Below are 72,089 nucleotides of genomic sequence, written 5' to 3'. Positions count from 1 at the left end.
AGTTCATCATGCTAAAAGTTCCAACTTATTAACAACAGAAATTTCTGTATTTATGTCCTCCAAAAACAATGCACAAAAAGTTTGTTCTACAGCAACTAATGACCATCCACAATATGAAATCAAATGCATAACATATAAGATACAGAATACAAGTATATAATTATTTATACATGTCAACACAGACACACCTTTAGAATCACAGAAATAATAGAAAGATCAAATTACAGAGTAAAATGTGGATATCACTTGTGCACTGGTTCATAAAGGATGAGGAAAACTTTAATGGCAATAAAGGAGGGCAATAAAACCAGAAAACCTTTTGATGGAGAGTAACCCTGCCTAAGCTTCATTTCATTTCCAGTAAAACTAACAATACCACGACCCAATGAATAAATAAACAGGAAAGGAGTGAAGGTTGCTTACTTGTTAGAGTAAAGGCAAAGGGATTTTTCATCTGGTGCGCTAATAGGCACTTCTATTTTCCTTTACTGTCCTGTGTTCCAATCTCCCTATCATTTTCTTTTATTGCTTCGACTCCTCCCAAGTGTCGTCTTCTGATATGAAAAAAGGGCAGCAAGCCATCAAACTGATATCAAATGATTAAATACCCATTAAGCAAACACATAACTTACCTCGCACTACAGAACACCCAATTCGAGGGAAGCCCCTGTACATCGCCAACTCTGAACACAAGCCTCACGCGCACAGCCACGAACCACCACTCCTATGGCGCCAAAGCGTAATGTGTTAGCAAAATGATGAAGATGAAGTTTTGATGATGTCCAAATCAAGTCAAGAACAATCAAGACTCATGAAGAATGATCTTTGAAGACTTGTAACCTTTTGTAATAATTGTATGAACATAGGAAAATTAGTAGTTTTATGTATGCATTCAAAAGTGATGTAAAAATAAACCAAAAACCCAAAACTGTGCAGTGCTAATCGATTAACAGAGGGTGTTAATCGATTGTTCCAGTGCGCCATGAAGAAGCACAGCAATGCAGTCTAATCGATTAGCAGATCAGACTAATCGATTAGCTAATCGATTAACAGGGGCTGTTAATCGATTAACGTTAATCGATTAGCAGAGCAGACTAATCGATTAACACAGTGACCGTTTGAAAAACTAGCCGTTTTTAGAGCCGTTGAACTATCCGTTGGGTTGTTAATCGATTAACCACTGTAGCTAATCGATTAACACAGTGTGAAAGGCTGAAAACGAAAAATGGAAGAGTCTTTGGATGAGTCTATAAATAGACTCTCATTTCCTCTCAACATTCAACTTGAGAAACTCTTCCCTTGTGCTCAAATACTCAGAAACTCTTGAGAATTGTGTGCTCTTGCTCAGCTAAGGAAACTCTGTCTATAGAGTTGGTGATATACTGCTACGGTGATAGAGGAATAGCTGGTTCATCCTTGGTGTGTCTAAGGAGGTGTCTGGAAGAGGAAGTTCATCCTTCGTGAAGTATTCGGAGGAGGTGTTCATCCTTCGTGAAGTATTCGGAGGAAGTGTTTCATCCTTTGTGAAGATTCAAAGGAGGTGTTGTCTCATCTCTTGTGGCATCAAGAGAGGTGGTTTCTAAACTTTTACAAATTGTATCTTTGTGATTGTAGTTTGTAATTGTTTTGTGTTAGTGAAACTGTTTATCTTGTTTTGAGATAAGCGACTGGACGTAGGATTGGTAAGATCCGAACCAGGATAAAATCATCTGTGCAAATTTCTCTCAACCTTACTCTCTTTGTTTGTCAATATTAATTGCTAAGTAAGTTTAACTGAGTAGAAATTAAAAGGCACAAGTTAGTATTAAAAACCCTCTTGGTTTGTTATTCCACGCTAACCATTCCGCTGCAGCCGTTTCTGACAATTGGTATCAGAGCTTGCTTTGATAGTCATTCAAATGGCGGGATCACATCAAACCTTTGCAGAGGGTGCTTCTATCAATAGACCACCACTATTCACAGGTGAAAATTACGCATTCTGGAAGGTAAGAATGCAAATTTTTATGGAATCTATTGATATAGATATTTGGGATGCTGTTGTATCTGGTCCTTTTGTTCCAATTAACAATATGCAGGAACCAAAGCCCCGTGACCAATGGACTGCTCAAGATAAGAAAAAATTTGGTAATGATGTAAAAGCTCGTAATATTATTTCATCTGCTTTAACTGTTGATGAGTTTTACAGGATTTCTGTTTGTAAAACTGCACAAGAAATGTGGGAAGTACTTAAAGTAACCCATGAAGGAACAGATGATGTTAAGAGAGCTAGAAAGAATACTTTAATCCAGGAATATGAAATGTTTAGGATGAAGCAAGGAGAAACAATAGTAGATGTTCAGAAACGCTTCACCAACATAGTAAATCATCTTATTGGATTAGGTAAGTCTTTCGATACTGATGAGCTTAATATAAAAATTCTGAAATCTTTATACAGGTCTTGGCAACCAAAAGTGACTGCAATTTCTGAGTCACAAAATCTGAACACCATGACTATGGCGGCACTTTTTGGAAAGTTGAGGGAACATGAACTTGACCTCGGAAGACTAGATGAAGAAGAAGCAAAAGCAAAAACTAAGAAAAAGAGTCTAGCCTTGAAATCTGAGGTTGAAAGAAGCAAAGGTAAATCGGAAGATGAAGACTCAGACGAAGAAGAAGAATTGAGACTCATGATAAAAAGGCTCAACAGGTTCATGAAGTCTAAAGGTAAAGGAAAATTTAGATACGAAAAGAAAGATAATCCAGTATCTTCCTCAAATTACCGATGCTATGGTTGCGGAGAAAAGGGGCATCTAAAAGCAGACTGCCCAAATCAAAAGAAGGGTGAAGAAAAGAAATTCTTCAAGAAAAAGAAGGCATACATTGCATGGGAAGACGACAATGAGACCATTTCAGATTCAAGCTACTCAGATGAAGAAGCAAACATCTGTTTAGTGGTGAATGACGATGCTGGAAGCCAAGTAAGTACATCTAGCGATTCTGATAATTCTAGTCAAATTAGTGAAGATGAATTGCATGAAATTTATGCTGCTTTAATAGTAGAATCTGAAAAACTAGATCTTGCTCATAAGAAATTGAAAAAGGATTTCAAAAATTTAAAAATAAATTTTGAAAATATTTCTGAAGAAAATAAAAATTTGAAATCAGATTTTGAAAATATTCTTGAAGAAAATAAGAATTTAAAATTAAATTTTGAAAATACTATTGATGAAAATAAAACTTTGAAAAATAGAGTTTTATTTCTTGAAAAGGGTAAATTTACTAGTAGTGATGAATGTGTTTCTTGTGAAAATTTTAAGAAACTACTAGAACAAACAACCTCAGGAGAATGTAGTAAAAATAATGAAAATAAGGTTATTAAAAATAAGTATGTTCCTAGAATTAAAAATAAACATAATCATAGAACCCGTAGAACATGGGTAGAAAAAGGAACAACTTATAGGAACACAAACTTTGTATCATGCTTTTATTGTATGAAAAAGGGTCATACTTCAAATAAATGTAAAATTAAGCATTATGGTGTTCCAAGTGGTAGATATATTTGGGTTGTAAAATGATTTCAAATTTTCAAACTAACCCAAAGGACCCATACAAAATAGTTGGGTACCTATTGTTTAAAATTTAAAATTTCTTTAAAACAATATTTAAGAAATTTTCTTTTAAAAATTTGTTTTTGTTCTACATATTTGAAAAGAAGAATTAAGAAATTTTTATTCCAAGGTAAATGGAACTATTTTTTCAAACGGAAAACATTTGAAAAAGAAGATTGTGTGCATGTTGTCTTTGATGAAATTATAGACCTTGAGGCAAAACCTCTTGAGTCATTTGAATTACATGCAGGCAATGATGAAGAATTATAGAAGACAACAAATGAAGTGAAGAATGATGACAATCCTCAAGATGAAGATCTAAACAAAATGTGGAAACAACCTAGAGGATTCTCATTCGAAATTGAAGGCATATCTAAAGGGGTGCTTTATGTTTCTATGTTTTTATTAGTATGTACTCTTTATATTTCCTTGCATGCTTACCTCTTTAAAAATTCAATAAAATATATATTGTTTTTTCCTTAATATGCATACATGCTTTTATTAAGGGGGAGTATATTTTCTAATAAATTTAGGGGGAGCTATACTACATCACTTTTTAATAATGATCAAAAAGGGGGAGAAATATTTAAAGCCTTAAACTTATTTCTAAGTTCACTAACAATTGTTTCTTCCTTAAGTTGTTTTTTAAATACAGATTATTACCAAAAGCTTTAAATCAAGAAGGTTTTGATCATCATCAAAAAGGGGGAGATTGTTAGCAAAATGATGAAGATGAAGTTTTGATGATGTCCAAATCAAGTCAAGAACAATCAAGACTCATGAAGAATGATCTTTGAAGACTTGTAACCTTTTGTAATAATTGTATGAACATAGGAAAATTAGTAGTTTTATGTATGCATTCAAAAGTGATGTAAAAATAAACCAAAAACCCAAAACTGTGCAGTGCTAATCGATTAACAGAGGGTGTTAATCGATTGTTCCAGTGCGCCATGAAGAAGCACAGCAATGCAGTCTAATCGATTAGCAGATCAGACTAATCGATTAGCTAATCGATTAACAGGGGCTGTTAATCGATTAACGTTAATCGATTAGCAGAGCAGACTAATCGATTAACACAGTGACCGTTTGAAAAACTAGCCGTTTTTAGAGCCGTTGAACTATCCGTTGGGTTGTTAATCGATTAACCACTGTAGCTAATCGATTAACACAGTGTGAAAGGCTGAAAACGAAAAATGGAAGAGTCTTTGGATGAGTCTATAAATAGACTCTCATTTCCTCTCAACATTCAACTTGAGAAACTCTTCCCTTGTGCTCAAATACTCAGAAACTCTTGAGAATTGTGTGCTCTTGCTCAGCTAAGGAAACTCTGTCTATAGAGTTGGTGATATACTGCTACGGTGATAGAGGAATAGCTGGTTCATCCTTGGTGTGTCTAAGGAGGTGTCTGGAAGAGGAAGTTCATCCTTCGTGAAGTATTCGGAGGAGGTGTTCATCCTTCGTGAAGTATTCGGAGGAAGTGTTTCATCCTTTGTGAAGATTCAAAGGAGGTGTTGTCTCATCTCTTGTGGCATCAAGAGAGGTGGTTTCTAAACTTTTACAAATTGTATCTTTGTGATTGTAGTTTGTAATTGTTTTGTGTTAGTGAAACTGTTTATCTTGTTTTGAGATAAGCGACTGGACGTAGGATTGGTAAGATCCGAACCAGGATAAAATCATCTGTGCAAATTTCTCTCAACCTTACTCTCTTTGTTTGTCAATATTAATTGCTAAGTAAGTTTAACTGAGTAGAAATTAAAAGGCACAAGTTAGTATTAAAAACCCTCTTGGTTTGTTATTCCACGCTAACCATTCCGCTGCAGCCGTTTCTGACATAATGATGACGAAACACCACCCCTATGGCTACCCCACACACAACGGCACCAAGAACCTCGATGAGACCGAACAAAACGGAGAGGCGCACAATGCCACCGGATAGACAGAGGTAAACGACAAAGGTAGACGAGATAATGGAAGCACAAACGAAAACGAAGCCACGAGAGAGGTAGCCGAGAGAATGGAAGCACGAAGTAAAACGATGGCAGATGTAGACGAGAGAGGTAGGGCAGGGGGGTTTTCACAGTTTCAGGAAATTGGGGACGACCTCGACGAATAGAAGGAATCACTTGGTTTAATGGGTCTAGCCTGTTACCGAAGGACACACATCCCTCGCTGTTGTGTTCCTGACCTTCGATAGTTTAATTTCACTAAGCCCGTCGGTACTTCTTTTTATGGCCGTCGACACCTCTCTTTTACAAACGGCCTCAAGGCCTTCGGTATTAAGCCGCCGGTAATTAGTCAATTTCTTGTAGTGATACCTCTACTGGTGTAGAATATACAAGCAAAGCATACACACTTAAAGAGCATACAAGAAATTTGGTTTTCTCAATTCAGCATACAAGAGCAATGATGCAAAGGACTCTTAGCAAGTGCAATTTCAAGAAAAAGAAATTTCTAGAAAACTCTTAAAGAGGAAGCACATATGACTCAAAGCAAAGGCTAAACAAGCAATAAGGACTCTAAACAGACTAGCCAAGACAAGAATTAATAGCTGGAAAGGCACACAAAAAGAAATTAGAAGCCTACTTGTTGAAGACTTCCAAGAGATGCTTGTTGCTTGTGTTGTAAGGTGTTGTATATAGCCTCTGGACAACAGGGTTTGAACCACTTCTAGGCACTTGATTGGAGTCTTTGATCAACCTTAAGAATGGCTTGATGGTGTATAACGTCCAAGAGAGAAAGTCCAGCCACCAAAATACACAAAACAACAAGCACATACACAAACAGATTAGGAATCACTTAAACAACAAGCAACCAGTGGAGTAGTAAATGAAATAGCACCAATTGCACATAGTAACGATGGAATTAAAACAAAATAAGGACTAGATATTTTTCCTAACATGTAAACGAAACTAAAGAAATTTTTTTTACTGAATTTGGAGTTGAAATGTCCAATTTATGATAGAAACAAGAAGAACATGGCATCAGCATGCACGTTGGGCGCTAGAAATGCACTGAACGTTGGCAGAAATGAAAAAAAAGGTTTTTTTCTAACATGCATTCCTAAATTGATCAAACCAATGTGATGGAAGAGTGGCTCCGAGAAGTGACCGAAGGTGCGATGCAACTCCTTCGAAGCTTCCTCCGATAAGTAAAACATAGTGAAACAAAAGAAAGAGTCTAGATCGATCGTGAAACAGAGAAGAACTCAAGAGATTGAACGTGAAACAGAGAACGAACAAACCAAATTTATGAACAGATTCAAGAAAACCTTAAGATCTATGGTTTGTTCGGTGGAAAAACCCTAAAATCAGAGAAGAACACGAAGAACCCTAATTTGGACCAAAGGAACCCTAGAAATGGGGAGAAGCTCAAAACTAACCGATTAACCGGTGAGAAATAGTGTTTGAACGGTGGAAATGGTTTCTAATAAGTGATAAGAAGGTTTAATTGGTCAAAATGTGAAGAAATGGTGAAAGAAGGGAAAACCCTAAGTTTGGATGAATGTGTTCGATGAAAAAGGAAGATAAGTGAAAAGAAATGATGAATCCGTGAAGGAAAGAGGCTTACCCTGACGAACCTGTGAAAAAGAGCTCTATGGAGAGAGACTTGCGTCACGAGAGAGAAAATGTGGTAATGAGGATGAGTACCTCCGACGCGTGAGATGAGAAATGGTAAATGAGGATGTGGCGAGGAGTGATGACGCGTGGCACAAGGAAGAAACATAGCTGTTGAGACGCGCCATGTAGAGGAAATGGATTGGGTGAGAAGCGACGTCGTGGAGGAGAGAGAAGTAAGGTGGAGCACCGTGGAAATCTAAGGAAAAATGAAAATGGAGGCAGTGTGCAAGAAAGGTGGCTAGAGACGGATCCCTAGGACTCTCTAGCCTGTGACTTTCAAGAGAGAATAGTTTCTGTGATTCATAAATTCAATTCTCATTCATCTCAAAAGTTCAATTACAAGAGATGAGCTGGGTATTTATAGTAACCCATGCTCCTTGTAAGCTAAGCTACGTATACAATGAAATGTAAAAATACAAAAAGAGAACACTAAGAAAGGTACATCAGGCAGGATTCCATCACAATGGCTCTAGATACCACATGATATGGATTAACATGCTTAGAAAGAAATAAGCCTAAGATTAAGCAATGAAATTAAAAAGATTAAAAATGGAAGAGAGAAAGGATAGGAAACTTAGGAACTTGAAGACACGCCACTTGAAAGGATTTAAGATAAGTGCCAAGGAGGATCGCCACTTGCTCTTCACAAGATAAGACCCCAAAAGAAGACTAAGAGACAAAACTCTATCTTAAAGAAGAAATGTAAATCAATGCAAATCACTTTTATTTTCATGCAATGCAAGGTATGTCTACAAAGGAGACCTTAGATTGCTTATATAACCTTAAGAGATGAAGTAGGTGGAGAGAACTAAAGGATGTGGGACTTGAAAGGTCTTCAAGTCTGGACAGCAGCGCGTAAGGGTGCTCTAAGTCCCACATCTCTCAATTCTTCAACTTCTTAAGGGTTTACAAGCTACCTAACTAGTCTAGAAATCAAAACTAAAAGTATACATGAACTAACTTGCATTACAAGCAATTATAAGGAGAAAACAATTATTTATTCTTCTTTCTTTTAAGTGTAAGCTATGTGAAGTCCCACATTGCTTGCACCTTAAAGAAAAGAAGAATATATAAGCTTCTTTACAATCAATCTAAGAGAAAAAACTAGAAACTAAAATAGACAAAGTACGAGCTTAAGAAAACCTATGCTATTTCTTTTTGTGCTTCTTGTCACTCTTAAAACTCTTCATTGTTGCCCCATTTATGATCATATCACTTGGTACTTTGAGAATTTGAAAGACTTGTGGTTCCAACTTGTTTTGTGCTCCCAAGTTCATAAAAAAATTATCTTTTTATAAATATGTTTTTAATATTTTTTTGTATATTTATATTAAAGTATATTTTTTTTATGTTAAATGTATTTTTTTGTGTTTGATAAATGTTGAGTTATTTGTTTCTTTATAATTCGTAATTATATATGCTTAAATTTTGTTTATTTGAGATTTTTATTGAGGTAATCTTAGTTTCTTGTTTGAGATTTAATACAAAAATTATTTGGTGCCTCCAAGTTTTATGAAGAAATTATATTTTTTTAAAAGTAATATAAAAGGAGGGAGTACTATGCATAAATCTTGAATTGTCCCGATCGAGAGTTTATGAAGATTAATCTCTTTTTCATAGTTTACTAGTGCATATATATTTTAATGTACATGACTTAAAATTCATGAAATTTGCCAATTGCATTATGTATTGATCTTCGAGCGCATATTTGATTGTTGTTTATAATCATTTTCATTTCGTGTAACCTAAAGACTAATGTGAAATACTAACAAAATTTCGTGAAAGTTAAGATATGTTGTTTAAAATTGGTATGTAGCAGACTAAAAAAAATCAATCTTCTTGAATGGGATAGGATTACACCTTAAATACAAAAGTGAGGTCCTTAGTCATTTACAAATTATTGAAATTGTTCACACAATTTTAGTATATATATAATTCACCATGCATCAATGTTGACTATGAAACAAGAGTATAAGACTTTATACAATTTGTGCAACATAATGAGCGTAAAAGTGGTGATGTACTGAAGTTTAGATGTACTTGTGTCAACTGTTTGAATGTGAGAAAGTTGAATGTAATTGAAATTGGGAAACACCTTATGTGTGATGGTTCCCTTCGAAGTTATACAACATGGACATGGTACGAAAAATTAATAGACTTACTAACTATCACTGAACATAACATGTTGCCTATTCCACCATGGAAGATCGACTAGAAGAAGATAAATTAGAGGACATGATAAGTAATATTGGCTCATAAGTTTTTGCTCAAACGTATGTGTATGAGATAATGATAACTAATGCACAGACTTTGTTGTATATCGATTCAATTAAATTCATGTAGTTTGATGTTTAGAATAGTAAAAATATGGGGTTAAATGATATACATGGATTCATAGATCCCAACTTACTCATGATGTACATATGGATTCATAGTTCACGAATAAAACTTTTACTTGAAATTTTGAATCCCTATAATCCATCCTACTCTATTTCTAGATCTAAAGTAACTAAATAATAAAATTAGTGGTGAAGAAGTGCATTAAACTTTAAAGGTTATTGTTATATACAATATAAAAAAAGATTATGTTAACAAAATGCAGATATAAACGAAATTGATGTTATAATTTTTTCTATAGAAAACTTGTTTTGAATATCAATTTAAAAGAAACTATCCGTATTGTGATAAGAAATATAAACTTTCTTTCTTAAGTTCATTTAGTCACCAGGACATCAAACACTGTAAATTCTTAAATTTACTTTCATCATCGTCAAGACTTACTCTTGAAAACTTATCTTCAACATCTTCATTTGTAAACATACTTTATAATATCCGTCTGAACAATTTTAAAACTTATTTATTTGTAAAAAAACAATTGAAACTGTGAATGTATAAAACTTTTATACGAAATTCTCAATCCCTAATGAATCCTAAGCGATTTCTAAATCTAAAGTAACTAAATAATAAAATTAGTGATGAAGAAACAAGTGCATTAAACTTTAAATATTGTTATTATATAAAATATAAAAATTTCTGTTAACAAAATGCTGATACATGGGAAATTGATATGTTATAATTTCTTCTTCAGAATTCTTGTTCTGAATATCTATTTTAGAAAACTATTTGTATTGTGATAAAAAGTAAAAATTTTCTTCTAACTTAAATACTTCTTAAGTCCATTAGTTACGAAAGACATCAAACACGATAAATTCTTAAACATATTTTTATTATCGTTCATCATCTTCTTCATTTGCTAACATATTTTATTATATCTTTCTTAACGATTTTAAAACTTTTTTATTTATAAAAAATAATTGAAACTATGAAGGTATAAAACTTTTACTTGAAATTTGGAATCCCTAATCCATCCTAATCTATTTATAAATCTAAAGTAACTAAATAATAAAATTAGTGGTGAATAAGCAAGTGCATTAAACTTTAAAATGTCGTTGTTATATACAACATAAAAATGATTACGTTAATAAAATGCTCATATAAGCGAAATTCATTCTACAAAAGACATGTTTTGTATATCTACTGAGAAGAAACTATCCGTATTGTGAATAAAAAATAAAAAATTTCTTTTAACGTAAATACTTAAGTTCATTTACTTACGAAAACACAATATATTCTTAAGCTTACTTTTATCTTTGTCAAAATTTATTTTTGAAGATTTAAGCGAAATTGATTTATTATAATTTTTTAATTAGAAAGCTTGTTCTGAATGACTATTTAAAAGAAACTATCCGTATTGTGATAAAAAATTAAAATTTTCTTCTAATGCTTCTTAAGTCTATGAGAGACATCAAATAAGCTCTAAGCGAAAGAGAAACGTTGACTCCAAAACAAAGTCTATCACATTGTTGCATCCTTTTATTTATATATAATTACTTTAAACTTTAATCAAATTCTCTTGTTATGATTAGATCAGTGGTTCATTCAAATATACTTCACAACCACTCATTGTTTACCTCAATAACCTTTTCCAAACTCTCCTCACCTTCAACTTCCATATAGCTTATCCATATTGAAACTCACTTCTTTTAGAAAACTTACTCCGATGGCATTTATATTACAAATTAATTTATAATAAATTAAATTTAAAATATAAAAGATTTTTAAAAAAATTATCATCGACCAAGTTTGGATAAAATTTGAAAACTGAATTACTTGTAAAAAATAACTGAAATCACACAAATGCATCTTTTTTGTTATACTTTCTACATTAGTTAGAGCATAATGTATATCTGTAATGAAGAAGATGAAAATCATGATAGAGAAAAAGCTCTGAGGTACAAAATAACAGCTTTTGTATCTATTTTAATTACAAGTGCAGTAGAGGTGTGTATTTCTGTCTTGGGCAAAGTTATACCTGCGTTGAATCTTGATAAAAATATATTTTTGCATAATAAAAGCTTTTGAGAATGTGACCTTACCTTGCACAGGGAGTGGGAAAAAGTTCCCAAGATTTCACAGTCCTATCTTGTGACTAGATATTCTCATCCTCTGACTCATGAGTACCCTTTTCTCACAAACTCTCCATTTGATCATAAAATAGTTGAAAATCAACAAAAACCACGAGATCTACCCAAAACACCAAATTCAGACTCTCCAATAAATAATTAAGACACAGATCCAAAATCCCATAAAATTCTCCACATCCCTGCACATTGGAAGCTGTATAGATAAGGCAGTGCACATTGCCACAAGCAAGGTGAGATCAGATTCTCAAAAACATTAATACATAGATGAACCAAAGTTTTTATTAGGAAGAAAATATTTTTTATCGGGAATCAAAGGTATAAGCTTGTCTGGGAGAAAAATACACACCCGATTACACTTACAATTAAAATTGATACAATAACTGTTATTTTGTATTCAGAACTTTTTCCCTACAAGATTTTCATATTAACCTAGCCCATCTTTAACCAAAAAGAATCAAGAGAAAAGCTACCCTGCTGGAGAAAAAGAAGGAAGAGAAGTAGAGGAGAGTGCAGGAAGAGAATGATATATAAAGGAAGAGAAGTAGAGGGAAGTTCCAGTCGGGATTGTTAAAATGTTTGGATATATTTTCGTATTGTTATTATCTTATTGAGTGTTTAACCATCAATAGAAAATAAAGCTGTGACGAATTTAAATGTTTAATTTTATATACCAACAAGTTATCTATACTATATTTTCTAGCGAAGATTAATGTGATATAGATTATCAAACATAGATTAACCGTATATATAAATTAATATATACAATAAATATAAGGGTTGTTGATGTAAGCGTCAGTTTTTGTTTTTTTTCTCTATTTTTGGTTATACTTCTAAGTTGAGTTACATGATAATGTACTTTAAAGTTGTTGTTATACAGAATTGGTAATGCACTGAAAAAAGAAAAAAATTTGTTAAATACTTTGTTCCCACATGCTAGTCTCTCACTCGTCAATCACATAGCTTCAAAATCATCTGCATTTCTACCTGTTAATCCAATATATTATCTAGCACAACAGCACTTAAAACTCTTATCAATTCGTTCCCCAGTTTTTAACCTTTGAAAACCCTCTCCCAAAAGTCCAATGCATTACATACTTAGACATATTTTACCATAACCATTCTGCACTAACACACCAAACCACATGTATTTTAATAAATCCAATCAACCAAATTTATTACCTCATACCAGATTCTTGACATAAACCTAAACAATATAAACTATCATATATCAAATCACTTTATTCTGTTCACCATTTAAGATACTTAAATCCAGCTTTTTCCCAACATCGTACTTTCACCCTTCTTCTGCAGTCAATTATTATGATGTCAGCTTTCCTCTCTAATCATAGTTGTTTGCAATCAGGTTGGAAATTTTACTATCTTTGTTACATCTCCAGCTGTTCATTTCTTTTCTTCTATTCTTTAATACATACGTAATAATAATGCTTAAATTGCTTTTATTATTTCATTCATCGTAGTTATTTATTTTACAGATGCATATCACTGTTATATCATTATTCTTTTAGTATACAATTTTGGCTTTAAAATAATACGAGGCTTGTTAATATTTTAAAGCAAACAAATTATTATATGGTTGTTTTTTAAGCAGGTAACAACTTTGGCTAATTTTCATGCACAAATCTTCTAAATTAATATGTCATTGTGATATGTGAAATTTATATATATTTGTAAGAAAATTATTTCTTATTTTCCTATTATAAATATATAAATGATTCTTTAACACACATAAATTTTTTTACATTCATTTAATACTATCTTTTTTTATTTTATACTCTTTTCCTTTCTTTAAAAAAAATTATAAAAATCATGTTAAATAAATGTAAATGTATCAACCTCCAATACTCATTATTTACATTTAGAGGGAGCCTTGCCCACTTGATACTTATTCATTGGTCTCGTTAGTTTTTCTCATACCATGCATTTTTTCAATTATTTATCCTAATTTTCATATGAATTGTAAATTAAATGGATATGGTATTATTTTATTATTTTATTTTTTTGGAATCCCTTAAATGGGATGGTTAGAATTGCGGTGGGAATTCGGATGTGGGGTGAATTAGATTTGCAGTCGCAAAGTTAAATGTTGGGTAAAAAACAAAAATATATAAAATTAGGTTAATTAATTAGGTGAATATTTAGTATGTATTAAAAATGTTCCAGATTATTACTATTCGTATTCTTATTATCTTGTTGGGTTTAACAATCAATGGAAAATAAAACTGTCACGAAGTTAAATGTGATGAGTTTTTGAGAGAAAAAGAAGAATGTCTAGCTGATATTAGACTGCAATGTGTGAAACGGAAGAATTAAAAAAATAGAGTCAAGTCTGTTTCTGTTTTCATATTTTAAAATCTTCATGACGTATGACCGATATGGCATGAAAATAAAGCCAAAATGAACCAATCAAACACAGATATCAATCACATAACAAGATAGAAAATCTCCTTTTTCGTCTTCTATCTTTAGTGCATGCGTAATAATCAACAAACAAATATATAGATTAAACGGTGTAATACACAGGGATCAAAATAATATATACAATATATATATATATATATATATATATATATATATTATTAATATAATAAAAATGAGTAAATAAATTAAGTAATAATAATTGTAAAATATATTGTATATGTCGATTAGTACATATCAATTGAAATGTTATAGTTTACTGTTTAATGTTACGATGAAAATAAATTAATTATTTAATTAATTTAAATATGTCAAGTAAATGTTTAAATAAATTTGAATTATGATTAAATCAACTCTAATAAAAAATTCATAAAAATACTACCAATATAGGTTCAAGAAAGTGGTATAAAATATATTTTTCTAGTAGATATTCACGTGTATTAATAAGTTTTAAAATACTTATGAATGCTTTTTAAACAGATAAATAAATATTATTGTCATCCTAATAAAAGTGTGTCAAAACATATTTTATTAGTTTGGAAGATTTGCATCTAATATTACTGCTGAAAATTAACTAAAGTTGCCACCTGCATATTAAATTGGAGTAGTTAATATATGTATAAAAAATTATGCAACTATTTATTTACAATTTATAATATATAATAAATTCATTGATCTATAGAATAATTATATTAAAAATATATTTGTTATGGTTTTGTTTGTGAAAAAATTTGGTCAACTGATATTTTTGAACATACCATGCTATATTAAGAGTGAAAATGAAAGAAGGATTCAGAATCAAAATCAGGAGGGAGAGAGATTACTAATTAGGTTATTTTGGTGGCTATCAATGCGGATTATTTTGGAATTCTGTTTTAAGGTTCTTATTGATGTGTACTTTTCTTAAGGTTCTTATCAGTTTATAGTTGAACATAGAGACGCAAGTATCTTTTCAATGCAAAAGGAATATACAATTATTTTTTTCTATTCAGTCCAAAGGGGTACTGTATGCGTCAAATTTATCCTTCAGTGAAATAAATGTTATATTTTTATGTATTTATATTAAAATGTTTTAGAATGATACGTATTGTTAAGCCAAACTAGTATAGCTGTTACATTTGGCAGCTGTCCCATTATTCCATAGCTTTTGGTTTCAGTTTTATACTTTGGATATACTGGTTGACCCTTATATAAAAAAGGGTGTTGCTTTGTTTTAAGTGATACAGAAAACATATATACACGTTACGTGCCAGAATCCTTTATTGTAGATGGAAGCACAAAGCTCTCAGCAAAGTGAAGTTATTGAGATGAGTGGAGATTTTCCTGATGGCGGAAGAAAGATTTGTGGGGAAGCAGCATGTGGGTTTGCAGATGCCGGATCCATCTCCAAGGATTCTAAAGAAAGATGAACTTTTATGCGAAAGTGTTAATGAAACTTAAATTAGGAAATTTATTTCTTCTTGCTTGGTATTCCTAGTATTAATGGTTTTAGGTGACACACCTACTCAATAGGTATTATGATTTATTTCTGTCATTTGAAGAGACAAACTTTTGCTAATAAATATTTCTAAGAATTCACTTAAAAGAATTCATCAAACCGAGTTGTTGGAAAAATTCTAAGGTCATTGGCAGATGATTTCGAGAACATCGTATGTGCAATAGAAGAGTCCAAGGACCTATCAACGCTTACCCTTGAAGAGCTTGTTGGGTCACATGAGCAGAGACGGAAAAACAAGAGGGGGAGTCCCTTAAACAGGCTCTTCAGGCGAAGATGACAATAAAAAAGGATAATGTGTTTTATGCTCAAAGTACCAGAGTCCAAGGAAGAGGGAGAAACCCAGGTGGTAGAGGAAGAGGAGAACGAAGAAATGAGCAAGTCGGCCAACAAAACTGGCGTGGCCGAGGTCAGGCCCGAGGTGGTCGAGGTTAGACTCGGGGTGGTCGGACAAACACAAACAACATTGAATGCTATAAATGTGAAAGGTATGGGCATGTTGTCAAGGATTGCTACTCGGTAAAATGCTACAAGTGTGGAAAAATGGGCCATATTTCCAAGGATTGTAGGTCAGAGAAGGAAAAAGAGGAGCCAACAAACTTCCTTGCCGAGAAAGAAGAAGAAGGATTGCTGCTAGTGACAAACATTTTAGAAACCGAGCTGTTCTAATAACTCGGTTTGGTACTTGGACACCGACGCAAGTAACCATATGTATGGCGACGAGAGTTTATTCAAAGTACTTTCAAAGGAGGAGTCTGGATCCGTTTCTTTGGGCGATGCTTCGAAAGTAACCATCAAAGGTCGAGGAACGATATGGTATCAACAGAAAAATGGGTGAATCGGAGAGATCAGAGATGTATACTACGTACCCGATCTCAAAAGCAACATATTGAGCATGGGACAGATAATGGAGAAGGGGTACTCGGTTCTGATGAAGAACCGAGAATTACGACTGAGGGATAAACTCGGGAGGCTCATCGCCCAAGTAGAAATGAAGAAAAATCGCATGTATAAACTTGAGTTGAAAATAGTTCAAGACAAATGCATGCAACTTGATATGGAGGATGAGGCCATGAAGTAGCATTTGTGGTTCAGTCATCTTCACTTCGGAGGGTTGACCGAGCTGGTGAAAAAGGAGATGGTGCTCGGACTGCCTAAAATGGAATTCGAAAAGAGGTTCTGTGAAGAATGTGTGATCGGAAAGCAAGCGAGGACTTCTTTCCCACAGAGCTCTGAGTACCGAGCAAAAGAGCAGCTCGAACTGATCCATACCGACTTGTGTGGGCCAATAACTCCACAATCATTTAGTGGTAGGAGATACTTCGTCTCTTTCATTGATGATTTCTCAAGGAAGACGTAGGTTAACTTTTTGAAGGAGAAGTCAGAAGTCTTTGAAACTTTCAAGAAATTCAAAGTGATGGTAGAGAAAGAAACAAACAAAGTCATCAAAACAGTTCCATCTGACAGAGGAGGCGAGTTCACTTCTGCCGAGTTCAACAAATACTGTGAGGAACATGGAATCAAGCATTTATTGACAGCTCCATATTCTCCGCAACAAAACGGTGTAGCAGAACGAAAGAACCGAACCATTCTCGACATGGTTCGATCTATGTTGAAAGGGAAGAATATGCCGAAGAAGTTTTGGGCAGAGGCGGTACAATGCGCAGTCTATGTGCAAAAAAGATGTCCACATGCAAAGTTGCGCGAGAAGATGCCTCAGGAGATTTGGAGTGGTGTGAAGTCGAGTGTCTCTCATCTAAAGGTGTTCAGTAGTGTGGCCTATGGGTAAGTACCAAGTCAGCACATGACAAAATTAGAAGATCGGAGCAAGAAGTACATATTTATCGGGTATGATAAAAATTCTAAAGCATATAAACTGTTTGATCCTGTTAACAAGAAAGTAGTGGTGAGCCGAGATGTTCACATGGAGGAAACGAAGGAGTGGTGCTAGAGTAACCCGGTCGAAAAAGAAACTAGCTCGGAGATTGTTGTACCTTCAACAACAACAACCACCGAGTCCTCAGATGAAGAAACCGAGCCACAACAACCTAGGATGAGAAGTCTACAGGAAATATACGACACTACAAATGAAGTTCATGTTGTATGTCTTCTGGCCAACTCTGAAGATTTGAGTTTTGAGAAAGTTGTCCAAGAAGAGAAGTGGAGAACAACCATGGATGAGGAGATCGGAGCGCTTGAACGCAACAAAACTTGGGAACTGACTGACCTTCCTGAAGGAGTTCGACCCATTGGAGAAAAATGGGTATAAAAAAAAAAGATGAATGTTGAGGGAGAGGTTGAGTGTTATAAGGCTCAACTCGTGGTAAAGGGCTATAGACAAAAGGAGAAAATAGACAATGATGAAGTATTTGCTCCTGTCATGAGAATGGAGTCAATCCGACTCCTGATCTCATTAGCTGCTCAGAACCAATGGCCAATTCTACATATGGATGTGAAGTCGGCCTTTCTAAATGGAGTGTTGAAAGAGGAGGTGTACGTCGAGCAACCACTCGGGTACATGAAGAGAGGGATGAGAAGAAAGTGCTAAGATTGAGAAAAGCCCTCTATGGACTAAAGCAGGCTCCCCGTGCCTGGAATGAGAGAATTGACGGGTATTTCAAGAAAACCGGGTATGATCAATGTCCGTATGAACATGCTTTGTACACAAAGAAATCAGAGAAGGATATGATTGTAGTTGCTCTCTATGTCGACGACCTCATATTCACCAAAAGCAACACGAAGCTGATTAAGGAGTTTAAGGAGGTAATGGAAAAAGAGTTCGAGATGACAAACTTAGGCTTGATGAAATATTTTCTTGGCCTGAAAGTGAAGCAATCGGAGGAAGGGATTTTTATATCCCAAGAAAGGTACGCGCTTGAATTTTTAAAGAAGTTTAAAATGGAGGACTACAACCTGGTTTCTACTCCAATGGAATCGGGCACTAAACTCTCGAAGTTTGATGAAGGAGAACAAGCTGATTCTGGGAGATATCGAAGTTTAATCGGAAGTCTGAGGTACCTTACAAGCACGAGACCCGACTTAATGTTGAGTGTTGGGATAACGAGCAGATTCATGGAGGATCCAAGCTATACACATTGGATTCGAGGAACCCTATCACTTGGTCTTTTCTATTCAAAATCAAATGACTATCGACTAGTGGGTTACTCGGATAACGATTGGTGTGGTGATGTTGATGACTGGAAAAGTACTTCGGGTTATGTATTCCTACTTAGAAATATGGCTTTTACTTGGATGTCTAAGAAGTAGCCCATTGTAACCCTGTCTACCTGCAAGGCAGAGTATGTGGCGGCCTCTTGGAGCGTGTGTCATGCAGTCTGGCTTTTAAATCTATTAAGGCATCTGGGAGTGATCCAAGATGAAGGGACTATGATCCGAGTTGATAACAAGTCGGTGATCGAGTTGGCAAAGAACCCAGTTAATCACGGAAGGAGCAAGCATATCGACGTCCTTTTTCATTTCATTCGAGAACAAGTAAGAGAAGGAAAGGTCAAGCTGGAGCATGTTGAAAGCCGAGCTCAAGCCGCAGACATATTCACCAAGCCACTACCGACCACACTGCTGGAGAATTGTAAAAATCTTATTAGAATGAGAAATGGGAAGAGTATTTAAATTTAAGGGGGTGATTTGTTATGAAACTTAAATTAGGAAATTTATTTCTTGTTGCTTGGTATTCCTAGTATTAATGGTTTTAGGTGGCAGACCTACTCAATAGGCATTATGATTTATTTCTGGCATTTGAAGAGGCAAACTTTTGCTCATAAATACTTGTAAGAATTCATTTGAAAGAATGCAGAAGAAAGAAATAGAGTTTTAAAAGTTGCCAACTTTTGCCTTCTTGTTGCCAACAAAAACTCCTTATGATAGTGATTTTTTGTGTTATTTTTATGACCGGTGAAGTGGTTGGTGGCATCAAAGCTGACAATCTTGCTATACTGACTGATGCAGCACGTTTGCTTTTTGATGTTGCAGCCTTTGCCATCTCCTTATTTTCTTTGTGGGCTACTGGATGGGAAGCTACACCGCGCCATTGATATGGATTTTCCGAATAGAAATTCTCTGTGCCTTGGTTTCTATTCAATTAATATAGTTGCTTGTTGGTATTCTGGTATATGAAGCCATTAATAGAATCATTGTTGGTCCTAGAAGCGTGGATGGTTTCTTAATGTTTTTAGTTTCGGCGTCTTGTGGTTAATATCATCATGGCTTTGTTATTGGGTCATGATCATGGTCATAGACGTGGAGATGGACATGGCCACAGTTATGGATTTACAGTTTCTACCCATCATGATGCAAAACATGCAAAAGATGAGCACCATCACAAACATGATCACACATACCATCACGATGATCATCATTCAAAAGATGAATCAAAAACTAAGAAGAAGAAGCAATTGAACATAAATGTACAAGGGCTTATCTCCATGTCCTTGGAGATTCTATTTAGAGTATTGGAGTAATGATTAGGGGAGCGGTAATATGGTATAAACCCGAGTGACAAATAATTGATATAATTTGCACTCTAATAGTTTCAATAATAGTTTTGGTGACAACCATCAATATGCTGCGAAATATTTTGGAAGTCTTGATGGAGAGCATGCCTCGTGGGATAGATTCTACTGAGCTAGAAAGGGGACTGTTGGATATGGAAGACGTGGTGGTTGTTCATGAACTGCACATTGGGCCATTACAGTTGAAAAGGCTTTACTATCTTGTCATGTTAAAATCAAACGTGAAGCAGATGCAAACATGGTGCTGGACAATGTTAAAATCGACGTGGCAGAGAGTGAAGAGGCAAGTTGGCATAAGACGTGGCCTCACTATTTGCCACATCAAACAAAAGTTAACACCGTTCAATTTTAAGGACTAATAGTAATAGTTTCAAAACTATGAGGACTAAAAACAATCAAAGTTTCAAATAGAGACTAAACCCAAAATCGTGTGATACTTTGACAAAAAACATATTTAACCCTAAAAATAAATTCCAAAAACATTAATGTCAAAGATAAGTATATAAGAAAGGAACTTCAATAAATTTAATTTATATCTAACATGACCTTAAAAGTTTAAAGACTATAGAGAAATTAGTTTATGATAAATAATTTTAAATTTTCATATAATGTTCACTAGATAATCGTATATTTTTTTAAATCTGTCATAACTAAAATCATTTACACATGATAACTTCTACTTAAAATTTGTATCCCGGAAATCAGTTTTAATCTACTTCAAAATATAAAGTAATTGAATAATAAAATTAATTGTGAAGAAGCAGGCTCGTTAAAATTTAATGAAAGTTTTCGTATACAATGTAAAAATATGTCATACACAGCGTAAATAAAAGTAGATGAAGTACAGAAAAAGTGTCAAACATAAGCCAAAATGATGTATTGTAATATTTTGTACAGAACATCTAATACGTTTTTTCATGCTTTTATTCGGGTTGGGAGAAAATTACAATCTTTAAGATTTTCCTAATCTTTCCCTAATGAAAAAAACTACAAGAATAAAACACTTGACTTTTAAATAACTCATTTTTTTGGTCTTTAATCTCCTCGGATACTACGAACGCCCCCATGATTGTAACGAGGAATGTCTATTCATCTATCTCTCTTGACTAGAAAATGAGATTACTTGAAAACACTTAGTTCTATCTTAAGTATTTCTTAAGCCCATTTAGCTATGAGAGACATCAAACCAGCTCCAAGCAAAAGAGAAACATTAGCTCCAAAACAGAGTCTGCTACTTTGTTGCATTCTTGGACTCATGAAATCATTGGCAAGAAGATCAACAAGAGCCATGTAAATTAAGATCCCTGCTGAAGCTGCATTAAAAACTCCTTCCACAATAAGAGCAGTTGGACTGTTCTCATCATAAACACTTGAAATTCCTATGCCAATTCCAATTCCTACTGGAGTAGTCAATGCAAAGAACAATCCCATCACTGTAACAGATACTCTCTTGAAGTTTGCCTACAATAATAGAGGTCATTCATATTCTTTTCAATCTTCAAGAATGAAATTCTCATAAATACAGTCGCAGACATAACTCAGAAAATTAACTATAAAAATTACTCAATTTTTTATGCCAAAATTAAACATTTACAAAGTCATATATGGCCACACATTATACATGTAAATAACGAGTGACCCTTATAAGCCATTAATTAATCTAATTAAAAAAAGTGAGTTAGAAAACAACCCTGAGATAATATTAGAAGAAAGAACAGAACACAGATAAAAAAATCCTATATTGTTTGTTCCATACCAACACAACAACACACATGGTCCCACACACAAATCATTTCACACAAAGCTGTTGGATCTCACTTGTATATTCTTTTGTTCAGATTAAATCAATCTGCATAGCAACACAGACACAAATCATTTCACACAAAGCATCAATCAACCAGATTCATTTGGATACAGTACCTGAGATATACAGCTTCCAAGTCCCATGCCTTCAAAGAATTGATGAAAAGTCAACGCAGCTACTAATGGTCTTATGGTGTTAGGATTCTCTGAAGCTCCCAATGAAATTCCAATGATAACAGAGTGAACAATAATTCCCAACTCCAACACCTGTGTAAGAGATCCAAAACCCTTAATCCTAAACCATTATCAAATGAAATGATAACGGTGAATGAAACCTATATGTAACACAGCTTTCAATTAAAAATTGTGACTATTGATAGAAAGAATATAATACCTGGGATATGACTCGATGGCGTAGAAGCTGGGAAGAGTGATCGTGGGAGTGAACAGAGCCATGAGCATGGCCATGCGTTGCATGCGTGTGAAGATGCACATGTCCTTCGTGACCTGTCTCTTTCTCCACATCTCCACTCTCATTCTGTACTTCTTTGGAATGGTATTTCTGAAAATAAGCAGTGGCATAAGTATCCACCATGAGAGTTCCCATGGCAGTACACATTGCCACGAACCCAGTAAAGGGAAAATCTCCCCATGGATGCTCTTTCAAGCAAGGTGAGGTCAGATTCTCAAAAGCATCCGGTAATACGTGGATGAATCCAGTGGCTAGAATCACACCGGCAGCAAAAGCTTTTACTAGGAAGAAAACATTCTTCTCCGGACTCAACGCTGGTATGACTTTGCCCAGAAGAGGAATACACACCCCAACTGCACTCGCAATTAAAATTGATACCAAAGCTGCTATTTTGTACCTCATAGCTTTTCCTCTATCACGATCCTCGTCTTCTTCGTCACATGTACATTCTGCTGTAACTAAAGTTGGAAGTACAACCAAAAAGATTAGAATAGAAGAAGAAAACAAGAAGTGATGGTTTATCTTGAATCTAGCCATTGTAAATAAATCTTTAACCAAGAAAAAAAGGAAGAGAAAAGTAGAGAGGAGTGAATTAAAAAACGTTGGCGAATGTATATATAGGAAACTGTGTTATGAGTAGCCTCACATAGCAAAGAACTGATTATCTTAATTAATTTTAATTAATGTATAATTTCCCTAATAGATGGACAAATCTTTTAATAGAAAAGAGAGAGAATGACGTAAATAGTGAGACATGTCATGAAATGTCGACACATGAGTATGCAAGAACCAATGAAAATAAATCTTTTAGGAATTTAAATGTGAAGAGTCTTTAAGAGAAGAAAAGGAGTGTCTTCATTGTGTGTAAATTAGACTGCAATGTCTGAAAGGGAAGAATAAAAAAGTAGAGTCAAGTCAACTGTTTCTGTTTTGGTATTTTGAGATCTCCGAAATGTATGACCAATATAACAGGAAAATAAAGTCTAATGGACCCATCAAACACAAAAATCAAATAATAATGTTGAAAATATCAAGTCCAATCTCATTTTTTTCTTCTATCCTTTAATGCATGCGTAATAATTAATAAATAAATTCTTAATCTTGTTTTATTTTTTATTATTTGACTTGTACATTTTTAATATTTTATACGCGAATCATGCATATATTTTATCATAATTAATTTTTTCATTAAATTTAAATAGTTGATTTTATATACCAAAAAGTCTTCTAACATAGATTAACAGTTGTTATATATAGATTAAAATGTGTAATCGGCAGTGATAGTTAATATATATATATATATATATATATATATATATATATATATATATATATATATATATATATATATATATATATATATATATATATATATTCTTAATATAATAAAAATGTGTATATAAGTTAATAATTATAAAATGTATTGTATGTTATGATCAATCATTTAATTTTGTAAGAGACTGATGGATTTATTATTAAAATCAACGAATTATTTAATTAATTTAAATATATCAATAATTAAGTTTAAACGAAATTTGATTGTGATTAAACTAATTTTAATTAAAAATCTATGAAAATAATTATAAATATAAATTTAAAAAGTATAGGTATTGATTATTATGTATTTATTACGGTATTAATTATTTAACGGTTTAAACATCAAACTATCTTTTTAAGAGAATAATTGACTAGTAAACGGTAAGAAAAAATGTTTTAAGTGGTGCAGCTCTTTATTCTTTCAAATCTTTATACTGGATATTTAAATTTATGGTACAGTTTTTTAATAAATATATATAATGCTGATTGCTTACAATGCATATGTCATTACCATGCCTTTTGATTTTCGGTGCAAATTGCTTTATTATTATTTCATTCTTCATAGTTATTTGCGGTGCACATTGATATTACTTAAATGTAAGATCCAAAAATACAGTCTAAAACTATATAATAGAATAATCACATTAAATACTAATATAAATCAGTCTTACACTAAAAGAGAATGTACGGTTGTGGTCGAACGGCCTTACAAAGCAGTACGAGAAATTTAAAGCTGAACAGGGATACAATTCTAACCGAACGGTTTACAAAATACAATACCGAACGGTCCTGCAAAAGAAACGGGAAAGGGTGATCGAACGATCACCTTACTATCAGGCTATGCTACTGACCGAACGGTTCTACGGTTCGGTCTTAACTTCTACTTCTACTAAATTATCTTCCTCCAGCGCCTCTTCCAGCAGCTAGTCTCCTTCTACTCACATCTACACGGATGATCATTGCAACAGAAGGACAACCGAACGTACAAAACAGACAAGACAGGAAACACAGGGTAAGCTTATATAATTTAATTCATGTATAAACATATATTTCACACAATCAACCAAACAAGATAATTCATCATTCGTTCATACAAAGCCTAATACTAGACTGACTGTTCGGACTGTATGAAATCTGTGTAGCTACGACATTCGTGCACTCGGGTAATGTAGTAACTAGGATACCCTCAACAGCTGCCACCCGAGGTTAGTCCTATCTGTCCAAATTAACCATAAGGACTAGGACCTTCTGCCGTTTCCACACATGACTTACCCTCCTCTACGTGAGGACGAGTAATCACGGAACATCAGAATGAACCGCCAGCTTAGCATACCCACATTCATACTTTACCAATTCCAATATACAATCATGAGTCATTCCTCCCCGGAACGCTCGTCCATAATCCAAAACATTTCATCCATATCATATTCTCTTCATCTTTCATTAATAATCATCTCAATTAAACCGTTCGTTCAAAGATCACTAAGGGTACCAAATACCGAACGTTAACTTTAACCTTTAACTAGACCGAACACTTGGAGTGTGACCGAGAGGTCTCCCGTTCCAGAACAGACTAAGGCCGGGAGGGTTACTATCAGGTTGAGAAAGAAACCGAGTGCAATAGATATCGCAAGAATCGAATGGAACGAATGTTAATTACAAAGTGGGCAAATTAAATGAACTGACCCTTGTGAGCTCAAACCGAACACCGAAAAGACCATGCCAATTGCTAATACTCTAGGCCGGAATGAATGGATGCGGACACTTTAAGACATTCAAAGAATAATACTTAGAAGAATTCACATGAAGAAACCGAACGCTTATATATACTTAGCTTATTTGAATTTAGCATCAAGAAAACTGAATGTCAGTCAATGACCGAACACGGTAGAGAGAGAACTCTATTGAAGTTGGACGAACGCTATTTTCATCAAGATAGATTATAGGAAAGAGAATGAGCGCTTGGTGTAAGACCGAGAACTTCTCAGTACGAGCGTTTGGTGTAAGACCGAGCACTACTCAGTAAGAGCGCTTGGTGTAAGACCGAGCACTACTCAGTAAGAGCGCTTGGTGTAAGACCGAGCACTACTAAACTTATATTAGAAAGCTTGATAAATATAATAAGATACTATTGGAGTAGTGTTTAAGAATAAACGAAAATATACAAATACATACATATATATATATATATATATATATATATATATATATATATATATATATATATATATATATATATATATATACACTTAAGTTTATAACCGAACACCAAGAACCAATTATGCTTGGCCGAACGCTCATGCACAGTATTTCGAAACGAAGACGCTCGTCCTTAACTAGGATTCTTCCCAAATGAAAGAATCCGATTCCAACCAAGTTCACAAGAAAAACCGAACGGTCAAGGACCGTTCAGTGACGAACATACATTTTCATAGGGAAAATGTAATACTAGAATTATTTATATTCAACTCATTTCTCAGCATATATCTTCATAATTTCATACATTCATATCATAGTCAATTTCCATACTTCATACAATCCAAATATAGCAATCATCATATATCATATTAATTCGGTCAATTCAACGAACGTTCATGCAATACAAGTAACATACAAATTAAATTAATAAGCTTCCCTTACCTCTATTGTGACCGAACGCTCACATCTCGTATAGAATAGCTCACCATCAAAATCTCAGAATCTTACGGTTCACTATTTATGAAACTAAACCAAACAAAAAGCCAGAAATGGGTTCAGAACGAGATTATGAACTCATGCAACCAGAACTTGGTTTGCATGTGCCAGAAAACGAACGTCTAAAGGAGAAGAAGAACTTACCAGTTCAGAACCCAAAACCGATCGGTTCAAACTGAAGCTCTTGACGCCGGAAGTGCTTCTACGGTGCTTGAATGGAGATCGGAGAAGAGAAAGGGTGAGATTTCGTAGAGAGAAGAAAAGGTTTTTAGAGAGAAGGAGGAGGTTTCAGAAGGTTGAAGATGGCCGGTGCATGCAGAGAAGTGGCACGAACTTAGAAAAATTTCAGTTTTACTATACCTTCAAAATGTTCGTCCAATCCGCAACACACACATGTTTTCCACTTTTTGAATCTCAGACCTCCTTTGCTTGACATCTAGCGTCCGTTCAGAGAGTTTGGGTGCGTTTTAAATGGGCTTTGACATTCCCCCTAACTACAAAAATTTTCGTCCTCGAAAATTAAGACTTACCAGAGAATAGATGGGGTTACAAGTCTCTCATTGCATCTTCCACTTCCCAAGTAGAGTCGCCCATCTTCTCGTCCCAGACCACTCTCACCAATCTAATGGCTTTTCTCTTGTAATACTTGGTTCGGCTATCTTCAATACGTACTGGTTGCATCTCTAACGTTCGGTCTTGACGAAAACGAACGTCTTCTAACTCCAGTACATGAGAAGGGTCTATTATGTACTTCCGAAGTTGAGAAACGTGGAAGACTGGATGAAGATTGGATAGTTGAGGAGGCAAGGATAACTCGTAAGCAACTGGTCCAATTATCCTTAGGATTTGGTAAGGGCCAACGATCTTAGGAGACAAGTTCTTAGGACGAACGACTCTGCCTACTCCAGTGGTTGGATTTGTCAGAGCGGCTGCAGCGGAATGGTTAGCGTGGGATAACAAACCAAGAGGGGGGGTGAATTGGTTCTTACTAAATTCGTGTGCCTTAAAAATTTCTACTCAATTAAACTTACTTAGCAAATAATAAAGACAATTAAATAGAGTAAGGTTGAGAGAAATTTGCACAGTTGATTTTATCCTGGTTCGGATCTTACCAATCCTACGTCCAGTCGCTTATCTCAAAAACAAGATAAACAATTCACTAATCACAAAACTATTACAAACTACAATCACACAGATACAATTTGTAAAAGTTTAGAAAACACCTCTCTTGAAGCCACAAGAGATGAAACAACACCTCCTTTGAATCTTCACAAAGGATGAAACACTTCCTCCGAATACTTCACGAAGGATGAATTCCTCTTCCAAACACTTCCTTAGATGCACCAAGGATGAACCAGCTATTCCTCTATCACCGTAGCAGTATTTCACCAACTCTACAGACAGAGTTTCCTTAGCTGAGCAAGAGTACACAATTCTCAAGAGTTTCAGAGTATTTGAGCGCAAGGGAAGAGTTATGTTGAGAGAAAATGAGAGTCTATTTATAGACTCATCCAAAGTCTCTTCCATTCTTCGAAAATGAGCCATCTGACTGTCTTAATCGATTAAATCAAGTATTAATCGATTAAACTAAGTATAACGGCTAGTTTTTCAAATCTGAAACCCCTAACGGCTAGTGTTAATCGATTATTCTCAGGTTTAATCGATTAACTAATCGATTAATTTAGGCTTTAATTGATTATTCCAGTGTAACGGCTAGTCTTCAACTCTGGACCCTCCAACGGACTGTTTTAATCGATTAATCTCAGGATTAATCGATTATGTAATCGATTAAACCAAGCTTTAATCGATTAATCCAGAGGCAATTTTGGTTTTCATTTGTCAGCCTCGTTTTAATAGATTAAGACCCTTTTTAATCGATTAATACAGTGCACTTTGGACTCTGGTTTTTGATTATATGGTATGAAATTACATGGAATCAAAAACACTCAAATGTCTAAGTCCTAGACACTAAATTATAATTATTACAAAAGCTTTTCCATAGCAATACAAGTCTTCCTAACATCTTGATTTCTTCTTGACTTGATTTGGACATCATCAAAACTTCATCTTCATTATTTTGCTAACAGGATTCAGTCTAAGAAAGACATGATCCTTGCAGCGAACTCCAAAGGCCTTCTCCTCTTGTCAGCGTAGGACTTCTGCCTGCTCCGTGACGCTTTCAACCTCTCTTGAATTAACTTCACCTTCTCGGTTGTCTGCTAAATAAGCTCAGGTCCAATCAACACCTTTTCTCCTTCCTGGAACCAAAAGAGTGGCGTTCGACACTTCCTCCCGTAAAGAGCTTCAAAAGGAGCCATTCCGATGCTGAATTGGAAACTATTGTTGTAGATGAATTCAACTAGTGGTAAGACTTCATCCCATACGCCCAAGTGATCTAGGACGCACGTCCTAAGCAAGTCCTCCAGTGTCTGGATGGTCCTCTTAGATTGACTGTCCGTTTGAGGGTGATACGCTGAGCTCATATGCAGCTTGCTACCTAACTCATTTTGCAGGGACTGCCAAAACCGAGACGTAAACCTTGTATCTCGGTCAGAGATGATGCTGGACGACACTCCATGCAAACGAACGATCTCGTTGATGTAGAGTTGTGCAAGCTTCGTCATGGACATCTTCAGGTTGATAGCTAAGAAGTGTGCACTCTTAGTCAGCCGATCCATTATTACCCAGATGGAGTCGTGATTCTTGACCGTACGGGGTAAGTGGGTCACGAAGTCCATCGAGATGTTGTCCCACTTCCACTCAGGAATCTCCAGTTGCTGAAGTAGACCGCCCGGTCTCTAATGCTTTGCCTTAGCTTGTTGACAAGTTAAACATGATGCCACAAACCTTGCGACATCACTCTTCATTCCCGGCCACCAGAAGGACTTCCTGAGATCTTGATACATCTTAGTCATGCCAAGATGCATGCTAAGACGACTTTGATGCCCTTCCTCCAGGATTATCCTCTTCAACTCACCATCATTCCGAACGCACGTCCTATCTCTGTATCGTAGGAGACCGTCCATTCCAGTATTGAAGTACTTGGCTTTGTCTGTACCGAGCGCGCTCAAGATCTTTTGCAGATGTTCATCAGCCGACTGCTTCTCTCTAATTCGGTCAAAGACGTCACTGGATACTCTAAGGGTACAACACCGTATACCGCTCGGCTCCAACTTGAACTGCAACCTCAAGTCTCTAAAACCCTCAACCAAGCTGAGTTCTCTTACCATCATAACCGAGACATGAACTGCTTTTCTGCTTAAAGCGTCCGCTACTATGTTCGCCTTCCCTGGATGGTAGAGTAGTTCAAAATCATAGTCCTTCAGAAACTCAAGCCACCTCCTCTGCCTCATATTCAACTCCTTCTGATCAAAGAGGTACTTTGAGACTCTTGTGATCACTGAAGACTTGGAATGTGGATCCATACAAGTAGCGCCTCCAAATCTTCAACGCGAAAACCACAGCTTCCAACTCCAAGTCATGTGTAGGATAGTTCTTCTCGTGGATCTTCAGCTGCCAAGAAGCGCACGCGACTGCTCTCCTCTCTTGCACAAGCACACAACCCAAACCTTGATGAGAAGCATCATAGTAGACTTCGAATGGTTTGGCCGTCTCAGGAATGACCAAGACCGGAGCGCTCGTTAACTTCTGCTTCAGTTCTTGGAAACTAGATTCACACCGATCGGTCCAAGCGAACGGGTGATCCTTTCTGGTCAACTGCGTCAACGGCGCTACTATCTTAGAGAATCCTTCAATAAAACTCCTATAGTAGCCCGCCAGCCCCACGAAACTTCGGACTTTAGTGACCGAACGTGGACTCTCCCATTCCAACACCGCTCATACCTTGGCCAGATCGACTGAGATACCTCCAGCAGAGACTACGTGCCCCAAGAACTGCACTTCCTTCATCCAAAACTCACACTTGGATAACTTGGCGTACAACTCCTTTTCCCTCAATACGCCCAACACCATCCTCAAGTGTTCTTCATGTTCTTCACAACTTTTGGAGTAGATGAGGATATCATCAATGAAGACGACCATGAACTTGTCCAGGAATGGCCTAAAAATGCGATTCATGTAGTCCATGAATATCGCTGGTGCATTAGTGACACCGAACGACATCACTACATACTCGTAGTGTCCGTAACGAGACCGGAAGGCAGTCTTCTGAACGTCCCCTTCCTTAACCCGAATCTGATGATACCCAGACCTCAAATCAATCTTTGAAAATATAGTATCCCCATGTAGTTGATCCAACAGATCATCAATCCGAGGCAAGGGGTACTTGTTCTTGATGGTCAGCTTGTTTAATTGCCTATAATCAACGCAAAGCCGAGAGCTGTCATCCTTCTTCTTAACGAGCAGCACAGGAGCTCCTCGAGGTGATGCACTTGGCCGAATGAAATTTTTATCCATTAACTCTTCAATCTGCTTCTTCAGTTCGACCAACTCTACTGGTGACATCCAATATGGTGCAATAGAAATGGGCCCTGCTGTCGACACCAAATCAATTGTGAATTCTACCTCGCGAGGAGGAGGTAGTCCGTGTACCTCATCCGGAAAGACGTCCGGGAATTCATTCACAACCGCTCGTTCTCCACTCAGCTTTCTACTGGACGATCGGTCATGACTTAAATCTTCAAACTCCTTATCCGCGTGCGTCATTATTAGAAAACAGCTCGCACCCTCCATGATATCTTCCCTTAATTGACCGAGCGAGACCGAAAACTCTTCTTCTTCTTCATCAGGAATTACTAACTTCTTCTCACCACAATCTATGAGAATGCGATTGGCAGCCAACCAATCCATTCCTAAAATCACCTCTAACTCTTTTAGAGGTAAATAGATAAGGTTCACCTTATATCTACGCCCTTCCACCTCAATAGGACATCTAATGCACATAATAGATGTGCTAACCTCACTAGCCGCTGGGGTTGACACCACCAAGTCAAACTGCATCTCGCTCTCAGTTAACCCCAGTTTTTCAACGCTGATATGAAGGAGTGTGTTGCCCCCAAATCATACAACACACAGCAGGCAGTCCATACAATAAGCAAGTGCTAGTGATAAGTGTACCTGAGCTTGCCGCTTCCGCGCCTGTTATAGCATAAACCCTACCGACCGCCTGTGCCCGGCCACCACCCCTTGATTGATTTCTTCCAGCATTTGGTGGCCTCATCACCGCTCGTCCTCCCACATTACACTCGCTCTCCAGATGTCTGTTCCTCCTACAATGAGTGCAAAACTTTCCTCCCACCAATTGAGGACATGATGATCGGTAGTGTGGTCCTCCACATTGAAAACACGTCACTGTCCCTTACTGTCCAGACCGACCGGCAGCAACCAAAAATTGTGACTGAGACCCACCAGAAGTAGATGGTGGTATAGGACGAGCATAAGGATTTCTTCTTAAATTCATGTTGCTCCTGGACGAGACCGGTCCCCTAACCGTCTGTTGTTGCTTCTTCTGCTGTTCCACTTCTGCCACGTTCTTCTCCAATACTTTGGTTCTCTCCACCATGGCAGGAAAGGAGTTTATGCACAGGCTGGAGATCAGCAACTTCAAATCACTCCTCAGCCCATTTTTGAACTTCCGACACTTCCACTCTTCACTGGTAGCCATAGTATTAAACCTCACTAAGGGCTTGAACTTGTTGGTGTACTCCGATACTGACATCCCACCTTTCACCAACTGAAGAAACTCCACCTCCTTGACAAAACGAACGGTATCTGGGAAGTATTCTTCATAAAACTTGCTTCTGAATACTTCCCATGAGATGGGACTTTGGGTGTCCGCCAGAATCATTTTCATGCTCGTCCACCAATAACTAGTCTCTTCAGTCAACAGATACTCTGTAAAGGCCAGCCTCTTGTCATCCAGACACCCCTTTGCATTGTAGATCCGCTCCATGTCACGCAACCACTGATCTGCCTCATCAGGAAGACACTTCCCATTGAATTTGGCTGGGTGATGCTGTAAGAAACTCTCTAAGCTCCACTCGGTTTAATGGGTAGCGTTGGAAGTGGATGCTCCAGGAGTAATCCTCGTAGTTGATATGATTTCCATTAGCTGCCTCGCTTCTGAGTTCGCTTGTGCGACTTCCAAACTCTGTAAAGCGGTTGTGTTCTGTTGTACTAACGCAGCGTTCTTCTACTGAAGAGCTTCTATTACTGATTCCAATAGTCTTGTGGTATCAGATGCATCACGATCGGTAGGTTGAGGAGGAGGTCTCGGGGCCATTAGTTCTCTGAGAAGCAGAGAAAATAATCATTAGTTTAATTCAAGGAGTTTGAAATACTCATTAACGAACGTTGAGCACACAGCAAAAGCATAGTGTACTCATAACCTACAGTGATCTTTAAGGAACAAAAGTGCTCTGATACCACTAATGTAACATCCCAAAAATACAGTCTAAAACTATATAATAGAATAATCACATTAAATACTAATACATATCAGTCTTACACTAAAAGAGAACGTACGGTTGTGGCCGAACGGTCTTACAAAGCAGTACGAGAAATTTAAAGCTGAACAGGGGTACAATTCTAACCGAACGGTTTACAAAATACAATATCAAACGGTCCTGCAAAAGAAACGGGAAAAGGTGATCGAACGATCACCTTACTATCATGCTATGCTACTGACCGAACGATTCTACAGTTCGGTCTTAACTTCTACTTCTACTAAGTTTTCTTTCTCCAGCGCCTCTTCCAGCAGCTCGTCTCCTTCTACTCACATCCACACGGATGATCATTGCAACAGAAGGACAACCGAACGTACAAAACAGACAAGACAGGAAACACAGGGTAAGCTTATATAATTTAATTCATGTATAAACATATATTTCACACAATCAACCAAACAAGATAATTCATCATTCGTTCATACAAAACCTAATACTAGATTGACTGTCCAGACTGTATGAAATCTGTGTAGCTACGACGTTCGTGCACCCGGGTGATGTAGTAACTGGGATACCCTCAACAGCTGCCACCCGAGGTTAGTCCTATATGTCCAAATTAAACATAAGGACTAGGACCTCCTACCGTACCCACACATGACTTACCCTCCTCTACGTGAGGACGAGTAATCACGGAACATCAGGATGAACTGCCAGCTTAGCATGCCCACATTCATACTTTACCAATTCCAATATACAATCATGAGTCATTCCTCCCCAGAACGCTCGTCTATAATCCAAAACATTTCATCCATATCATATTCTATTCATCTTTCATTAATAATCATCTCAATTAAACCATTCGTTCAAAGATCACTAAGGGTACCAAATACCGAACGTTAAACTTTAACCTTTAACTAGACCGAACCCTTGGAGTGTGACCGAGAGGTTTCCCGTTCCAGAACAGACTAAGGCCGGGAGGGTTACTATCAGGTTGAGAAAGAAACCGAGTGCAATAGATATCACAAGAAATGAATGGAACGAATGTTAATTACAAAGTGGGCCAACTAAATGAACTGACCCTTGTGAGCTCAAATCGAACACCGAAAAGACCATGCCAATTGCTAATACTCTAGGCCGGAATGAATGGATGCGGACACTTTAAGACATTCAAAGAATAATACTTAGAAGAATTCACATGAAGAAACCGAACACTTATATATACTTAGCTTATTTGAATTTAGCATCAAGAAAACCGAATGTCAGTCAATGACCGAACATGGTAGAGAGAGAACTCTATTGAAGTTGGACGAACGCTATTTTCATCAAGATAGATTATAGGAAAGAGAATGAGCGCTTGGTTTAAGATCGAGCACGACTCAGTACGAGCGCTTGGTGTACGACCAAGCACTACTCAGTAAGAGCGCTTGGTATAAGACCGAGCACTACTCAGTAAGAGCGTTTGGTGTAAGACCGAGCACTACTAAACTTATATTAGAAAGCTTGATAAATATAATAAGATACTATTGGAGTAGTGTTTAAGAATAAACGAAAATATACAAATACATATATATATATATATATATATATATATATATATATATACTTAAGTTTATAACCGAACACCAAGAACCAACTATGTTTGGCCGAACGCTCATGCACAGTATTTTGAAACGAAGACGCTCGTCCTCAACTAGGATTCTTGCCAAATGAAAGAATCCGATTCCAACCAAGTTCACAAGAAAAACCAAACGGTCAAGGACCGTTCAGTGACGAACGTACATTTTCATAGGGGAAACTTCATACTAGAATTATTTATAGTCAACTCATTTCTCACCATATATCTTCATAATTTCATACAATCATATCATAGTCAATTTCCATACTTCATACAATCCAAACATAGCAACCATCATATATCATATTAATTCAGTCAATTCAACGAACGTTCACGCAATACAAGTAACATACAAATTAAATTAATAAGCTTCCCTTACCTCTATTGTGACCGAACGCTCACAGCACGTATAGAATAGCTCACCACCGAAATCTCAGAATCTTACGGTTCACTCTTTATGAAACTAAACCAAACAAAAAGCCAGAAGGGTTCAGAACGAGATTATGAACTCATGCAACCAGAACTTGGTTTGCATGTGCCAGAAAACGAACGTCTAAAGGAGAAGAAGAACTTACCAGTTCAGAACCCAAAACCGATTGGTTTAAACTGAAGCTCTTGACCCTGGAAGTGCTTCTATGGTGCCTGAACGGAGATCGGAGAAGAGAAAGGGTGAGATTTCGTAGAGAGAAGGAAAGGTTTTTAAGAAAAGGAGGAGGTTTCAGAAGGTTGAAGATGGCCGGTGCATGCAGAGAAGTGGCACGAACTTAGAAAAATTTCAATTTTACTCTACCTTCAAAATGTTCGTCCAATCCGTAACACACACCTGTTTTCCGCTTTCTGAATCTCAGACCTCCTTTGCTTGACATCTGGCGTCCGTTCAGAGAGTTTGGGTGCGTTTTAAATGAATTCTGACACTTAATATAGAACACAATTTTGGCAATTATAGTTTGAGTTTGATATGTATATATAGATGGTTGTAGGGTTGTGGAAGTTCGGCAGAGGATTATAATTCTTATTAGTCATTTATTAGGTTAGGCAATAATATCAATTATCCTTAATTAGTGTTGATGCCATTTCAAGTTTTATTATGTTTTGGCTTTAAGAGAAATTTTCGACTTGTGTTTATTTTTTTTGGAAGAAATTGTAAGTGATAATTTAAGTAGTAGCTGGAAAATTTGAGAATTGATTAGTCATGATAAATTTTGAATGCTTTATTTGGTTGATTTTAAAACATCAGGACAGTCACATAAGAATATAAGAACTTGTTGTTAATATTTTAAAGAGTAAGAAAAAAAATGTTTTTTTAACGATTTTTTTATAATATTTTGATAACTTTTCGATGATGATTTATGATTAATTCCTTTCAAATATTTTTCTAAAAGTAAATTCAAACATGAGTGTTGTCAAAATGTTATTATTAAAAAATTGTTAATAAAGCCTTAAAGTAATATGCTTTTATGATACGTGAAATTCATATATTATTTGCATTTGGAGGACAGTCATTAATTAACTAGACTAGTTTTGCTCCATTGGTGCTTGTTCATAGGTCATGTTTCTCTCACGTCATATATTATAATTATTGTATGGTGCACTTTTTCAATTATATATCTAATCATGATTTTCATATCACTAGTAAAAAAAAGGAGTTTCTAACGCGGCATATACACTTCGGTTTCGTAAAAACCGAAGCGTATAAAAAGTTGGTGGCAATTTTGTAATAAAAGCCAAGGTATACGCTTCGGTTCTCCACTAACTGTGCCTAAAGCAGTAACTGTCTCGCTATCTAAGTGAACCGAAGTATATAACTCTGCGATATTCCCATATTGCCTCGGTTTTCTGCGCGAAGCAGTATGTGCTGCTGTACTACATCGGTTTCCCCCTAACCGAGGCGTATGCTTTTTTAATAAATTTTTTTAAGGGATTAGGCATCGGGTGGCAGTACAACCGAGGTAGTAGGCTGGATATTGTCTCGGGTATTTTAGGAACCGAGTTACTAGTCCTGGTCTAGGGCAGTAAAAACATATGCCATTGTTTTCCTTCTTCGCGTGTTTCCCCTGCGTTGCTGCCTCCACAACTACGCTACTTCCTTCTTTGCTACCTCCAACCACTTCAGACGGTGCCTCCATTAATCACGCTGAGGGTGGTGCATCTCGCTGCCTCCAACGACGCTGGTGCTCTCTCCATCGCTGCTTCCACCGCTGCCTCCAACGACCTCGGTGCCTTCATTTTTGTCGCGGTGAGGGTTGTGTATCTCATTGCCTCCAACGACGTTTTTGCATTTCTGCTCCCTCCGCCGCCTCCTCCCTCTGCCGCTGCCCCATTCCTTTCTTTCCCTAGCGGCCCCAATCCTTTCTTTCCCTCTCTGTTCCACCTTCTATTTTCACCTTCCACCTCACCACCATGTACCAACCTTTCTCTTTCTCTCTTCTTCTTCTTCTTGATTTTTGTTTTTCAATTTTATTTTCTTTTTTTTTTCAGGTTGGGTTGAGTGTGGGAAACGAGAGAATGAGTAAGGTGTCACCGAAGGAGAAGACCAATGGTATATGAAGAACCAGAGAAGCACGTCGCAACATTTGGACAATTGCCCGATCCTTCTTACGGTTACGGTTTCTACGGGTTTTCGGGTGGGGATTACCCTTACTACCCTCCCCCGGGACCGTCGTCATCTCCGCAACGTCCCCCTCTAGTGCTGCCGTCTCCTCCTCGCGTCTTCACTTGGGATTTTCTCAGCGTCTTCGATAGCTTCGAGAACAGGTATCCGATTTATCCGCCTCGGTTCGAGTCGAGAGCGAGCAGTCTGGATTCGAAGGAGGTGAGGGAGAGGCAGGGGATTCCCGAATTGGAAGATGAGATGGAGCACGAAGTGTCGAGAGAGGCTCTTGTGAAGGAGAAGGAAGGTAAAAAGGTGGCCGGGGAAAAGGGATTCGCTAAAGTGAGGGATTTTGGGGAAGGGCCTTCGAACACTAAAACGGTCCCGTTGCAGCAGGTGAGTAGCAGCGAGGGGAGTTCCAAGACGGTCTCTGTTTTTATTCTCCATACCCTCTTTGTTGTTGAGTTTGAAACATCATTCAACTAAATGCCTTCCTATGTTATGTGGTTTTGTGCAGTTATCTTGTCCAGATGCCTTCCTATGTTATGTGGTTTTGTGCAGTTGTCTTGTCCAGAATCTTGCAGATGGTAGCACCTTTGAGGTTACCTTTAGATCCTCCATTTATACAATTTTCTTGTAGGAAAATAAAATTGGCACGAGCATACCGTAGGGAACCTAGGAAAGACTTCAAGACAAATCTAGAAAATCTTTCATCTCGGAGGGTTAAGGCAAGGAGGCAGTCACGGAGCTCCGAGAACAAGCTAAGGTCGTGGACTCTTGCTCAGCTTCGTTGCTCTAATCTTTCGGAATCCAAGCTCGAGTCTCTGGATGTTGTCTGTACTTAAGATGAAATCCTTTCTAGATTCTTGTTATTTCCTATGTGTTTTCTGGGTTCCATTGATCTTTCTGGATTTTTAGTAGTTCCATTTGCTTTAATATTTTTGCCCAATATTACTTTGATTATGATGTGCCTTTAAATTCTTGATCTTGCTTGGTTCTTCTGTTTTGGTTAATCGGTTCATGTCTTTACTTTGCTGCTTCTTGGATGAATTGAGTCTTCTTGGAGGAATGGAGGAATATGACCCATTAAAAAAAAAACCACCTATTGCCTCGGTTGACCAACATCCGAGGCCAAAAGTTTGGCGAAAAAAAAAATAAAAAAAGGAACACTCTCTACTGTCTCGATTGCATTTGAACCGAGACAAAAGCATACATCTTTTTGACTCGGTTCACAACCGAAGCAAAAAACCTACCACTTTTTACCTCGTCTGTATATACCTCGGTTGTAAAATCGCTGCGAAAAGGTAAAAATAACCACTGCCCTTTAGTGTACTAGTGTATAGTTTTCATATGGAATGCAGGATAAATGTATATAGTATTATTTTATTAAATCATTTAAATGGGATGGTTAGAGTTGTAGGATTCGGGATGCTGGGTGAATTAGAGTAATAATATGTAATTAAGTTAATTAATTACGTGAATTTTTTGGTGTGTATTTGGATAGTTGTTATGTTATTTAAGTGTGTTTCCATATTTTTATTATATTGTTTGAGTCTGTTTGTAGATTGTCGTTATGTTATTTGGATGTGTTGTTATGTTTATTTTTTGTTATGACCAACTATTTACTTATGTTACCAATCCGTACTATTAGTTGCCCTTACCACCAAAATAATATTAATATAAAAATTCAGAGGAAACAAGAAGTTGAATCTGGCAGAGCCGGTTAGACAACTTCTCATCCTTCCACAAAGATGCAATAAGAAAATAGATAAGACAATAAAATTTCTGGGGAAACAAGAAGTTGAATCTGGCAGAGCCGGTTAAACAACTTCTAATCCATCCAAAAATACAATATAATTAAATAACACGAACATTAACATGTTTGGGAAAACAAGAAGTTGAATCTGGCAGAGCCGGTTAGACAACTTCTAATCCTTCCAAAAATGCAATAAAATAAATAAGTAAAGCAATAAATAGTTTGGGGAAACAAGAAGTTGAATCTGGCAGAGCCGGTTAGACAACTTCTAATCCTTCCAAAATATAATAAAAATAAATAAGGAAAGCAATAAAATGTTTGGGGAAACAAGAAATTGAATCTGGCAGAACCGGTTAGACAATTTCTAATCCTTCCAAAATACAAAAATAAACAACTAATAACATACAAATGGCATAACATAATCAACATCACATTTTACAACTATCACACTTGGATATCAACACAAAAGCATACTCTCATTTAAATTCAAGATCATACAGAAACAAAATACTCCATATTCAAGATTTAAGATCAGACAAAAGCAAAATATAGCATATTCAAGACTCAAGATAATACAAAGGGAAATACTCAAAGTTAGCTCCCCTTACCTCTATTCTAGACTTAGTTTCCTCTTCTCAAACCGTTCTCCAGAAACTTCCAGAATTTCCCCTCTTCAACTAGAATTTACTCCAACTCTCTTCTCTCACAATTTCTCTAGAATTTTGGTGTAAATTTCTAGCCTCCCCCCTTGGCTATTTATAGTAAAAAAATTTACTATTCATTTTTACTATTCATTTTTACTATTCATTTTTTTATTCATTTTACTATTGCAAAAATGATTTTTTATTTGCAAATTGGTGAATTCTGATCTCAAAGCTACGTGTAACACTTATCCTTTCCAAAAATAATTTTTTTTTTTTACTATTCACTTTTTACTATTCATTTTTTACTATTCACAATTTACTATTCACTATTTTTTTTTTCTAGTAACTAACAAATATTTTCAAGGATCTTACAACCGACAATGATGGAAGTAGAGAAAGAGTGGAGAAGGGTTTCGTTCGCGGGGGAGAAGATGAACAACGAAAGAGTTTTCACGATTTCTGAAATTTAAATAGGCTATTGCCTCGGTTCTCCACTTAACCGGGGCAATAATACCCTTACTACCTGAGTTCTCCACTTAACCGAGGCGTAAACCCCCTAGAAAATTTTAAAAATACATGATGCCAATGAAGGGAAATGTTAGAGATTTTCAATCAGCACTCAGAAGGAGAAAAGTTGGAGACTTGGTGATTCAAAACCATGTGTATTCATATTGGAGTCTGAGAAGAAACACAAGGAAACAATGTACGAAATAACTTGTTTTTGTTGAAGAACATTGAAGGGTCATCAATTGGGGCATCTCATACTTTGGATCTGAATCACCATTTTTCAGTAGTTGTGAGGGTTTTGAGAGAAGCTAGCTTGATCACCAGTTGCATATTTCAGTCACTTGTGTCGTTTCTTTCTTCACCAATCTTAAGGTCAAAGGTGAATAATAAGTGGAGATTTGTGTCAAGAGTGATGATGAAAGAGAGACTTGTTCAAAATGTGAATGAATTGGAAAAAAGTGGACTTGGCACTTTGCAAAATGTTGATTGATAATCTAGCCAAAGATTTTGAAGTTGAAAATATTCAATTTGCACGTAAAGACCTTGACGGTGTGCTCGTAGTCATTGAAGGGCTTGAAAATGGATTGGATTGCTTATTTAAGCACCTTATTAACATTCGAGTATATTTTCTTAATATGGTGTCTAACTAAGCTAGAATATTATACACATGTAGATTTCACAAACAAGTTAACCTTATTGACTTTTCTTTATCAGCAATTTCAATTTTCTTTTTTTTTCTTACCTCTCTTTTAGCTTTACTACATTCAGCATTCTTCACGATATTATATTTCTTGCAATTTTAAACAAGAACCATGTAAAACGGAAATGGAAAAAGTAATGAACCTGAAAGCGTGGCGGCACGACCAATGGCGGCAATGGCGTCAGACGCAAGGTGCAAAAGCAATGGCGAACGACGGTTGGGGGCAATGGACGCGCGTAGGTGACGACTACGGACGGACGCCGATTTGGGGCAATGGTCTCGCGACGGCGCCGACAATGGCAGAAGAGGCAAAGCGTGAGGAAGACGAAGAAGAAGAAGGCAATGCTGTAGTGGAAGAAGAAAAATATTGGTTGTTGTGCGCCTAAGGAAGAAGAACTACGGTCACCGACAATGATGGAAGTAGAGAAAGAGTGGAGAAGGGTTTCGTTCGCGGGGGAGAAGATGAACAACGAAAGAGTTTTCACGATTTCTGAAATTTAAATAGGCTATTGCCTCGGTTCTCCACTTAACCGGGGCAATAATACCCTTACTACCTGAGTTCTCCACTTAACCGAGGCGTAAACCCCCTAGAAAATTTTAAAAATACATGATGCCAATGAAGGGAAATGTTAGAGATTTTCAATCAGCACTCAGAAGGAGAAAAGTTGGAGACTTGGTGATTCAAAACCATGTGTATTCATATTGGAGTCTGAGAAGAAACACAAGGAAACAATGTACGAAATAACTTGTTTTTGTTGAAGAACATTGAAGGGTCATCAATTGGGGCATCTCATACTTTGGATCTGAATCACCATTTTTCAGTAGTTGTGAGGGTTTTGAGAGAAGCTAGCTTGATCACCAGTTGCATATTTCAGTCACTTGTGTCGTTTCTTTCTTCACCAATCTTAAGGTCAAAGGTGAATAATAAGTGGAGATTTGTGTCAAGAGTGATGATGAAAGAGAGACTTGTTCAAAATGTGAATGAATTGGAAAAAAGTGGACTTGGCACTTTGCAAAATGTTGATTGATAATCCAGCCAAAGATTTTGAAGTTGAAAATATTCAATTTGCACGTAAAGACCTTGACGCTGTGCTCGTAGTCATTGAAGGGCTTGAAAATGGATTGGATTGCTTGTTTAAGCACCTTATTAACATTCGAGTATATTTTCTTAATATGGTGTCTAACTAAGCTAGAATATTATACACATGTAGATTTCACAAACAAGTTAACCTTATTGACTTTTCTTTATCAGCAATTTCAATTTTCTTTTTTTTTCTTACCTCTCTTTTAGCTTTACTACATTCAGCATTCTTCACGATATTATATTTCTTGCAATTTTAAACAAGAACCATGTAAAACGGAAATGGAAAAAGTAATGAACCTGAAAGCGTGGCAGCACGACCAATGGCGGCAATGGCGTCAGACGCAAGGTGCAAAAGCAATGGCGAACGACGGTTGGGGGCAATGGACGCGCGTAGGTGACGACTACGGACGGACGCCGATTTGGGGCAATGGTCTCGCGACGGCGCCGACAATGGCAGAAGAGGCAAGGCGTGAGGAAGACGAAGAAGAAGAAGGCAATGCTGTAGTGGAAGAAGAAAAATATTGGTTGTTGTGCGCCTAAGGAAGAAGAACTACGGTCACCGACAATGATGGAAGTAGAGAAAGAGTGGAGAAGGGTTTCGTTCGCGGGGGAGAAGATGAACAACGAAAGAGTTTTCACGATTTCTGAAATTTAAATAGGCTATTGCCTCGGTTCTCCACTTAACCGGGGCAATAATACCCTTACTACCTGAGTTCTCCACTTAACCGAGGCGTAAACCCCCTAGAAAATTTTAAAAATACATGATGCCAATGAAGGGAAATGTTAGAGATTTTCAATCAGCACTCAGAAGGAGAAAAGTTGGAGACTTGGTGATTCAAAACCATGTGTATTCATATTGGAGTCTGAGAAGAAACACAAGGAAACAATGTACGAAATAACTTGTTTTTGTTGAAGAACATTGAAGGGTCATCAATTGGGGCATCTCATACTTTGGATCTGAATCACCATTTTTCAGTAGTTGTGAGGGTTTTGAGAGAAGCTAGCTTGATCACCAGTTGCATATTTCAGTCACTTGTGTCGTTTCTTTCTTCACCAATCTTAAGGTCAAAGGTGAATAATAAGTGGAGATTTGTGTCAAGAGTGATGATGAAAGAGAGACTTGTTCAAAATGTGAATGAATTGGAAAAAAGTGGACTTGGCACTTTGCAAAATGTTGATTGATAATCCAGCCAAAGATTTTGAAGTTGAAAATATTCAATTTGCACGTAAAGACCTTGACGCTGTGCTCGTAGTCATTGAAGGGCTTGAAAATGGATTGGATTGCTTGTTTAAGCACCTTATTAACATTCGAGTATATTTTCTTAATATGGTGTCTAACTAAGCTAGAATATTATACACATGTAGATTTCACAAACAAGTTAACCTTATTGACTTTTCTTTATCAGCAATTTCAATTTTCTTTTTTTTTCTTACCTCTCTTTTAGCTTTACTACATTCAGCATTCTTCACGATATTATATTTCTTGCAATTTTAAACAAGAACCATGTAAAACGGAAATGGAAAAAGTAATGAACCTGAAAGCGTGGCAGCACGACCAATGGCGGCAATGGCGTCAGACGCAAGGTGCAAAAGCAATGGCGAACGACGGTTGGGGGCAATGGACGCGCGTAGGTGACGACTACGGACGGACGCCGATTTGGGGCAATGGTCTCGCGACGGCGCCGACAATGGCAGAAGAGGCAAGGCGTGAGGAAGACGAAGAAGAAGAAGGCAATGCTGTAGTGGAAGAAGAAAAATATTGGTTGTTGTGCGCCTAAGGAAGAAGAACTACGGTCACCGACAATGATGGAAGTAGAGAAAGAGTGGAGAAGGGTTTCGTTCGCGGGGGAGAAGATGAACAACGAAAGAGTTTTCACGATTTCTGAAATTTAAATAGGCTATTGCCTCGGTTCTCCACTTAACCGGGGCAATAATACCCTTACTACCTGAGTTCTCCACTTAACCGAGGCGTAAACCCCCTAGAAAATTTTAAAAATACATGATGCCAATGAAGGGAAATGTTAGAGATTTTCAATCAGCACTCAGAAGGAGAAAAGTTGGAGACTTGGTGATTCAAAACCATGTGTATTCATATTGGAGTCTGAGAAGAAACACAAGGAAACAATGTACGAAATAACTTGTTTTTGTTGAAGAACATTGAAGGGTCATCAATTGGGGCATCTCATACTTTGGATCTGAATCACCATTTTTCAGTAGTTGTGAGGGTTTTGAGAGAAGCTAGCTTGATCACCAGTTGCATATTTCAGTCACTTGTGTCGTTTCTTTCTTCACCAATCTTAAGGTCAAAGGTGAATAATAAGTGGAGATTTGTGTCAAGAGTGATGATGAAAGAGAGACTTGTTCAAAATGTGAATGAATTGGAAAAAAGTGGACTTGGCACTTTGCAAAATGTTGATTGATAATCCAGCCAAAGATTTTGAAGTTGAAAATATTCAATTTGCACGTAAAGACCTTGACGCTGTGCTCGTAGTCATTGAAGGGCTTGAAAATGGATTGGATTGCTTGTTTAAGCACCTTATTAACATTCGAGTATATTTTCTTAATATGGTGTCTAACTAAGCTAGAATATTATACACATGTAGATTTCACAAACAAGTTAACCTTATTGACTTTTCTTTATCAGCAATTTCAATTTTCTTTTTTTTTCTTACCTCTCTTTTAGCTTTACTACATTCAGCATTCTTCACGATATTATATTTCTTGCAATTTTAAACAAGAACCATGTAAAACGGAAATGGAAAAAGTAATGAACCTGAAAGCGTGGCAGCACGACCAATGGCGGCAATGGCGTCAGACGCAAGGTGCAAAAGCAATGGCGAACGACGGTTGGGGGCAATGGACGCGCGTAGGTGACGACTACGGACGGACGCCGATTTGGGGCAATGGTCTCGCGACGGCGCCGACAATGGCAGAAGAGGCAAGGCGTGAGGAAGACGAAGAAGAAGAAGGCAATGCTGTAGTGGAAGAAGAAAAATATTGGTTGTTGTGCGCCTAAGGAAGAAGAACTACGGTCACCGACAATGATGGAAGTAGAGAAAGAGTGGAGAAGGGTTTCGTTCGCGGGGGAGAAGATGAACAACGAAAGAGTTTTCACGATTTCTGAAATTTAAATAGGCTATTGCCTCGGTTCTCCACTTAACCGGGGCAATAATACCCTTACTACCTGAGTTCTCCACTTAACCGAGGCGTAAACCCCCTAGAAAATTTTAAAAATACAACTGTTAATAAATATATGCCTTGTTTATCTTTAAAACCAAAACATAAACAACATATTGCTTCGGTTGGCAAGCAACCAATGGCGTAGAGCTTAAGACAAAACGTCTTGAATCAGAGGTTGTTAGTGCATAGAACGTTCCACATACCTTTTGTCAACCTCTACTGCCTCGGTTGGTTAGAGAACTGAGGTAGTAGCCTTATATCAGAAAGGCTATTATGTCAAAAATACTATTTGCAAAAGTGTAGCAGGGTTTTCTGCCTCGGTTGGCCAGAGAACCGAGGCAGTAACCCTATTTCAAAAAGCCTAGCAGGTGAAAAGTTCGCTATGCAGGTGGGTGGCAGGGTTTTCTACCTCCGTTGTTCACAGAACCAAGACAGTAGTCCTCTTTAGGCATCGGTTTCTGTACAACCGAGGCATATACTTTCGCTAAAAGTATGAAAATGTCACTGCGCTTTTATACGCTTCAGTTTCAGTAAAACCGAGGCGTATATAGCGCGTTAAAAAACTTGTTTTTTACTAGTGTAAATTGTGTTAATATTTTATTCATGTACTTATGAAAAAATATAAAATATTTTTCATAACAAATATTGTCAAAGTCTTTTTTATGTGACAAAAAAAATTTCATAATAAGTTACAATAGAACATTCAAATGGTTGTGTTAATGGTACAATTTTACACATTTTACTTAGAAATCCGATATTTATGTGTATCATTCTTTTGTTGAAGGAGGATTAACTCTAGTTATGAAAAAAAAAATTTGAAGGTTGTATCAGTGACAAAGTTGTATGTGTTAATGGTCAAGTAATTGTGATTTTATGTTTGTTGTTAGGATCAGAAAAACTTAATAAGTTTATCTTTCCATTTTTGTTTATGAATTGAGGTTTCTCATGGGTTTAGAATTTGTTATTATTGTTCATGTGACTAGAATGACATTCAAGTGAAAATCTATGAATGATAATAAATTGTTTAAACTTGTGCGATGAAATACCAATGTCATGTATGCCAATATGCATAAGAGTCGTGAATCAAAATTTATAGCAAGATTATCTTCATCTTAACATCTAGGATTAAAAGTTTGTGTTTGTGGGAAAAAAAATTCTTAAGAATAGCACATGAAAAATAAAGGAAGAAAATTTAATATTAGTTTTGAATTTTGAAGATGTGTTTTTCCCGTTGCATCAAGTGTCCCATAGATTCAAAATCTGCTTCAGATAAAGTATCAAGGTAGCACCAAGGAGAAGGAGGGCGAGTTCCAATACGAAACATTTTAGATCAAGACAAAACTCACAAAAAGCATGATTGCGTAAAATCCTAATCATTCAACACATGTACGTTTATTTTAACCCAAAGATACTCAAAAAATACAATACTAAAACACAAGAGAATACCACGGTTCAGAACTCTGACTCTAATACTATATTAAAATATTAAGATAGGAAAAGACGTACTATATAACATTAATTCTTTATTTTGAAAAGTTTAATTATAAAGCATTCGTAAATGAGTGACATAATATATTTTTTTATATAAATACGATATATTAAAAAAGATATACAATAAAAAAAAAGGATTATAAGATATTTTTGAAAGTAATTACTAAGTTTCCTAACAACTATAAAAAAAGTATAATCTATTAAATAGAGACATTATATATGTGAACAGGATAAACAATGTAAAATGAGTATGTGCCAAAACCTCATAAAAATTGTTTGTTTTGGTTGCTTTGTGGCAATGGGATGAGGGCATGTGAGAGATGAATGATAGGTTTAGATTTTGGAGTATCGTTGTTGTGTGAAATAGATGAGGGATACTGATCTATGTAGTCCCGGATGAGGAGATAGAATTTGTAACCTATTATTAGGTTGCACCGCATAATCATTAAATGCAAAACCATCTAAGGTGTTGGATAAATAAATGTATAGCTGTACGATGTTATGTTTTATTGGTAATTTTTAATAATTATTACAAAGAACATTTCAACGTTTTATTATTATATAATTTTCTTATATAAGTAAGGAACAAAGTTTACTTGAAACTTTTATACTGATTATTAAAAAGTTTTGACATCTTTTAAAAACATTTATATTTATAATAAATTTGGAATTAATTATATTTTTTTAGTTTTCAAAATAAATATTTTTCTAAAACGAAGATCAATGAACAATCATGATTTATAGAATTTTTATGAATATTTTGGTTCTGTTAATTTTTTTAATTTAGGGTTTTTTTTACCCTAATCCATATTAATCATGACAAAACTATATAAGAGAAGTCAAACTGACAAATTACAAAATACATTTTCGAAAATGTTTCTGCAACGAGCTATTTTTTCCCGTTTTAATATTTTTCTTTGTATGAAGTATTTTTTTCTCTCTTTTTCCTCTACAACAGTCTCTATGTAACGATAATGGTGATGGAACATTTCTTCTCCTTCTTCTGCAACAGTCTCTGTAACGGTAACAGTTATGAAAATAATAACAGTGACAATGGTAATGTGGTACAATGGTGAAAGATAGTTTAGTTTTTTTACTGTTAGTTAAAGAGGTGCAGTTACTAACTGTGGGGAATGCAGGAAGCAATAACCTCAAACAAGTTACCTGAGGCCCGAGGTTTGATTTGTTATGCTTTGTATTACGAGGCCCAAATATACATTTGTATTCAGTTTTTGCTTCCTGCATATGCATAAATTCTAATTGCAAGTGCATTAAGGGGTGTGTATTACTTTCTTAGGCAAAGTTATACCTTCTTTAAGTCCCATAAAAATATTTTCTTTATAATAAAAACTTTTGTTGCAGGTATGATTCTGGCCACTGGGTTCACCTATGTGTTATCCGATGTTTTTAAGAATCTGACCTCACCTTGCTTGAAGGAGCATCATGGGGAGATTTTCCTTCACTGAGTTTGTGGCAATGTGCACTGCCATATCTCAGATACTATATACAGCTTCCAAGTCCCATGCAAGAAATGAAAAATGAGATGGTAAAACTATATGTAATTGAAAACATTTGATGCAACTTTCAATTCAGAATTGAGATTATTGATATGTACAAGTAATGAATACTTGTGGTATGACTCGATAGCAAAGAAGTGGAAAACAGAGCCTGCTACTTTGTTGCATTCTTGGACTCATGAAATCATTGGCAAGAAGATCAACAAGAGCCCATCATGGTGAAAGATACCCTTTTGAAGTTTGCCTACAACAAACAATAAAAAGTCAATGCTCCTTTATTCTTTTCACTCTTATAAAAGACATGACTCAGATTAAATCAATCACAGATTCATTTGGATACAATACCTGAGATATACAGCTCCCAAGTCCCATGCCTTCAAAGAATTGATAGGAGTAGTCTTATCTGAAGCTCCCAATGAAATTCCAATAATAACAGAGTGAACAATAATTCCCAACTCCAACACCTGTGTAAGAGATCCAAAACCCTTAATCCTAAACCATTATCAAATGAAATGATAAGGGTGAATGAAACTTATATATGTAATACAGCTTTCAATTCAGAATTGATATGAAAAAGTAATGAATACATGTGATATGACTCGATGGCGAAGAAGCTGGGAAGACTGATAGTGGGAGTGATCAGGGCCATGAGCATGGCCATGCGATGCATGCGTATGAAGATCCACATGCCCCTCGTGCCCTGTCTCTTTCTCCACATCTCCACTATCATTCTGTACTTCATTGGAATGGTATTTCTGAAAATAAGCAGTGGCATAAGTATCAACATGAGAGTTCCCATAGCAGTACACATTGCCACGAACCCAGTATAGGGCTGGAAAATCTCCCATGGATGCTCTTTCAAGCAAGGTGAGGTCAGATTCTCAAAAGCATCCGGTAATATGGGATGAATCCAGTGGCTAGAATCACACCGGCAGCAAAAGCTTTTATTAAGAAGAAAACGTTCTTCTCCGGACTTAACGCTGCTATGACTTTGCCAGAACAGGAATACACACTCCAACTGCAGTGGCAATTAAAATTGATACCAAAGCTGCTATTTTGTCTTTTCCTCTGTCACGATTCTTGTCTTCTTCTTCACATGTACAATCAAAAAGATTAGAATAGAAGAAGAAAACCAGAACTGATGGTTTATTTTGAATTTAACCATTGTAGATAAATCTTTAACCAAGAAAAAAAAAAGAGAAAAGTAGAGAGAAGTGAAAAAAAAAAGTTGGAGAAGGATATATATATATATATATATATATATATATATATATATAATAAAGAATTGATTATCTTAATTAATTTTAATTAATGTATAATTTAAAGAATCTGATGGATAAATCTATTAACACAAAAGAGAGAGAAAGACGTAAATAGTGAGATATGTCAACCAATGAAAATAAATCTTTTAGGAATTTAAATGTAAACGCGGAAGAAGAGGAGTATCTCCTTTGTGTGAAAGAGAAGAATAAAAAAATAAGTAGACTTAACAACTGTTTCTGATTTGGTATTTTGAAATCTCCGAAATGTATGACCCATCAAAATAAATATCAAATAACAATGTTGAAAATATCAAGTCTAATCTCATTTTTTTTCTATCCTCAAGTCTAATCTCATTTTTTTTCTATCCTCTAATGCATACGTAACCATTAATAAATAAATTCTTAATCATGTTTTATTTTTATTATTTGACCCTTACATTTTAATATTTTATATGCGGATCATATATTCACTAATGAAAAAATGACATTTTATAACGTACAAAAATTATCTATTATAAAGTAGTTATTAGGGACATAGTTCTGGATCTTATAATAAGTCTGCACAATACGTTATAATATGTGAAATTTATTATAACAAATTTTCATTTGTCCGTTATAATAAGGCGAGAGATATTATAATATAGATTTGTTTTTACATTATAATACATGATCTATTATTACGTATATATTTTTGTACGATATAATATGTATACATTCTTTGTATGTCATAATATATGTTTTTTTTTTAAAATTGATTATTACATTTGACATCCAAGAAAATTATAATAATAATTATTATCTGATCCAATCAATTTATAATCAATATATCTTCAAATAAAAAAATTTAATAAAACTAACAAAATATAATTGATTTCAAACATTACATAGTCTAATAATATTTAATACATCATTTATACATGAAACTATATATTAAATCCAAATATTACGTTAATGTACATAAACTATTAAATTGTAACTAAATTTTTACTAACAGTTAAAATAAAAGAAGTTCAGTTCCTTCTAAGATATTCAATGTCTGTAATTTCTATGGGAAATACATCATTAAAGAATTACAAATAAAATAATAGAGTTAAAATAATATTAATAATATAACAATAAGTATGGTTGAAATTATTAACAGAAGTTAACTCATCATTCTTTGTAAAAATAAGAAAGATTGTCAATAACTACCAAAAACCAAAACCGAATCGATCAAGTTGACCGAATGTGTTAAGTACCTAAAATGTGGATGAATCCCGTGGCTAGAATCACACCGACAGCAAAAGCTTTTACTAGGAAGAAAACGTTCTTCTCCGGACTTAACGCTGCTATGACTTTGTCCAGAAGAGAATATACACTCCAACTGCCAATTAAAATTGATATCAAAGCTGCTATTTTGTACCTTAAAGCTTTTCCTCTGTCACGATTCTTGTCTTCTTCGTCACATGTACATTATGCTGTAACTAAAGTTGGAAGTACAATAAAAAAGATTAGAATAGAAGAAGAGAACAATAACTGATGGTTTATCTTGAATCTAGTACAAGAACCAATGAAAATAAATCTTTTAGGAATTTAAATGTAAAGAGTCTTTCACGGAAGAAGAGGAGTGTCTCCTTTGTGTGAAAGAGGAGAATAAAAAAAAAAAGTAGACTTAAGTCAACTGTTTCTGAATTGATATTTTGAAATCTCCATGTATGATCATCAAAACAAATATCAAATAACAATGTTGAAAATATCAAGTCTAATCTCATTTTTTTTTATCATCTAATGCATGCGTAATAATTAATAAATTTTATATGCGGATCATATATTCACTAATGAAAAAAATGACATTTTAAAAAAAATGACATTTTATAACGTACAAAAATTAAATATTATAAAGTAGTTATTGGACACATACTTCTGGGCGTTATAGTAAGTTTGCGCAATAAGTTATAATATGAGCAATTTATTATGACAAATTCTCATTTGTCCGTTATAATAAGACGAGAGATATTATAATGTAGATTTGTTTTTACATTATAATACATGATCTATTATTACGTATATATTTTTGTACGTTATAATATGTGTTCATTCTTTGTACGTCATAATATATGTTTTTTTTTTTAAATTGAATATTACATTTGACATCCAAGGAAATTATAATAATATTCTTGTATTATTATATGATCCAATCAATTTATAATCAATATATCTTCAAATAAACAAATTTAATGAAACTAATAAAATAGAATTCATTTCAAACATTAAATAGTCTAATAATATTTAATACATCATTTATACATGAAACTATATATTAAATCTAAATATTAGATTAATGTACATACACTATTGAGCCAAATTTCTACTAACACTTAAAATAAAAGAAGTTCAATTTCTTCTAAGGTCTTCAATGACTACAGCTTCTATGAGAGATGGATTATTAAAGAACTACAAATAAAATAATAGAGCTAAAATAATATTAATAATATAGCAATAAGTATGTTTGAAATTATTAACAGAAGTTAAGTGTAAAATAAGAAAGATTCTCAATAACTACCAAAAACCAAAATCAAAATTACCATTTTTCTACTTTACAAATTTTAAAAAATAGAATAGCATATAAAATCTATTGCTAGAATATAAGTTCATTTTCATTTATGTCTTTACTTTTAAAAGAAAAAGGTTTTCATTATATATAAGAAAAACCGAAACGTAAAAAAAAGGATAGATTCTTATGTAGCGAGAATCAATGACTATTCACGATTCGATAATTACATACTGTATCTAAGCTAAGGGAATGTGAGAGTAAAACTTCGTTTGAAACGAAAAATAAAAAGCAACGTGCGGCTTAAAAGACATGATTCAATTAGGGGTGGATTCTGATATCCGCCTTTTTTTCTAGTATTTTAGAAATGAAAAGTTGACTAAAGTTTGTATATCTTTCCCTTCTCTCATCAAACAAATATAAATTAGTTAAATAAAATTAAACTTTTTATAATTGAGTAATTATATTAAATACCTAAAATGTGGATGAATCCCGTGGCTAGAATCACACCGGCAGCAAAAGCCCGGACTTAACGCTGCTATGACTTTGCCCAGAAGAGGAATACACACTCCAACTGCACTGGCAATTAAAATTGATAGTTATTTTGTACCTTAAAAGCTTTTCCTCTGTCACGATTCTTGTCTTCTTCGTCACATGTACTAAAGTTGGAAGTACAATCAAAAAGATTAGAATAGAAGAAAAAAACAATAACTGATGGTTTATCTTGAATCTAGGCATTGTAGATAAATCTTAAAAAAAAAAAAAGAGAAAAGTAGATCGGAGTGAAGAAAAAAAAGTTGGAGAATGATATATATATATATATATATATATATATATATATATATATATATATATATATATATATATATATATAGGAAACTCAAATATAAATTAGTTAAATAAAATTAAACTTTTTATAATTGAGTAATTATATTAAGTATCTAAAATTGGTGGAAAGAGACGAGAACCTCAAAATTAATAGAAAAGGAGTAAGAATAAATAAGTTTTAAATTTCATATGTTTTTGAATCAAAATATAAACTTTAGTGCTGTAGCATGACTTACCATTTATATGTTGGGTTAGAAGTCACTCACAATAGCCGGAAGCCTCTCTAATCCCAATTTAAGTAGGGAATTTTAATGGTAACATTGGATGTGCCATATGTAAGTGCAGGGCCTGCCTTGAGTGAACTTCTTGCTGACTCCAAAGCTCGGGAAGTTTGAAGAGCCATCTCGGCATGTAGTTGTAGACATGTCATAGCCATCTAAACAACAACAAAATCCTTAAACATGGTATAGCCATCTATAGTTAAATAAAAAAAATTATTGGGAACAGGAAAATAACAGAAGTTAAACCAAAAGAATAGGATAAGGGGGCTTTGCAAAGCTCTACAGTAGAACAAAAAAGACTGAGTAAAAATTCCTAGGGATAACAACCTACCTGGATTAGCGATATAACTCTTGACCGATGCTTATCAGTTAATACTTTAAAAGCAAATATATTGTCATGAACAATTAAAATAAATATCAATTGAAGTCCAGAATGAGACCAATATGTAACCTTAGCACCATAAAATAACAGTAGACCAATGCAGAAAAATCTAAATCTTTTCATATGACCAAAGTACCTGCAGATATAATTTAAAAGCTTGTGAGAACTGGCAGAACGAATTTAAACCTCTCGGAACCTTCAAATTTTCTTTTGCTTACCGTATAACATTCTTTATTTGTGTGTAACTCAGTTAAATCAAGGGCCCATGTGCGAATCCATTCAAGACCAGTAGAAATTTCAATATTTCCATCGAGCAAGGCAGATGAAATGGAAGTAGAGTGAAGGGAAACCAATACACATGAGGCAACAAAAAGAACAGCTCTTCTCACATACGCTTCCTGGTGATGACAAACCTCTCTGGATGGATTAAAAAGAAAAGTTGAAAGTTTTCCTACTTTAGCACACAAGAAAAACAATATAGCAAGAGGTATAAACATATACAACTAATAGGACACCAAATTATCAACTCCATTAGCATAAAAACAAGAAACTAATCAGAACATCTTTGTTTAAATTTTTTATTTATATATTCAATGCAACACTTGATTTTTTTTATTTTGAGACATCTGTCTCACCCTTATAACACGAAATTTATGGACTCTCACAATTTGACTCGTAATTTTTAATATTTTGTATGTAGATCAAATATTTTTATCATAATTAATTTGTTATCATTAAATTAAAACAGCGAAGATTAATGTGATATAGATTATCTGACCTATATGAACAGTTGGTATAAATTATCTCATATAGATTTACGATACTAGATATAGATTAAGAGTAGGAATATATATTAAACTGTGTGATCGGCACTTATCAAAATAATATAGAAAAAAAAAATATATATATATATATATATATATATATATATATATATATATTACTAATATAATAAAAATGAATATATAAATATATTGTTTGTGTCGACCGATTATTGTTTAATCTCGGAAGAAAATTACAATCAAAATCAGATAATTATCTATTTAATTTAAAAATTATTATTATTTTAAATAATATTCTTTTATAAAATTAAACTAAAATATATAGTTTTTGAATTTAATTTTATTAAATTTATAAGTAATGAAAAATGTAACATCCCAAATTATATAGAACTATATAATTTAGTAGTTCACATTTTAATATAATAAAACAATTAGAAGAAGACTTGTGGATAAAGTCTTAAGGTTACCGTCATCCCAAAATGGTTATAAATTTAAAATTTTAACACGATAGAGTATTTCAAAATAAGCAGAAGCCTATGGATCCTAACTAGGCTAAGCAGCGGTGTCATCTCCCTCCAAGGCCTGCACCAGAGCACCTCATCTACCTCTGCTCACATCCAAATGGATTATTATTGCAACAGAAAACACACACAAACAAAAGACACACACAAGCATAAGGGTGAGCTAGATATACAAAAATCATGTTATAACAATCCCACACAACATGCAAGTTTAATTCATATATACTAGATCACTTAACACAACTTGTTACACTTTAAACTTCACTCGTCCAGACTTAGAATGATAGTCGAGCTATGGCGGGTCTTGCACTCTTGATGGCTTATGATACTTGGGTTCCCCACCCTACCACACTCACGAGGTTAGCTTGTTCCGAGCCTTGAGGCATACTGGAAGCCCCCAAGACTAAGATCTCCTGCCACTCCTCACCATATGGTTCAATCCTCTCTACGTGAGAAGAAAGCCCATTGGAGTTTCAGGATGACCCCAAGACTGAGCTCCTACTTTCATTCTAAACAACTAAGGGCACCACCATGGATCTTCTCCTTGAAGATCATGGAATTACGTCCATCAACCATACTTTTAAAACCACATACTTTGAATCACCAATCATACCTTTGAATCACACACACTTTCATTTTAACAGTATACAACACGTTTGAATCCCATCATACAATATAATCTGCTCCAACACATACTTCACAAACCATACAACATTCAACTCTATGTGAAACAATATAAAAGAGAAGATAAAGAATAAAACCTTGAACGTTTTGCATAGCGCACACTATTCGCAAAGCGAGACAGGATGATCTTGCCACTAGTACAGGAAGAGGATACGGCACCGGTTAATTTCACTCATAGGCACCGGTTTTTGAACCAAAGCATATTCAGACGAGGCAAAAAGTGGTAGTCTTTTTGCCTCGGTTCTAGACCGGGTTATTTTATCTGTCTTTACTGCCTCGGTTGGTTCCAGACCGGGTTATTTTATCTGTCTTTACTGCCTCGGTTAAAACCTAAACCGAGGTAGTAGGATCTTTTTTTTTGCGTACTTGGATCCTTAAATTATTCCAATTTCAAACCCAGAACCAGACTGAAAAACGTTAAAATTGAAAGAAGTCAAATTACAAAACTCAGTTCATTCATTCTTATACTGTCATGCCAAACAATCCAAAAGTTTCTCCCAATTTCATTTCAAAAATCTAAAACAAACAAGAATTTCTTAACAGAAGCAGCAAAATTACAACATCAATGTCAAAATTCTCTCTACAGAAACAGCAAAATTACATACTCATAAGCAATATTACAACAGAAGAAACTCAGAGATGAAACACAAAGCCAGAGAAGCCAAATTTCTTCCTCTTCGCACATGGTGAAACAGAAAGCAAAGTTTCTCTATTCTTCCCCCAACCGCCGCAGGCCCGCCGTCCCTCCACCTCCTGCCCCGCCACCCCGACGAAGCCTTCATCGGCTTCTGTCCCGCATCCCTCTGCAAACGTCTCGTCCTCCTCGACCCCAACAACAACAACAGCCTCGCCACTGCTCGCAAACCTCCATCCACTGCCGCCGTCGCCCCCTTAAAGCCGTTTTCTGCCCTAGAAACCCTAGAAGAAAAAGGAAACTTATTCTGGACCGATTGATTGGTGTAAATCAAAGTTTAATCGGTGGAAAAAGTTTCTAACGGTGAAAACAAGGTTTTAATCAATGGAATCGAAGGAAAATTGTGAAAAAGAGAAGAAACCCTAACGGAGGGTTTAGATCTGTGAGTGTAGAAGGCTTACCGTGACGATGAAAGGCTTGCGGCCGATGGCGTGGTTGAACGGCGGTTTGCGGCAAGGGATGAACGCGGCTTGCGGCAAGGGTTGAACGGCGGCTTGTGGCGTGCCCTGATGTTGGGGTTTGGTGGAGAAGAGAAACTGGACGCAAGAGGGCGAGAGGGTGAGAGGGAAGAGAGCAGAGGACGAGAGGGTGAGAGCGCAGAGAGCAGAGAGCAGAGGACGAGAGGGCGAGAAGGCGAGAAGGCGAGAGGGCGAGAGTAGAGGGCGAGAGTGCGAGAGGGAAGAGGGAAGAGGGCAGAGTGCGAGAGTGCGAGAGTGCGAGTGCGAGAGAGAAATTTGTGATTTTAACTTAGATATTACCTCGGTCAAATTTAAACCGGTGCCTAAAGCCTTTCAGTCAGAGAACCGGTGCCTAAATCATTTAAATATGCCTCGGTTCGCCTTTTACTCGAGATAGTAAAGTTTATAGGCATCGGTTAATATATAACCGAGGCATATAATCACTTAATATTTACGAAAATGCCACCGCGTTTTTATATGCTTCGGTTTTAGTAGAACCGAGGTGTATATAGCGCGTTAAAAAATGCTTTTTTTACTAGTGTGCACAGCGTACCCCCTAATTTGCATGCGAATTAACTCGCAGAGGTGGAAGAAGAAGATGATGTGTCAAGCAATTTTTTTTTTTAAATTCAAAATTGACACGTCACCATGCCACGTAAGAAAAAAAATGAACAGCTCATCAAGTTTAGTCCAGAGGAGCAGTTTCATCGTTAAATATTTAACGCCGTGACCAAAAAGGATTAAATTGGACACTTTTTTCACAACTTGGGACCACATTGAACTTTTTAAAAAAGGTAGGACGAACTTGAACATTTCCCTTATAAAGAGGGATAAAAAGAGGTATTAAGCCTAAATCATAATGGGTCTAAAAATGGCTTTTAAAGAAACAATTTCTGATTTCATTAACTTAATACTCCATTAAATTTTCAAATAAATTTCCAGGTTCTTACAAAAAATCATAAAAAAAATAAGCAAATGGATACCAAGCACTGTAAACTTGATATAGATGAGAATAATGTAAAGTAAAAGGAAATCAATTGTGGTAGCGAATACGAAAACGACCTCACAACAAAATATATATGTTCAGTGCATGCATGGAAAACTTTTTCAACAACTTACAACAAAATTCACATAAAAATCTTCTAAAAAATTATAGAAATATACATTATGAAATCAAACTTCTCAATATTATCACTCCAGGCGATACTCAACAGATGCAACATTTCCTATTAATATCTTCTCCGTCTAATTTAATATCACACCAAAATTGAAAAAGAAATGCAACTATGCTTCATGATATGCGCATATAAATTTACCTCATAATGTATTTTTCCCTAAATAAAAATAATTACATCTTAAATACCAACAACAAACCACACTATCTCTGGCTGCCTACTCTTGATAAACAAAGAAGTTTAATTTTCAAGGAGGGAAGAAAGCAAGTATCGTAGCCAAGTATTGGCATTTCTATTTCAATAATCATGATGAAAAAAACTTGTTGTTTCAGTATAAAAGTTGAGGCCGAGATATAAACCTAATGAGTCACGTCCTCTCCTCCTAGGATGTTGTTATCTTCACGTCGACACTCCGACGCTCAAGTCAGAAAAAGGAAATCGAAGAACTCTTTCAGTTCAACAATAGAAGAAAATAATAATAATTTTCTCTCCGGGAAAAACGTACCTTTTCTCCTCTTTGCTTTTCATATTTAACCTAATGATAAAATAAACTGTTTACCTAAAAATCCGGTTGGTTAGAGAACTTGACCATTTAGAAAACACAACCGTTAGGTCGTGCCTGATACTGTTTATTCTTTAGTTTATTAAGATTAATATGTCCATATTGACTAAAATTGACCGGACATCTTTCCTCTGGCATTTGACTGGATTGTCGAGACTTCGCGGGCCAATCGCCAATTGTCGAGACTTCGCGGGCCAATCGCCAACCGTTTAGTGCAATCGACATATACGTACTATGTTATAATACGGTCGTTTAATGGTGTCTTGCGGGCCAATCGCCAACCGTTTAATGCAATCGACATATGCATACGATCGCTAAGATGGCTTGACATTGTGTGTTTTATTTTATTTTTAATGGTCGCTTGGGTTATCATCAGTCGATAGTCGATTAACTCAGATATCCTACTATACACTTGCAATCAATGTATTTATGAAAAATGATTGTTAGGAACACAAAATAGAAATTTAACCTGATTTCCACGAATTCCTTTTTCAAATTGTGAAAATTACGTCCTGAAATCCACTTATAATACCTACATGAGGGTATATACATCAACAGAAATTAAGAAAGTGAACTTACAAAAACATTTTTTTCAATTCAGAACACTAGTGCAAAAAGGGGCATAGACGTCCGTTCTTTAGGCCTTTTAACGTCCGACCTCCAACGGACGTCTATGCGGGTGACGTCTATGTAGACGTCCGTTGTGTCAGCCCGGACGTCTATATAGACGTCCGCTGTGTCAGGCCGGACGTCTATATGGACGTCCGCTGTGTCCGGCCGGACGTCTATATGGACGTCTGCTGTGTCAGACCGGATGTCTATATAGACGTCCGCTGTGACCTCTCGGACGTCTATATACTACTGCAGAAAGGGCTTTATTAGACGGCTTATTTAGGGTTATTTAGGATTACGGGTTAGGGTTATTTAGGATTACGGGTTTGAACGTTTGTTTGTGCACTGCAACACGTCTGAAGAACAGATTCAGAACGAAAATGGAAGAAGATGGAGGAGTAAACGACCTAAAAATGTAGGCCAAAAAACGCCGCCCAAGAACACGCAACAAACTGCACCAAAATGCACCGAAAACAATTTTTAATCGGTCCAAATGAAAGATATGTCATCACTGAACAATTTAATCGGAACAAAAGTAAGATTAAATGACCCAAAACACATAAAAACCAACCTGGAAATGCAAGGCGCAGAGGGAAAGGTTCGCATAACTCCTCGCGGGTTCGCGTTTTGGAGTGTGTATCTTTATTTTAAACGTCTTTTGAACGTCAGTTGTGGCGGGGGCCGGACGTCTATAATATAGTAGACGTCCGGCCCCCTCTAGAACGGACGTTCAAGGGCTGACAGCCAACTACCCTGTCAGCCTCCTGAACGTCCGTCCTGGAGGGGGACGGACGTCCATATATAATAGACGACCGTCCCCCTCCAGGACGGACGTTCAAGAGGCTGACAGGGTAGTTGAACCCATCAGCCTCTTGAACGTCCGTCCTGGAGGGGGACGGTCGTCTATTATATATGGACGTCCGTCCCCCTCCAGGACGGACGTTCAAGAGACTGATGGGTTCAACTACCCTGTTAGCCTCTTGAACGTCCGTCCTGGAGGGGGACGGTCGTCTATTATATATGGACGTCCGTCCCCCTCCAGGACGGACGTTCAAGAGACTGACAGCGTAGTACAACCCGTCAGTCTCTTGAACGTCCGTCCTGGAGGGGGACGGTCGTCTATTATATATGGACGTCCGTCCCCCTCCAGGACGGACGTTCAAGAGACTGACGGGTTGTACTACGCTGTCAGTCTCTTGAACGTCCGTCCTGGAGGGGGACGGACGTCCATATATAATAGACGACCGTCCCCCTCCAGGACGGACGTTCAAGAGGCTGACAGGGTAGTTGAACCCATCAGCCTCTTGAACGTCCGTCCTGGAGGGGGACGGTCGTCTATTATATATGGACGTCCGTCCCCCTCCAGGACAGACGTTCAAGAGGCTGAATCTTCAACTCTCATATCAGGCTTTTGAACGTTCGTTAGAGGGGTCTGTCGTCTACTATATTATAGACGTCCGGCTCCCTCTAGGACGGACGTCTTCTTACTCAATTATTTACGTTTATGCCACCGGTCAATTATTTACGTTGGAGTTTTCGTGAACGGACGTCTATGGGGTGACGTTAAAGATCAATTCTGCACTAGTGGAACCAAAAAATAATTTATGTATTTAAACTTACAGTTCAGAAAAAAAAAATCAATTAGTAGAGAAAAAAGTAAAGGGTATCAATAACTTATACCTCATTTTCATTAAAAGAACTCAGATTCTTATAGTTTTGAACAAATTCATCTTTGCTACGGCTCTACAAAACAGGAGGGAAGGATGGGGTAGGGAATTGTCAAATAAACCAGGAAAAACAAAGGAAATAAAATAACAGATAACATACACATAACCTAAATAGAAATCAATTTATTGGACATGTGATGCAGACATCCAAGAATTCCATGTGAAAAGAAACAATCAATCATGGATGTCTCCCAAGAAAAATGTATTTGTGAGAATGCATATACATACTAATTATACGTTAATGACAGACGAAAAAACAAGACAAACAAAGATCGAGATTCTTTGTTGAGGAAGAGGAGATTCTCAAAATGGGAGGATAACATAATAGTATTTGCTAACACTAGTGCTATATTAAGTATGTGAATTTAAGTCTGTTCACAAACAAACAGATTTAAAAGATATGTGGTGTCAGTTTGATAAATAAAAGTAATTTATTGAAGTCTGTTGTTGACTAACAGATTTAAATATAGTTTTACATCCGTTAATTTTGTAAGAGACTTAAATTAGTATTTTTACATTTGTAACTTTTTTAAAAGACTTAAAAAAAACTTTTTAAAGAAACTTAAAAAAGTATTTTAACCTCAACGTATATTCACGTTTTCACTTTTAACTCTTCCAAGATTTGTTCACTTTTCAACCTTTACACTCCTCTTCGCTACGCTACCGCTGCAACAACATTTCTTCAACAATAACAACATTATTCCAGTGACACACAGGTACGATGAACTAATTTTTTTATACATGGAGATGTGTGTACTCTGTTTTAAATAACGAATCTTCTTATGAAAGTGAAAGGTGGATAGTTGGGGTGGGCGCGTAAAAGTTGGAATGATAAGAAGAAAGGGCAAACTATTTAGATTATTCATTGATAAAACAAAAGGTATTTTAAATTAGAGTTAAATTCATGAGAAATATAATGCAATAAGCGATTAGGGTTTGGTTTAGGAAATGAAAAATAACCCTGTGAGATGTGAATAATAGCACTTTTGATGAACAAAAAAGAAAATGAGATCGTGAAAATGGCCACTTGACGGTGATGATGTTGCGAGCAGTGAAGATATTGGTATGAATTTAGGCAGTCCCATATGGTTGATGTGCTTGTTCCCCATTTTTCAGTCTTTTCGCTTTCTATTGTTCTCTTTTCCTGTTGTCAAAACTAAATTTAGTCTGATATGATTTTTATTAGATTAATTTCTTTGTAAACAAGATATTTAAAAAATCCTACTTTCATATTTTTTATAACTAGGTAATTTCATATTTGTTTTAGTAAGAATTAAAAAATATTTTTTACTAAAATTCAATATTTTTATATTACCAAAATCACAAGAAAGATTAATATGTGACTGGTTAAATATTGTTAGTTTTATGGTAGTGATTTTTTTTTTCTCTTTTATTATCATTTCTTAAAGATCATATCAATCAATCTAGATTTTCTTTTGGGTCAATATTAACAATATTTATTAAATGCTATCTGTCAACTACAATTTTTTCAATCAACGTCCACATATATTGTTATACGTTTTAGTTCATGTCATTTAGGTTTTCTTATACAGAATAAGAACTTATAATTTCTTAATTAACATTAATTATAATTTTTCAATTAACATTAATAAAAATATTTTTTATTTATGTCAATTAAGATTCATTTATTCTGTTATTTTACTGATGTAAATTAAAGCAGTTAAAATAAATTATTTTATAGCTATCCGTATTGGAATTATCTATAGGTTAAAGTGAATTAATGTTAAATGGATTTAAATATTAAATAGAATTAGATGGAATGTGTACTAACATTAGAGGTTGCAAATTTGGTGTATGATTTTCTTCAATATTTTCTTATACTTTTCAAAGATCATGGGAAAGATTATATTATGCTCTGACTTGTCCACGCCATCCACTATACAACCAAATCAAAACGTGCATAATAATTAATTTGATATATTCCACTATTAAATATTAGGCTAAATTCTGTTAAATGATTGACGAACTGTTTTATTGTTAAAATATATTTTTGTTACCTTTTATATGGTTCTCGTCCTTTTTTTAATTTCAAAGCTCAATTTATAATTATTTAATTATTTTAAGATTATAATTAGTTTCGATATTAGAATATATATATATATATATATATATATATATATATATAATCACTTTTTTATTACTTAACAATTGAATTTTTTTTATTGTTACGTATTATTGCTTTTTTTATTATGTAAATTTGAGTATTTTTAAAAGTATTTATTCAGATAAATTTTTAGTAATAATTGAAATTTATTCTTAAATGTATTTCTATAAAAATATACATTTCTCACACTTTTGATATGGTGTATGCTAGGAATTTCTTTTGAATTAGCACTACAAACTAAATGGAGTGGTGATAAACATCCACCTAAACTGGATGGATACGAGAGATAGGAAGAAAAAAAGAACAAAGAATAGTGACCTATGTCATAAAATAAGATAAAGAAGAGAAAAATATATTGGGCCAAAAGTAAGGGTTAAATTTATCCCGAGTGTTGAATTGGAATTTGTCTTCACGTAGTTTTAGTTGATTATTTATAATGGTTACTTTATAATTTATTTGTTTATCATATGTTTTGTTAGTTATTTAATATATTTTTGGATGTAGAATGTTTTGGTAATTTATATTATACTTTAAATTATATTTAGATGTTATTTAGTGAATCTTAGTTCCCATCTTAGATTTAGTGCATGTAAAAGTAGTAATGCCTCTTATATATTTACTATATAAAAATCTGCAACATTTAACTTATAATTTTTTGTACTAGGTATATGGATACAATAAGTGGGGAGCAAAGTCGATCATATGTATATGGATTTCTTGAGCCCCAAGCCATTCAAAAATCTGGGAACACAAAGGTTAACATACAACAATACATGCAAACTTGGATGTCTACCTCCTAAATACGTGTTTACTTGACTCCATACATTGAAGGGTTAGTCTTACCAAACGTAGCTTCTTCTTTTTCAAAGGTATGGTAATTATTGAAATAATCATTTGACCTTCATTGTAGGTCTCATTGGCAGCTAATAGTGATGATTCCTGAAGATTGCGTAGTTGTCTTGTTTTGTTCTCTTCATAAGAAGCCCAACAACGAACTGAAGAACTTAGTACAAGGGTAATGGTACAACTTTCATTTCATATAATAAGTACATAACAATTATGACTTATGTGTCATCAATTTAACCATAGTTGTGGGTGGCACAAACATTTTATGTCAAAGGAACAAACAAAAGCAAGTTGAAATTATATATCCTAAGGTGAGATATCATTGAATTCTTAAATTAATTATTTTGTCTACAAGTTATATGATATGTGTAACATCCCAAAAATACAGTATAAAACCATATAAGAGAATCATCACATGTTAACAATACTACAGACCAGTTCTACACAGAATGAGATACAAATTATGGTCGAACGGCCTTACACAATAACAGGGAGTTTAAAAACTAAGGCTACTACTACTAGACCGAACGGTGTACAAAGTAATTTATGCCGAACGGTCCTACCAAAAGGTAAAACTACACCAGAACGAACACTCTCAAGGTTCGACCTTCACTTCCGTGGCATCTTCCAACACTTCTTCAAGCAGCTCTTCTACTTCTGCTCACATCCACACGGATGATCATTGCAACAGGACAATGCTAGAACGCACAACAAAGACAAAAATGATAACAAGGTAAGCTTATGTAATTTAATTTCTTCAATAACAACATTCATAACTAAACGAACAACACTCAAATCATCATTCATACATCAAGGCATGCAAATAACGACCACTAGACTCTGACTGTCCGGACTGTATGAATCCTGTGTAGCTACGACGTTCGTGCACCCGGGTGATGTAGTAACTAGGATACCCTCAACAGCTGCCACCCGAGGTTAGTCCGTTCCATCCAAATTAACCATAAGGACTAGGACCTCCTGCCATTCCCACACGTGACTTACTCCTCTCTACATGAGCACGAGTAATCATGGAATATCATGATGAACACTAGCTAAGCTTTGCCCACATTCATACTTTACCAATCAATAACCACTATCTGAGATATTCCTCCCTGGAATACTCGTTCATAACCAAATATTTCATACATATCACATCTCAATTTTTCTCATACTTAATCATTCATACCTTCAAATGAAAACAAGATCGTACGCTCTTATCATAGCACAAGTACGAGTAGAATGACGCTTCTTAAAAACTAACAAGACTGAGTGTTACTCGTCTACTTAATAAACAGACTCCTAAGAGTTCAAACCGGACGCTACGAAGCATAGGCCGAATACTAAGACCCTAGGCTAAACACCTTTTAAAGACCAACACTGATTTATACTAAATAATAATACTATTGAGAAACTATTAATTAACAAACGCTATCTAGTTTGAATGAAGACTCTGACTCTAAGCACAGTAATAATAGATTAAAGAAGCAAGACCTTATTGTATGAGCTCTGGTCCAAGACCAAATGCTTAGCGGAAACGAGCGTTAATAAACTCACCAAAAACGAAGGAATATATATATATAACTGAGCCACCACCTATTCTGAATGAAAAGAACGATAACGTCCACGACCTTGAGTAGTATATGACACTTTAGTTAAAACTGTTTAGAAAGTATAAAGGAAAACTACACTTAGGCTGATCACTCATATTTTCATTCTAATATTTTAACACGCTAGTTATTACCATAATTCCTTGTATAGGAAAACCTAATATAGACGGACACTCAAAGGAAAACTGAACACTGAATACGAACTCTCGTCACAGTTTACCTAATCTTATATAGCATTACAGAAGGACTCTTAGAAACTATCCCCTAAAGCCTGAGGAATCAGGTAAGACCAGGTACTCCCAAGAAGAACCGAACGCTCGCTAATAACGTTCGACCATACTATTACCTTTACTCAGACTACCACATTTTGAATATCAATTTCTATCTCAGCTTAATTCACAACGTGCATCAGTCATCCATCCACACTTCCGAATAAGCAACACGTACATATTTCGTACTCAACCAATAATCCAAACAACATATCATGCAACCATACCAACGTTCAAACAAGAATATTAATTAAATTATATAAGCTTCCCTTACCTCTAACGTGACCGAACGTTCACAACTTGAACAGAATAGCTCACCACCAATTTCTTAGAAGACTACGTTCGTGATTTACGAAACTAACCAAATGAAAAGACTAGAAAGGTGTTCAGAAATGGTTTAAGAAACTTATGTAACTGAAACTGAGTTTGCATGTACAGAGAAACCACTCGGTTGAGAGAGATAAACTTACCAGTCCAGAATCCAAAACTGATCGGTTCAAACGGACGCCCTCGACGCCGGAAGAGTAGAAATGGTGCCTGAGTGGTGATCGGAGAAGAGAAAATGAGTGTTTCTTAGAGAGAAGATGAAGAAATCTAGAGAGAAGGAGGAGAAAATGGAAACTCAGAAGATTGAAGAAGATAGTTGCATGCAGAGAGTGGCATAGATTTTTGAAAACTGAGTTTTACTTCTACCGTCAAAGACGAACGGCCACTCAGCTGCTCAAACCTGCCTTCCACTTTCTGATTTCCAGATTTCCTTTGCTTGATACTTGGCGTCCACTCAAATGGGTTTTGGGTGCGTTTTTAATGAGATCTGACAATATGAATTTTCCTTTATTTTATTACAGTGCAATAAGCAGATTAGCTCATGGGAATGTGGGTACTACGTGATGTATTGGATCAAAGCTATCATTCAGGCAGGAGTTTATGATAATTGGACAACAGTAAGCACTTATAACTAATGCATGAACTCTACGGTTTTAGATACTACACTACATAATAACATTGTTTGTTTTAGATGTTCGATGACCCATCACCAATATTAAAGGAGGCCATGACCGAAATAACAAATCAATGGGCAAGTTATCTCCTTCAACATGAAGATTAGGTTTTTATTAGGTGTTGCTAAGTTATGTTTAGCTTATGTTTAAACTTAAGAGTTTATGTTAGACTTTGTTTAGACTACAAATTTTAAGTTAGACATCTTATTATTTGTTTTGATTTTGGAACTTTCTATTATGTACTTGAATTGAACGATTGGAAATATATATTTTGTTCTGGAAAATTTTCTGTATTTTAGGTTTTGGTTTCGTGATTAAACAAATATAATTAAAAAAATAATAATCAAATTTAAGTCTGTTATGGTCAACAACAGACTTAAAATTTAAGTCTGTTAGTCAACAACAGACTTAAACTTTAAGTCTGCCGAATCTAAGTCTGTCAAAAAACAGACTTAAAAAGCCCGAAATAACAGACTTAAAAAGCCTATTTTGCACTAGTGTAAATTACACACTCACAGTTTAGACCTTACTATAGTGAGGAGCAAATGAAGGGTAAGGGTTTGAGAATGATAGTCTCAATTATCAATCAAGAAAAATATTGAATATTGAGATAACTCATTAAGGTTTGAATTAGTAAAAATATAAATTCACGACTAAAATGATGGGAATCATTTGTTCGAAAATAGAGGAAAAATGGCAAAGAGAAATGTTGACAAAACTTATTAGAACATCAGATTTTAAATATTAATTTTCAGGACTTACTCAAAATGTTACCTAACAATGAGTTTTAAGTTTACGTACTCTAGAGGTTACAATGACAATAACTCACAATCTCCATCAAATTAGTCCACATATCAAAATTATTTCATGTATCTGGTCACATAACTTCTATGTTGTTTCTCCATTGAATTGCAATTTCCTATTATCATCACTAATAAAGTGTTTACTATGGTGGACCACCTCGTCAAAGCATTCATCGGACATTTTATCGTATATATTTCTGCACCTGCAAATTACGCCCATAAAATAATAAACAAATTATAGTCCCTACAACCAAAACATGCAAATAGGAGACAAATTACGATTCCTACCACCGAAACACTTAAATGAGGACCACAACTTATAAAAATTTCAAAATGAAATAAGGGACAATAACAAATAATGCACAATAAATAACAATCACTACCTTTAATTCCATGTCATAAAAAAATCCACATCACCATGTTTATTATGTACCACCACTAATGATTTAGACAAGATTTAGGCCTATTTTTTACACGCCTTATCTCTAGTCGTAAAAAATAGTGAATTTTGCTTTTATGGATCTTACCTTGAACTTAGAACACCTCAAAATTGTTTTACCTTATCCATAGGAGTTCTAATAGTTTTCAAGACTATAATGTAATCACAAATGGATTTTAACACCCAATTTCCTTATCCCACCACCACCATGAGAAGACACGTTAGTATTTTTCATCTTCCAACCATTACATGTTCAAGAAGAACAAGAATGAGAGTAAGACATACCTTAATTCAACAACGAAGAACGAGAAAGACAATCTTTTCTTTCAAAAAGCCCACATCTTTAAATGTTAGGGCACACATAAGAATGTCTTAAAATTATTTATGATTAATTAAATTATTTATTAGATAATATCAACTTCAATTTACATACTAAAATATGAAAAATATTCAATAATAAAAATATTTATTTTATGATTCAATATAAATATATTTTCTTTTTTATAATTTTTTTAAGATAAAATTATTATTATTTTTAAATAATATTATTTTATAAAATAAAAATAAAATATATAGTTTTTAAATTTAGTTTTATTAAATGTCTAAGTAATGAAAAATCATAAAATAAAATAGTATAGAAAAAAGAATTAATTTACTAAATAATATTTTTTTATGAAATCAAAGGTAAAATATGAAATAACCAGCTAAAACTATATTAAAATTATTTAGTAGTTATAGAAATTTTTAATATTTTGTAATTTAAAATGTTGAAGAATATTAAAAATAAATAATTCATAAAAATAAAAAAGAAATTATGAAAGTTCATGAAGAAAAATCCGCACATGACGAGTGGGTACTGATGGCCCAAGTTGCCGAGGTTTTAACTCCTTTCCTTGTCTTCTTTTTAAAGTTAAATGAAAAATATAACCACTAAAATAGTGATTAGTTGATATTTGCATTGAAAATATAAAATTGATAATAATTTCAAATATCATGTTATAATAATAATAGAACTCAAATGTAAAACATATGCCAATCAGATTAGAAGAGTTATATGATTCTTTAATTTATTTTTTTATGTATATATTGAATCAATCATGTACTAGCTAGTTTATTCAACTACTAACTCATTATTATAATAAGTTACCTTTTGTAACATCCCAAAATACAGTAATAACTATAATTCAGAATTAATTACAATTAACAGTTAAACAATGCAGTCTTACACTAAAACAAAGGTTCAAAAAGTCGAACGGCTTGAAGTACAGAAATAAAATACGATCCAGCAGTAATTCAAAGTTTAGAAACGAACGGTTTTACAAACATCAACCGAACGTTCAAAAAGCTACTAAACAGAATTACTAAAGACTAACTTAACGAGCACTCTAGGGCTCGGCTTTAACCTCAACTTCGACCAGATTGGCGTCTTCCAAATTTTCTTCTTCCAGCGTTTCCTCAAGCAACGCCTCTCCGTCTGCTCACATCCACACGGATGATCATTGCATAGACATGACGGACGTACAGGTACGAATGACAACACAAGGAAATACACAGGGTAAGCTTATATAAATTTAATTCACAAGTCATTCATACAATTCAACATATCAACATTTATAAGAATATCTCAATACATAAAAATCATTCTAAAACTCTCATAAGACAGACCGTCCGGACTGTATGAATCTGTGTATCTACAGGCGTTCTTGCACCCGGGGGATTTAATAGCTGGGTAAAACCCATCAGCTGCCACCCGAGGTTAGCCCTATCAGTCCAAAGTACTCAGCAGGACTAGGACCTCCTGCCGTTCCCACGCATGACCTACTCCCCTCTACTTGAGGACGAGCACTCACGGAACATCAGGATGAACAACCATCAGCAGCTTTACCACAGTCATACTATACAACTTTCCATATTCAACACAAGAGTCGTTCCTCCACGGAACGCTCGTCCAAATTCCACAACCATAGCTTCACCTCATATACTGTTCATCTTTAACAACTTTCCAACTTAATATCATTTTCATATTCCATTTTTGTTTCATAAAAAGACGAACGTTCATCCCCCTTCATAATGAGGACGAACGTTAACATGATACAGAGAAGTTCTCGTTTCTGAACGGAAGAAAGCGAACGTCTTTCCAAGGACGGACGTTATGACCACTTGAATCAGTTAAATGAACTGATTCTAGTACGATTCAAATGATACTTAGAATAATTTAAGTTCAATAACTATAAATCGAATCCAAATGGACAAAGACACCGCAAGGCGTTTAGATACTGATACCGAGTGCGATTTAATAAAAGAGACTAACCGCCAGTCAATGACCGAACGCGGTAATATGTATTTATCGAAGTTTTGGACGAACGTTACTGAAACTCTTGGACGAACGCTATTTCTACCCATTTAGTAATTTAGGATAAAGAACGAACGTTCGGTATAAGACCGAACGCTATTTATAACGTACGTTTTGGGACGAGCATTCGGTATAAGACCCAGCACCACTCAGGACGTACGTTTTGGGTCGAGACCCATTGCTGATGCGAAATATTAATGGAAATAGAAATTTATAAGATAACAATAGGGAAGTGAAATATTCCAGAATGACTAAGTATAAAATTTATATTTTTCAAGCTTCTCAATTTCTCACATAACACTCAGAGCGCCTACGTTTGGCCGAACGCTCAAACGCAAGACTAATATAAGAGGGCGTTCGTCCTAAATCAGTATTCTTTCCAAATGAAAGAATTCTGTTTTTCAAGGGAGTTATACAAATACCGAACGGTCAAGGACCGTTCGATAACGAACGTTCATTATCATAGCATTTCATATTCCAGATCTCAATTACAGTAAACTCATTTTTCAGTATAAACTTTCATACATTTAAATACTCATATCATAGCACATTTCATAAATTCCATATATCATTTCATCATCCAGATCATATACCAAAGATCAATCAACACAGATTTCATGCTTCATAACTCAAATAATATCATACAGTACAACACATACACATGAATTAAACTTAATAAGCTTCCCTTACCTGGATCAGTAGTGAACGTCTTAACTCAAAGTATTTGGTTCGTCCGCTAACAGTTTCTACCCTCACAGGATCACTTAATTCTTCCACCCAGATCTAACCATAAAACCAAGAAATACTAAGAACTTAACCTTCATGCAACCAGAGTTTGGCTTTGCATGAGACAGAAAAACGTTCGACGAAGAAGAGAAACTTACCGGTGTTAGAACGTTGAGGTGATCGGTTCAAAACGAAGCTCACGACTCCAGGGATGGTTCTACGGTTTCTGAAATTTAATCGGATGAGAAGAAAGTGAGTTATGGTAGAGAGAAGATGGAGGTTTCTAGAGAGAAGGTAGAGAATTTGGAAATCAGAAGTTTGGAGAAGAAGACGAAGCATGCAGAAGAATGGAAGGAGAGTTTTTCAGAAAATCATTTTCCCTTCCCAAGCAGGACGAACGTCCATTCTCCTGCTGCCACTTGGAATCCACTAACGATTTCGAATGTTCCAAAGTGACACTTGGCAGTTGCATGCAGAGTGGGTGTGAGTGCGTTTTAATGACACTGCACGTGTGGCGCGGTGCATTTAATGATGGTCAGAGTGTGGGGTTGGGTGCGTTTCTTAATACAAATTCTGAACAGGGTTTTTGGGTAATTAAAACGTGATTTGACAGGTGGAGGTTGGTTAAGTTTTCGAAGTCTTACACCTTTCATAAAATTATTGAGAAAAATCGGGTCTTTGTTATTTTTAGGCTAAATAAAATTAAAAAAAATTGAAAACATTCTCCAAGTAAACAAAGATAAATATGATAACATAATAGCTATAAGTAAATATTAAATAGCATCGATCAAGGAGAAATAATACACCATAAATATAAGAAGTTTATAATTTTCGGATGAAGTTACTCAACAAATCAACAACAATTATAGATCAAATTTCAGTTATATGGTATAAGTTTAGAAAAAAGAAATTCCGAAATTATTCACACATTATTTACAAAATTGTGTTTCATTTCTCAACTAAATTGTGTACATATTTCATTTATATACTTTGTGAAAATATATAAAGCATTCTTCTCAACAAATGTTGTCCAAGTATTTCTTATATGACAAACAAAGTTTTTTAAAAAAAAGGTTGTGTGTGATTGATGTATTTTGACACTGGAAAATCGATATTTATGTATAATTTTTTGTTGAGGATCAACTCTAGTTATGAGAAAAATAAACATTTGAAGGTTATATCGGTAACAAAGTTGTATGTGTTGATGTTCTGAATACTAAGTAATTATGATTTTATGTTTGTTGTTAGGATCGAAAGTGTTGTTTGTGAAATCTTGATAAGTTTATTTTTTTCATTTTTGTTTATGAATTGAGGCTTTTCATGAGTTTATGATTTTTCATTATTGTTAGTGTGACTGGAATGACATTCAATTGAAAATCTATGAGTGATAATAAATTGTTTAAACTTGTGCGATGAAATTTCAATATTGTGTATTTCAGTCTATGCAAAATAGTTGTGAATCAAAATTTATAACAAGCTTATCTTCATCTTTGTATCTAG

General features: G+C 35.2%; 1 protein-coding gene and 6 pseudogenes across 1 annotated transcript; 5 read left to right on the top strand and 2 right to left on the bottom strand.

The window, feature by feature from the left end:
* Positions 1-15,392: 15,392 nt before the first annotated feature.
* Positions 15,393-20,707, top strand: LOC108337162 (metal tolerance protein 1-like; annotated as a pseudogene).
* A 328-nt stretch (positions 20,708-21,035) lies between these two features.
* On the bottom strand, positions 21,036-23,015 carry LOC108337163 (zinc transporter 8). Its single transcript, XM_017573628.2, has 3 exons — positions 22,346-23,015; positions 22,069-22,218; positions 21,036-21,609 (listed from the first exon to the last, which is right to left on the bottom strand). Exons 1-3 carry the CDS (start codon positions 22,958-22,960, stop codon positions 21,304-21,306), a joined length of 1,071 nt encoding a protein of 356 aa, XP_017429117.1. The 5' UTR covers positions 22,961-23,015; the 3' UTR covers positions 21,036-21,303.
* A 17,004-nt stretch (positions 23,016-40,019) lies between these two features.
* Positions 40,020-40,600, top strand: LOC108336785 (uncharacterized; annotated as a pseudogene).
* Positions 40,601-41,257: 657 nt separating this feature from the next.
* On the top strand, positions 41,258-41,838 carry LOC128193875 (uncharacterized; annotated as a pseudogene).
* Positions 41,839-42,495: 657 nt separating this feature from the next.
* LOC128193874 (uncharacterized) lies at positions 42,496-43,076 on the top strand (annotated as a pseudogene).
* Positions 43,077-43,733: 657 nt separating this feature from the next.
* On the top strand, positions 43,734-44,314 carry LOC128193873 (uncharacterized; annotated as a pseudogene).
* Positions 44,315-47,366: 3,052 nt separating this feature from the next.
* Positions 47,367-52,945, bottom strand: LOC108336784 (zinc transporter 1-like; annotated as a pseudogene).
* Between the last annotated feature and the right edge of the window lie 19,144 nt (positions 52,946-72,089).

This window comes from Vigna angularis, chromosome 9, assembly GCF_016808095.1.
Source record: "Vigna angularis cultivar LongXiaoDou No.4 chromosome 9, ASM1680809v1, whole genome shotgun sequence".
NCBI classification, from domain to species: domain Eukaryota; kingdom Viridiplantae; phylum Streptophyta; class Magnoliopsida; order Fabales; family Fabaceae; genus Vigna; species Vigna angularis.
Note: the sequence above shows the minus strand (reverse complement) of the source record. Positions and strands in the feature narration are given on the sequence as shown.

What these genes read in the sequence shown, in the direction of transcription:
- LOC108337163 (XM_017573628.2), bottom strand. Translation starts at nt 22,960, where the DNA reads ATGGCTAGATTCAAGATAAACCATCACTTCTTGTTTTCTTCTTCTATT. An exon ending in GCCATCGAGTCATATCCCAG is followed by an intron (nt 22,219 to 22,345) that starts GTATTATATTCT and finishes TCTCTTACACAG; the next exon opens with GTGTTGGAGTTGGGAATTAT. An exon ending in TTGGAAGCTGTATATCTCAG is followed by an intron (nt 21,610 to 22,068) that starts GTACTGTATCCA and finishes CTATTATTGTAG; the next exon opens with GCAAACTTCAAGAGAGTATC.